General features: G+C 33.6%; 4 protein-coding genes across 6 annotated transcripts in view; 3 read left to right on the top strand and 1 right to left on the bottom strand.

Moving 5' to 3' along the window:
• Positions 1–32,286, top strand: part of LOC18589673 (callose synthase 9) — a 38,811-nt gene extending 6,525 nt beyond the window's left edge. Inside the window, exons 8-52 of the mRNA XM_007014743.2 lie at positions 1–31; positions 1,278–1,375; positions 1,484–1,601; positions 1,735–1,860; positions 3,168–3,244; positions 3,323–3,401; positions 4,375–4,497; positions 5,347–5,449; positions 5,604–5,727; positions 5,855–6,044; positions 6,151–6,203; positions 6,333–6,393; positions 6,480–6,561; positions 7,064–7,113; positions 7,436–7,522; positions 7,656–7,732; positions 7,852–7,876; positions 9,672–9,766; positions 9,924–10,005; positions 10,145–10,308; positions 10,393–10,513; positions 11,048–11,145; positions 11,231–11,321; positions 11,414–11,574; positions 11,679–11,788; positions 15,010–15,144; positions 16,195–16,263; positions 16,338–16,515; positions 16,670–16,784; positions 18,985–19,104; positions 19,987–20,102; positions 20,196–20,279; positions 20,372–20,484; positions 21,176–21,228; positions 21,310–21,486; positions 21,941–21,988; positions 26,729–26,887; positions 28,001–28,114; positions 28,226–28,314; positions 28,400–28,558; positions 28,640–28,742; positions 29,404–29,523; positions 30,825–30,875; positions 31,466–31,648; positions 31,827–32,286. The exon at positions 1–31 is cut by the window's left edge and continues 59 nt beyond it. Coding sequence (XP_007014805.2) covers positions 1–31; positions 1,278–1,375; positions 1,484–1,601; positions 1,735–1,860; positions 3,168–3,244; positions 3,323–3,401; positions 4,375–4,497; positions 5,347–5,449; positions 5,604–5,727; positions 5,855–6,044; positions 6,151–6,203; positions 6,333–6,393; positions 6,480–6,561; positions 7,064–7,113; positions 7,436–7,522; positions 7,656–7,732; positions 7,852–7,876; positions 9,672–9,766; positions 9,924–10,005; positions 10,145–10,308; positions 10,393–10,513; positions 11,048–11,145; positions 11,231–11,321; positions 11,414–11,574; positions 11,679–11,788; positions 15,010–15,144; positions 16,195–16,263; positions 16,338–16,515; positions 16,670–16,784; positions 18,985–19,104; positions 19,987–20,102; positions 20,196–20,279; positions 20,372–20,484; positions 21,176–21,228; positions 21,310–21,486; positions 21,941–21,988; positions 26,729–26,887; positions 28,001–28,114; positions 28,226–28,314; positions 28,400–28,558; positions 28,640–28,742; positions 29,404–29,523; positions 30,825–30,875; positions 31,466–31,648; positions 31,827–32,063 — 4,849 coding nt within the window. The 3' untranslated portion in view covers positions 32,064–32,286. The remainder of the gene's footprint in view (positions 32–1,277; positions 1,376–1,483; positions 1,602–1,734; positions 1,861–3,167; positions 3,245–3,322; positions 3,402–4,374; positions 4,498–5,346; positions 5,450–5,603; positions 5,728–5,854; positions 6,045–6,150; positions 6,204–6,332; positions 6,394–6,479; positions 6,562–7,063; positions 7,114–7,435; positions 7,523–7,655; positions 7,733–7,851; positions 7,877–9,671; positions 9,767–9,923; positions 10,006–10,144; positions 10,309–10,392; positions 10,514–11,047; positions 11,146–11,230; positions 11,322–11,413; positions 11,575–11,678; positions 11,789–15,009; positions 15,145–16,194; positions 16,264–16,337; positions 16,516–16,669; positions 16,785–18,984; positions 19,105–19,986; positions 20,103–20,195; positions 20,280–20,371; positions 20,485–21,175; positions 21,229–21,309; positions 21,487–21,940; positions 21,989–26,728; positions 26,888–28,000; positions 28,115–28,225; positions 28,315–28,399; positions 28,559–28,639; positions 28,743–29,403; positions 29,524–30,824; positions 30,876–31,465; positions 31,649–31,826) is intronic.
• Positions 46,396–48,702, top strand: LOC18589671. The gene has a single exon (XM_018128249.1). The coding sequence runs from the start codon at positions 46,652–46,654 to the stop codon at positions 48,197–48,199; it is 1,548 nt and encodes a 515-aa protein (XP_017983738.1). The 5' UTR covers positions 46,396–46,651; the 3' UTR covers positions 48,200–48,702.
• Positions 51,701–56,381, bottom strand: LOC18589669 (probable plastid-lipid-associated protein 12, chloroplastic). Of its 3 annotated transcripts, XM_007014735.2 has the most exons (11): positions 56,081–56,379; positions 55,928–55,981; positions 55,591–55,665; positions 54,983–55,102; positions 53,973–54,164; positions 53,793–53,876; positions 53,591–53,683; positions 53,200–53,253; positions 52,991–53,067; positions 52,109–52,216; positions 51,701–52,009 (listed from the first exon to the last, which is right to left on the bottom strand). In XM_007014735.2, exons 1-11 carry the CDS (start codon positions 56,327–56,329, stop codon positions 51,928–51,930), a joined length of 1,188 nt encoding a protein of 395 aa, XP_007014797.2. In that variant the 5' UTR covers positions 56,330–56,379; the 3' UTR covers positions 51,701–51,927. The 3 variants fall into 3 exon arrangements, 2 of the variants coding, with proteins under 2 accessions (XP_007014797.2, XP_017983555.1); XR_001929569.1 differs by lacking the exon at positions 52,991–53,067 and having other exon boundaries at positions 56,081–56,380; XM_018128066.1 differs by lacking the exons at positions 51,701–52,009; positions 52,109–52,216 and adding an exon at positions 52,396–52,662 and having other exon boundaries at positions 56,081–56,381.
• LOC18589668 (peroxidase N) lies at positions 64,328–66,136 on the top strand. Its single transcript, XM_007014734.2, has 4 exons — positions 64,328–64,621; positions 64,892–65,077; positions 65,231–65,396; positions 65,562–66,136. Exons 1-4 carry the CDS (start codon positions 64,406–64,408, stop codon positions 65,981–65,983), a joined length of 990 nt encoding a protein of 329 aa, XP_007014796.2. The 5' UTR covers positions 64,328–64,405; the 3' UTR covers positions 65,984–66,136.

Raw genomic sequence — 70,726 nt, 5'->3', positions numbered from 1 at the left:
TCGACTTGGTATACCTGAAGAAACTGAAGCAGTAAGTTGTGTTATTCTTTGCTATTTTGCTGAACTTTCCAATGTTTATTGAATGCCCCATGATTGGCTTTTGAGAGGTCCCTGGTTTTGGAAACGTTTGGAGAGGTGACAGCGCTCACTTTCCATTTTTCTCAATAATGATCTTCTACTAAGAATCTTTTGGTTATATTTGCTTGATGCGTGTATGCAGTGAGGGAGGACTGTGCTCCTAAATTTTGTCTCTGGGTTGGTCTTTTTTCCCTTTCATGCAAATATTTTACAGTTCACAGTTCAGAAGTAGTGGGTTTTTGGTGGTTACATGTCTTCTCCTTGTTGGCTTACCCTGTCTGACAGTAGCTTTAACTAGCACTTTGAACTACTTGAATTAAACTTTGCTATTGTTTGACCAGAAGAAAAGAAGGAAGAGCAATCTAAGCTTCGATTTTGCTCGTTACTTTTAGTTAGAACTTAAGGTGGAGACAAAATGTTGATTTTATGACTGCTCAAAAAATGGAAAAAGAGGAAAAAAGACAGCTTAAATGCTCAAATTAGGATCTAACCATTACAAAATTTGTCAATCAAGAAGATAATAATAACAATGGAGGATTTCAGATTGTCAAATTTGATCATTAACGAAAATTAGAATGTAATGCTCGCACTGTTGATCTCTCTAATAGCTATCATGTTGAAAACCAGAAATGTGTCTTTGTTCATGTAGCCAAACTTGACGCATGGCAGTTGAATTTAACTTCTATTTAAAGTTTCCCCCTCTCTATCTCTTTCTGTTTCATTTTTCGTGCTTCATCCTTTTCTGTTTCGCTTCCATCAACAGATGTTTTCATGGTAAATGTAAAGCTAATTCTTGTTTTGATTACTTAATCTTGGTGGTTCCTTAGTAGAATTTGAAATCTCTATTAAAGGTATGGTGCATGCAGCTGTAAAATGATTGTCGTTTTGTTTATGAGTTGAATATTTTGAACTTATTTGAAGAGTTTAGAATTTCACATTTTCCCATTAGCCTATATACCTAACCTTGATTTTGTTTAAGGCTGGTGTATTTGGCTGTTAATTCAATTGGGTCTTTTATCTTATTTTAGTAGTTTAGATTTTTTTTTTTCACACTCTAATTATTACTTCTGTAACTCCTGATATTTAACATTTTGTTTGAGGGCTGGTTTATGTGACATTTTTTTACAATTGGGTACAATTAATTTGCATTCAGCATTCTCATCATTTGATCCAGATCTTTTACCTTGATTTTTCTTCAGAAATTGGATGAGGCTGCAGTGCAGAAGGTGTTTCTTAAGTCTCTTAAGAACTACATCGAATGGTGCAACTACTTGTGTATTCAACCTGTTTGGAGCAAGTGAGGATTTCCATCTCCTTGTAGTTTACTTTGTGACTATTCTGTGAGTGCCCTTTGTTTATGACCCGCGACAATTAAGAGTTATGGACTACTAATTGTCCTGTGCAGTCTGGATGCTGTTAGCAGGGAGAAGAAATTACTCTTTGTTTCTTTGTACTTCTTAATTTGGGGTGAAGCTGCCAACATCAGATTTCTTCCAGAATGCTTGTGCTACATATTTCATCATGTAAGTGAACCTAGAGTTATTCTGTTGATGTCAAACTTATTCCTATATTGTAAAATGCTTGTTTGCAATTTGTTATTGTGAAGGGCTGTTTTTAAGCTTGTACTCACATTTGAACTGTAACTTTGGTGTGCAGATGGTGAGGGAAATGGATGAAATTCTAAGGCAGCAGATGGCACAACCAGCCAATAGTTGCTGTTCTGAAAGTGGTGTATCATTCCTTGATCAAGTTATCACTCCGCTGTTTGAGGTGGTTGCTGCGGTATGTCTCAATTTCTCAGCAGCAAGTTGTTAACAATATTTTTATATTGCCACTTCAGTTACTGGTTTGCCTAAGTTTTTTAGTTTTAAATGTGGTTAAGTGGTTTTAGATGAGCTGGTTGTGGATAGTGGCTTTTACCCATGAATAATTTTGACTTTTGATTATGGTTAAGTTAATGGGTCTTTATGTTTGTTGTCAACTTTTTTCCTGATTAACTCTGTTCTTCATTTTAGTTCCTTGTTCCCAAATGAATAAGCCTTTTAACTTTTGCACAATTTGAGAAGAGAGGTGCCAGCAGCCCATATACACTTATTTGCAGTGTTTTCTCGAGGGCATTTTACCTCCATTAGGTTTAGGTGAATCTCTATAGGCCCATGTACAATCCTCTGGTTTGGACTGTTAGTTTGAGGGACTTATTTGTATATATTTAACCGGTGGAATTCTTTTGTATATTTACATGTAATTTGAAGTCTTAATTTAGTAGAATAAGGGTAATAATAAGTTATTATGAAAGTTTTCATCTTATTAAAAACTGTCAGTGTAACCTCCTATTAGTAATGAAGTAATTTACAGGGTTATGTGTCTTTCAAAACCACACAGGTCATGGGCAAACTGTGCTTTGAGCAAACCCCCATGGTGAAGTTAATTTATGCTTTTTCTATTATTTCCCATGGGTGAAGGGAAATTGATTCTGATATTTTACAGAAGTTTTAAGCTATAATGGAGGTTGTGGTGTGGCTACTTATGAACTCTTTCTGTCATTGCTGAAGTCTCATATAGGTCTGATTGGTTGCTAAAGTTGCATTAAATGTTATTGTAGGTCCTTTTTACTGCGATTTAACTGCCCGTAAGCTGATTAGGAATGTAAACACTAATTTTGTCTTCTTTTTTTTAACCCATATCCCAGAATTTTGCATTTGCTTATAGTGCTGCATGCTTAAGGACCCTGTGTTACTTTAATATTGGAGCCTAGTCAGCTCTGTTTCAGGTCAGAAGAAGTTTAGAGCATATAGTGAAACTGAAGTACTTGTCGTGGATGGCTCTTGATGTATGATAATTGTAGAAATGAAGAGAAACTGGTGGTGGAAGTAGCTGCAAAGCTCTATTTACATTTAAAAATAGAACAAGAGCTGCATAATCCAAGGGAGGGATTCAAGAAATTACAAATATTCTGTTACTAATAAAGCTAGATCTTATCTTGGGGTCTTTTTGCTATATAGGTGGCAGCTGCTTGATACTCACACTGACACTTGTTTCCTCATGAAAGTCTTCATGTTTCTAACTATGCATTGAAATTTGGAATACAGGAGGCTGCAAACAATGACAATGGCCGAGCACCACATTCCGCTTGGAGAAATTATGATGATTTTAATGAATATTTTTGGTAATGTTTTGGCAAGATTGATACTCTTTTAAGGTTTTTTTACATGTTTTGATGGCTGACCATCTGTTGCTTTTTCAGGTCACTTCATTGTTTTGAGCTTAGCTGGCCTTGGCGCAAAAGTTCATCTTTTTTCCAGGAGCCAAAACCAAGGTCAAAGGTTTGCATCTAACCGCTGTTCAACTTTGCATCATGGTTGGAATTAGGTTAAGGATTTTGTTTCCTGTTAGATGTGTTCTCTTCCTTCAGATATTTGAATGCAGGTTGCAAGTTTTCTGTTTTTTTTTTTTTACAATATTTTGCTCATAATTAAGTTTGATGAATAATTTCTCTAAACCTAACATGTTCAACAAATAATGTAAGTGAACCATCTTTAAATGACCTATATTTAAAATACATGTTTTTCGAGAGACTGTTTGTTGTTCTTGAATAATGATAGAAATTTCAAAAATTGAAATTTACAAGTTTCTTTGAAGAATTGTCTGCTTTACATTTGTACTTGAAGTCAAAGAGGCTTCAAGCTAATGGGTTTGTGAGAATGTTGAAGGGATAATCAGTTTGATTTTTTAGCCTACATTTTGTTTTAGCAGGGATTGTTTTTGCTGCGAAATAGTTAGAATGATTACCTGTTAGATTGAGCTCTCTATCACTATGCCCAATATTTAATTTTTTCAAATATTTGGAAATTGGAAATCATTTCTATTCTTTTTCCTTGTTACCTTAATTTTTTTTTTTAATTGATTTAACCAATGGACCCTGTCCTAGACCACCTTGTTTTCCATCTCCATTATGCTTCTTTTACTTAAGAATCTTTGTTTCAAAAGGAAGATATGAGCTTCAAAGTGCACTGTGATTTTTTCAAGATAAAGTTGAACTGTTCATCTGGTAATTGAAGGAACTTTAAATGGAAACTTGATTATTGCAGTAAGTATTTTGGTGTTTGTTATCTTTATTGCTATGTTTCTTTAATTTGCTCTCTTGCACCAACAACCCTCTATTGCTAGGGAATCTGTTTGACGGGCCTATGTTTTAATTAATACCCTGTTTTCTTTGGTTTTTGTGGGTCTTGACTGTTTATTTGCACTGTAAACTGCTACAATTTAGTGTTTCTTTCTATTCTTTTTATTTTGCAGAATCCACTTAAATCTGGAGGAGGTCAACATCGAGGGAAAACTTCATTTGTTGAGCACCGGACATTTTTCCATCTTTACCATAGTTTTCATCGATTGTGGATATTTCTTGCTATGATGTTTCAGGTTTGCAACTCTAAATGATGGCTTGTTTCTATGTACTTTTGTAGTTCTTTCTTCTTCTTCTTCTTCTTTTCTGGTTTGGTGTGTGTAAAACTTCTGAAGGCACATGCCAATAACGTGCACCTTCTTCTCTTTTCGATTTCCTGTCCCACATCATTAATATTTTTTTCTTTGTGTAATGGCTAGTCTAGTCTGATTGTAATTCTTTTCTTTTATAAAATTTAAGAACATGAAAACTGCCACTTTCCCTCTCCATCTGTCTCTCCCTGCCCCCTCTCCTTTTTGCAGTCTCCTTTATTGAAGGCTGAAATTTGGATCCCTAAGTATTGGCCATCACTGATAGGTGCAAGACTAAAGTTTTTGTTTTTCCCCAATTGATCTAGTCCAGAGTTTTCATCCCTCAAAAACGTATTTGAGAAATGGCTAGGTACTAAATATATTTTGAAAGCAAAGAGATATTAACTGTATTGCTCTGTGTAATTTTCTCCACTCACCTAGTTTATTCTAATATGTGCTGGTGTGGGTTCCATCTGTTAGCCAATTTCGTTTATTCAATGTCCAACAGTTCATGTTCCATTTAATTCCATGTTTCTGTTAAACTACTCCTTTCATCTGCTTATAAAAAATGGAAACTGCCTGATCCTTAATTGCATTCTTTTATTATGATTGCATTGTTCTTTGAGCCTTCTATGGATACTCCAATTTTGTGCTAGAATAGAGTTGTATTTTTCTTTCACCTTACTTAGAACAGAGTTCTTTTCTCTTTTTAAATGGAAGCTATTCATTATCCATAACTATCATTATTATATCTTAACCATTCTTATGAATTGCTAGCTTATTTCTCTCTATTAGGGACTCACGATCATTGCATTCAATGATGGACATCTGAACTCGAAGACTCTACGGGAAGTTCTCAGTCTTGGTCCAACTTTTGTAGTGATGAAGTTTATTGAAAGTAGGTTTCTTTTTGCATCTGCTTATGTTTCATGTTTCTTGGTTTTTCTAAATAGATAATTAACTACTGTGATAATTGACTGATGAGAATTTTGTTTCTTCTTGCTGCTAAAATGTTTCACTTAAATTGCTGAAGTTCTTGCCTCATAATGTAGGTGTTTTGGATGTTTTCATGATGTATGGCGCATATTCGACCACACGACGCCTAGCTGTTTCCAGAATTTTGCTTCGATTTGTTTGGTTCAGTGTTGCATCAGTTGTTATATCTTTCCTTTATGTGTATGTTCTCAGTCAATTTGCTGAAACTTTATTTTTTTTGACTTAATTTCATTGGTTTAACTTGCACATATATATGTTTTATATATAAGATTTAACTTCTTTTAATGTTCAACCATCACTAATGCAGGAAAGCTTTACAGGAAGAGATTAAACCAAATTCAGATTCAGTTGTTTTCAGATTGTATTTGATTGTTATAGGCATCTATGCTGGTATCCAATTTTTCATAAGTTTTCTCATGCGAATACCAGCATGCCATCGTTTGACCAATCAGTGTGATCGCTGGTCTTTGATTCGCTTTATCAAATGGATGCGCCAGGTTTTCATTTTCTATTTTTGTACTTTGTGTTCTGTTTACTGTTTTATATTTCTTTGCTAATTCTTCTCTCTGTTATTAATATTCTTTGTTGTGTTCATTCTCAAAGGAACGGTACTATGTTGGACTTGGCATGTATGAGAGGACTACTGACTTTATCAAGTAATCTGTAATCTCTGTCCTTGAGGTTCCTTGATTATGTACCCTAGGCACATTGGGAATGAAATTTTTCTTTTCATTGAATGCTTGATGTATAGCTTTTAAATGTTTTATTATGTACTTGTGATACAGATATATGGTTTTCTGGCTCATCATCTTGAGCGGGAAATTTTCATTTGCCTATTTTTTCCAGGTATGAGGCATTTGTTACACAGTATGTAATGTGGATGTTGATCTTTTGTTTGGTTATCTTTATAATGCTCTATCTGAATTTTGCAGATTAAGCCCTTGGTGAAGCCGACAAGGACTATAGTGACTATGGATGCTATACAATATTCTTGGCATGATTTTGTATCTAAAAGTATGCCTTTTGCATGTTCATGTCATAAAATTTTATGATGCATTAACTTTTTTTGTTATGTAGTCAAACGACTGAAGGAATTGCCTTCCTTTTTTTTTTTTTAAATTGTAAAATATGTATGTTGAATGTACTGACTGATATCTTTTAGCTACTTGAAATTGATTTCTTATTTGGGAAGAAAATAGGTATAGTTGTAGAATCTAAAACTTGAAATTCTGTTTGTTTAGTGTAGTGGCTTCTCTATAAATATATAAAGCCAACCTATCACGAGTTGCTTAATTGTTTAGCATGTCTGTGCTTTTCTGCCGGAGTATAAATAAAGGAATCAAAACTATATTTGATGCATAAATATTATGTTGACTTTCTGCCTGGAGTTTTCTCTTGTTCCATGTCCTCACTTTCCTCCCATTCTATGTTTGTTGTTGGAAGTTTTGACGCTGTTATGTTTGTTATAATTAGATACACATTTGGACTTTCTTTGAGAATATCTCTTTGCATGCAGATAACCATAATGCTCTGACAGTGGCTACTTTATGGGCTCCAGTGATAGCTGTAAGTTGGAATCCCTGATATGTTTCTAAAGATATGAAATACCAAGTCCTTTGAATTCCTGATACATGTGGATAAACGGGTCATGATGTCATTTTGAGCAATAGCTTACCTTAAAGGGATTCTCTTAATTTAAAGTGATTCGATGGCAGGGAATTAGATATACATGCAAGTTAAATAATTTTTATTTTCTGTTTTATATTTGGTTGTGTTTGTGGTGGATGTCTTGCTAAGATATAGTGGAGAGATTCAGTTTTTTTCAGTGAATAGTTCCCTTTTCTATATTAGTTATATATGTATTTTTGTTTCCCTTCTTTTGCCACAGATGTATCTTTTAGACATCTACCTTTTTTACACCGTCTTATCTGCTGTGTGGGGATTCTTGCTTGGGGCAAGAGATCGTCTTGGGGAGGTATGTAGTTTTCGTCTGACCTATGTCTATTTTATGCACACTTACTATGTTTTCTTGCTTGTCAGTCTTCTTTCCCCAATATACTTTCTTCTTGCACTTGAGTTGTGCTTTGAACCTTTTCTTGAAATCTCAGATTAGATCTTTGGGTGCTGTCCAAAAACTTTTTGAGGAGTTTCCAGCAGCTTTTATGAAGACGCTTCATCCTGTTAGGTCAGACACTTAAACATAGTACAACAATTGTGGTTCATTTTGAATGGTTAATATGCTTGCTCCTTTTTTCTGTTGGTATTTGTTTTTTTTAATTATGTGAGAAACTTTTTGTTTTGCAGGACTTCTACATCGTCCGCTAACCAGGTGAGGGATTATGCATATTATAATTGGTTATAACTGAGAAACAGTAGAATAACTACTTTTTGAAGGTGGGTATGTATTACATAGTCACTGTTTGACTTGAAGTTGTGCTTTAACCATAGTAACATTGCTTCTTTATGCTACGGTTTCCATTATACTACTATATAGCCAAAGTAAGGTACATAGGTGCACCGCTGTGGTAAAATTGTCACCCTTTCACCCTTTCACATGACACTGCCAGCAGAACAGTACACCCTCTCACATGACACTGCCAGCAGAACAGTACACCCTCTCACCAGAACAGTAAACTGAGTCCCTTACTTTTCTTGCTCAATCTACTGGTTTTGTTTGGCCATTACGTTTGCTGTTAACACTCTTTACTTTGTATTTATTCCTCCATCTCGAACAAATCATTGGCACGTGTCTTTTGTAATATGTATTTTTTTTTCATTTTTCTATTGTCAAATTCTGTAGTTTTTGCCCTTTTGTTTTTCTGTTCTTTTTGTTATTCTAACTCACTGGATTGCTTTTTTGATGCAGGCGCATATGAAAATTTATTTAGTATTTTAGTTAGTTTAGGATTTTATTTTATTTATTTAGTTTGAAATTCTTTTTCCTATCTTTATTAGAATTTTAGTACTTTAAGTCTTTATTTAGGATTAGAATTACTATTTGATTAGGATTTATCTTAACTATTATAAATAAATATCTTAGGTAGAAGATTATCATTATCATCTTTTGTTATTTTGAATATTTATTCAAGAGGTTTCTTTGAAAACCCAATTATCTTTTTATTGTTCCAACACAATCAACCCCATTCTAGCCCTAATTGTTGAGTTCTAATTGCCTAAACCTTTCGGCTACATCATTTTTGCTTTGTTATCCCATGACATTTAAGAACTAACCCCTAATGCCAAAATTTTAATTGATCAATAAGTAATATTTCTTGTCTCAGGTGTTATTTCATATTTTTGGTTATCTGATTTTATTAATATTATCAACCATTACTTTTCAAAAATAGTATGGTAGTTGAAGTGTAGAACGTTCTCAATTACTTGATATAGTTTTGTATTAGAATTCAGTTATTATTTGATTAAGTTTATCAATAAACTATTAACAGATTTTAATAAAGTTCTAATAACATGATGTAGAATAGAAGTAAAAAATATACTAAGTTGTGAATTTAGTTATGCTTGTTGCTTTGTGAATATAATGGTCACTGGATAATATACAGGTCTAAACTCTAAATTCAAAAGGTAAAATATTTTATTTTTTATTTGAGATGACATTAAAATAATGGTATTTTGGTAGTTAACTTTTAAATTTCATTATTATCAAGTGTGTAGATTGTAAATAGTGTTTGTTAATTTGTGAATTTGACTCAACTATATCCAATACTTAGTAGATAATTCATAGGGAGTTTTCCATTTGGCATGGCTCAAATGGAAAGGATAGAGTCGATTTGGGCATTGGTTCTAATTTAGAGCCGTTCATATTTTTTTTATACAAAGAAAAAAGAGTAGTTCAAAACTGTTAATTAAAATTTGTGACCATCATTTTGTTTTTATTGTATGCTCCATTTAATGACAAAGTCATTGCTATATGTATTAGTAGCTTCAAAATTTTATCTGAAAAAAAAAGAAAGAACATTTTCGTCATTGCATTACCATGGTAATGTGTGACTCAGCTTGTTTAATCTATAGGACTGAGGGTTTCTTCTTTCATCTTTGTTTATTGTTTCTTTACATTATAAGTCAGCAACTAATTCTTTGGGAACGTACTGCTCTGTGTTTGTAAGGTTGTGGAGAAGAACAAGTTTGATGCTGCTCGTTTCTCTCCCGTTTGGAATGAAATTATCAAAAATTTGAGGGAAGAAGATTATTTAACTAACTTGTGAGTGTTCTTGATTCTGTTCTTGTTGATTTAATAGATTCCTTTGTATTGGCTCTTGGGTGGATTGTGTATTTGTGGGTTCCATAATGTTGATATGTAGGTGCTATTCTTTGATGAGATGTATTTCCCCTTATTCACTTCTTGTCCTTTACTGCAGGGAAATGGAGTTACTTTTAATGCCTAAAAATACGGGGAGTCTCCCCTTGGTTCAGTGGCCCCTTTTTCTTCTTGCTAGCAAGGTCTTTGATTTCTCTAATAATAGTTATATTTTTCTTTTATATTATATATTTACTTCTTTAATTTTGTTTAAACGATTTCTTTTTTCAACAGTTATTGATTAAACCTGTGTTTAATTTCATCTTCAATGTACTATTGCAGATATTTTTGGCTAATAATTGTGCCTCTGAGAGAATAATAGATTCACAAGATGAGCTCTGGGAAAGGATTTCAAGGGATGACCATATGAAGTATGCAGTTCAGGAATGCTACCATGCCCTCCGGTTTATACTGACAGAGATATTGGAAGCTGAAGGAAGGATGTGGTAAATTCTTATTAAATTGTTGGAGTTCAGTAAAGAATTAATGTTGCTCTTATGATATTCTTATGTTGTATCTATTTTCCTTAGGGTTGAGAGGATATATGAGGGCATTGAAGCCAGTATAGAGAAGAAGAGTATCCATGTTGATTTTCAGCTAAACAAGCTGCAACTGGTTATTTCGCGGGTTACTGCTCTCTTAGGAATTCTGGTTGGTTTTATTGCTTTTATTCTTGATTCACTTGTGGTATAAAAGCAAAATTCCTGCTGTATATTTGTTGTCTTCTTTTTCCTTTTATTTGTATTTTGTACTTTTTCGGATAGTTCTTATTTCTGCATGCTTTTCTGCCCTCTACTAGGATGCAAAAGTGTTATTTAGTCATTCATCTCTAACGTTTGAAAAGCCTCTTCTATGATTCAATCTCGATTTACTAATTTCCAAGGAAAAGAGTGAAATAGAAATTTAAATTTGTTGTGCTACAGTTTATGTTGTGACTGTGGGAAGGAGTATAATTGAAATTTGAATAGTTAGGACTTCAGGTTTATGTCATAGCTTCCATGTTTTCTCATAAAAATCTGAATCCATAAATAGGAACGAGTGATGCAAAAATGAAGAATTATCTATATATTGTAGCTTTTTACCTTTAAATATATATATATATATATATTGTATCTTTTCTGCTTCACAGTTGTTGGAGTTTTTAGTACTTATTTATGTCCTTTGTTTCGAATGTGGCTTGTACAGAATCAGGCTGAAAAGCCGGAGCATGAAAAAGGTGCTGTTAAGGCTGTTCAAGATCTATATGATGTTGTGCGGCATGATGTGCTTGCCATCAATATGAGGTCTGTCAAATATTCTAGTCTTTGCTTATATGTGGGACATATGAAATGTGCTCTCCATCAATATGTAACTTTTGTTGTATTCTAGGGAACACTATGAACAATGGAATAACATTTTAAAAGCTAGGACTGAAGGTCGGCTATTTGCAAACTTGAAATGGCCAAGAGATCCTGAGTTGGTATGTTAAGGATTATATAACTCTACTAGTATTTTCTAGCTATAGTTTTTTTCCTTGCTTCTAATGGCATTATGCTACTTTTTAATATTCAGAAAGCACAAGTCAAAAGATTATATTCTCTATTAACGATTAAAGATTCAGCCTCAAATGTTCCCAAAAATCTTGAGGCAAGACGTAGGCTGGAGTTCTTCACAAATTCACTTTTCATGGATATGCCCCCACCGAGACCTGTCCATGAGATGCTGTCCTTCAGGTTTTACCTTTTTCCTTGTGAATCTCTTTTGTCTTTTTAGGTATTAGTGTATCTTCCTGATCAGTTTTCATGTTCTCATGCTTGTTTTAAATAAATTAATGCAGTGTGTTTACTCCATATTATTCCGAGATTGTGCTTTATAGTATGAATGAATTGTTGAAGAAGAACGAGGATGGAATATCTATTTTGTTTTACCTCCAGAAGATATATCCAGGTATTTTCCACCTCACTTTGCTATGTCTCAAGCTGAAGATAACTGTATTTTATGTTTCACGTTGTCTAGATATTTCCTTGATTGATTAGTGCAAAATTGGAAATGTACCTGCTTATTGTTATAGGAAGGTGTTGAATTGTGAAAATATTAGATTGGTTTAATTGAGTTAAACTTGAAGGTTCCTAGCTGGCTTTCTCTCTCTGTATTCTGTCTCCTCCCCCCCCCCCCCCCCCCCTGGCCGGAAAAAAAGAAATGAAAATGGATAATTATTTTCTTTCTTATATTATTTGCTGGATTAATTGACTTGGGTTCCTTCAATGCTCCTATTTTTTTGGTAAGGGAAAAAGAAGATAATTCTTTTCTTTTTATATATGTTATCCGTGGATACATGGATTAAGTGTTTTTTTTTCTTTTTTGAATAATGTCACTTGTTTACATTTTTGGAGTCTGACAGACCTGTCAAGTGTGACCAGCTCACTAATCATGTGTTTGATCTTAGGTGTACTCATTCTGTGGATTGGAGTAACTTTTATAATTTATTAATAATGTTCTTAAGGAATACAAAATTTAGTTATTTGAGAATGATTTCTTTCAAGCAGCAATATGCTTGGTAGGTGAGAAGTGGTAGGAGAAAAAAAGGTTGGGGGGAACATGAACATTTTTTTCTCTTTTTTGGTTAGAAAGAAATTTTATAATTTGGTACCTATAGTTTAAAAATTTGCATACTCGAACTTTGCTTCTATCTATCAATTGGCACGAGACTAACATGGTTAGTCAAATGGATGGCGTGTTCAAAAGCAACCAATAAAAACATGCCACGTGTTACCATTTTATTGGATATCTTGGACACATCATTCATTTAACTAACAATGTTAGTCTTGTGTGTAAACTAATGGACAAAAGCAAAGTTCGAGTACCTAATTGCAAAATTTTAAACTTAAGGTATCAAATTGAGACTTTGAATATAGTTTGGGTACCAAATGTGTCAGTAACCCTTTTAATATCTACATCATTTCATTGAAAAAATCTCTTAATAATTGGGTATGTTTGACTTTCTACTAAAATTTTTATACTTGCTAACACTAATTGAACATATTAAGGTATTTTTGTGTCAAAAGAAATATGAAAGTATGATTTTCGTGAAAAACAAGGGAAAATGTGTAGTTTACTCAATTATTTTTTTCTTCTATTGTACTTGGATATTATCCTTCCTACCGTGATCCTAAAACTTAACTAAGATTTTGTTGCATTTTTTTACTTATTCTCTGCTATTTGCTTTTTGTTTCTGTCAAAGTTGCTGTAAAGTAAAAGCAAATAATAAAAGACCTATGAAGCACAGATATGGGTGTAACACCCATGTATTTGTGTCGAATACACATTGGGCATGAACACACGTTTGGCATGGCTGGATATGTGTCTATCCCTGGATATAGTAGAAGTTATAAAAGATGTTATTTTGGATACGACATGAACAAGCGAATGATATGGTATGGACATGGTAGTGAAGCGGCAAAAAGTTATTGCCGTTGGTAAGGGGACAGAATGTTCTTGCCTCAGTTTAGTGAGTTGAGAAACAGAAGAGAAGAGAGAGAAGCAATGAACACAACACAATGTTCCCTTGTTTTTAGCCTCAAATGGAGTCGATTCATGTGCGTGAGACTCCATTTAGCAGTGAAAAGTTTGAAAGAAGATGATCCATGAAGGAGATGACCTGTTGTTTTGTTCAACCAGGCGAACTGTTATTGCGCCATTTGAGAAAGAGAAATTGAGATTAAATTGGATGGCACTTGGGTATAAGATTTTGCTAGATCAAATGGGCTTTTGGTTGGATGGTTATAGCTTTATTCAGTTATAACTTTTGAGCCTATAAATCTATTTGGGTAGATTTATTTACAATAATCCAACACAATTATAAAATCTATACATCTGAACAAAATTACAAAAAAAATTTGTAATAACTAAATCTTTTTTAAATAAGTTCTATATATTTTGAAAGAATTTCAATGCATGTTGGTTATATTTTCATTCACAATATATGTTAATTTTGATAATTGCCGTATTGTCATGTCTATGAACTTGTGTCTTGTGTCTTGTTTTTATGTCCGTGCTTCCTAATAAAAGATTAATGGCATAATATCCAAAAAAAGCCCTTAAACTATTCAAGAAAATTCAAATAAGCCTTTGTATTTTTATTGCTTTCAATCAAGCGCTTGTAGTTTTATTTTGAGTCAAATAAGCCTTTATACTTTTATTTTGGGTTAAATAAATTCTTATGACTAATGATTGACTTAGTCAAAATATCATTTATTATTCTATGCCATGTGATATTGACGTGACATGCTAACATATCATAATTGATAATATGGCATGTTGACACATAATTGATGATGACGTGACATGCTAATTTGGCATGATAACATAATCATGTGGCATTTTTCACCTTGCACATCAAAGTCATGTTAGTGCCAAGTGTATATAACATGACAAGTGGCATTTTAATTAATGCCAATTAGTTAATCATTAGTCATAAGGTCTTATTTGATCCGAAATAAAAATATAGGGGTTTGATTGAATGCAATAAAAAAACAAGTGTTCATTGAAATTTTTTAATAGTTTAGGAGCTTATTTGAGCATCATGCCAAGATTAATAATGCTTGATTAAAAATGGATAAATGGCTGAAATGTGATATTAAGCCAGATAATTGTTCACTATAGTTGTCAGATCATGTAAAACTGTTTAACTCTTAAGATTTAAAAAGTAATATTTGTGTTCGTATCGAAACACAGTTTTTTCCCTTTTGCTTTTGAAAGCAAAAGATGACAATTAATCCAAGCCTTTGTTGAATTTAGCCATGCATTTGATCTCCAAGGTTTTTTGTCATATGTCCCACCCATTTCTTTTGCTTCATGCTTGATGCTTGCATTCAGTTGGACTTGGACTGTAGTTTTTTCATTCATTGTTATTTGTTAGGTGTTTTGCAAATTGATTGTGCTGTCTGATTGATGCTCTATCTAGTTGAAATGACTGTTTTTGAAGCTTTTTCTGTTTTTGTTTGTTTCCTTCCTTCTTGACATACTTGGTCATGCAAAGTGTTGATTATCAGATCATTCTTATAATCATTTGTCTCAATCTGTAACTTGAAGTGATGGACTTTTAATGGAACTGAAATTTATTCTAGATCATTATGCTGGTTTTATGAACTCTCACTTATTTTCTGCAGATGAGTGGAAGAACTTTCTAGCTAGGATCGGCCGTGATGAAAATTCAGCAGAAACAGAACTTTTTGATAGTCCTAGTGATATCCTTGAACTTCGTTTTTGGGCCTCTTACCGAGGACAGACATTGGCAAGAACTGGTAAAAGTTTCCTCTTCTCCCTTGTGTTTAATCTATTGTCTGGTGCTGTTTCCTGGTGACTTAATATGGGTTTTCATATATATAAATATATATATATTTATTTGTATATATGTATGTATATATGTATAATTTGTTGGTCTTTTTGGAAAACCTTCTTTTATAGGGTGGAGTGTGAATGATGATGTTTGACCTTATTACCAGTTTTGAAGTTCTGAATTGCTCTAGCTGATGTTTCCTACCGTAGCTGACAGTCAAATTTTTGGACTTTTTTGTTACAATAGTAGTTTAAAGCATCAGATATTATAAATTTTAAAGTTTTGGATTGCTCTAGCAGATTTCCTGGTGCAGTTTGATGGGCCTGGAGTTCAAATTTTTTGGGCTTCTGATATCTCATAACCATATCATTGAGTTTAAGCCTCAGATTTTCAGTTTCTTTCTATATCACTAGAAGTATTAGTTTATGTTCATTACCATCTGCAAACAATCTGCCTAAGGAGTTTTTTTTTTCGCTAATGATTGTGCCAAATAACTAGCTTTCTTAATCCTCTTTTCAGCATTCTGCTGCTCTGGTTGAGGCATCATTATCTTGGTTCTTAGTCTGCAAGCATGCTGTATTTTTTTATAGCACACACATGTTTGCCATAAAGTTCTACCTTGGTCATTTTTCTACGTTCATGAACTCATGTGTGAACATATTCCTTTGAATATTGTAAGAACCACATTTTTAGTTCTGTCTGTTATGATGGCATGCATATCAAGTGTTGTTAGTAGCTTTTCATGACATCTTTTACTCATATTGTGGTATAGGCTTTAGTGAAAATGGCCTTCATTGGGCTGTAATGCATGTTTGTGTTGAAAATTCTGATTTTATTATGGTTTAAAGTGCAAATGGGTGATTGGGGAAGATCTTTTTGGATTTTTCTGTATCGTGATATCTGTTCATGGTTTACGTGAAAAGCTTGATAACCTTTATTCTCTTTTTGAATGAAAATAAGTTCCTATTAATCATTTTTTTTTTACACTGACTTTATACTTGTTTGGGATCTGCAGTCCGTGGAATGATGTATTATAGGAAAGCTATTATGCTTCAAACCTATTTGGAGAGAGATAATTCCGGAGGTTGGTCCCTTCAACAATAATATGATGCTTTTTTATCTTGTACTTCAGTTATATAATTATCATTGAAATATTAGATACAGAGGCTGCACTATCTAGATTGGACACAACTGATACTCAAGGTTTTGAGTTATCTCCTGAGGCTCGTGCACGGGCAGATCTTAAGTTTACATATGTTGTCACATGCCAAATATATGGAAAACAAAAGGAGGAGCAGAAGCCTGAAGCTGCTGATATTGCATTGCTAATGCAAAGGTGGGTTGTAGGGTTTTTTATTTATCTTTTGTTCTCATTGCATGCTTGGGTTGCATTTAGTACTCTTGCTTTTTTAGTTTTTATTGTTCTTCTGCTGTTACTCATGTTTAGTTATTTTGGCTCCTTGTATCTAACGATTCAACTTTGATGTTAGAAATGAAGCCCTTCGTGTTGCTTTCATTGATGTTGTTGAGATACTAAAGGATGGTGAAGTACACACTGAGTACTTTTCAAAGCTTGTGAAAGCTGATATCAATGGGAAAGATAAGGTTTGGTTGTTTATCTTTTTTAGTAGTTATGCTAGCTAGGTTTCTTCTTTTTTTGTTGTGTACTTGACTCCAAGTTTAGAACTTCAGTTTAACAATTAATTATTTGACTTCTGGAAATAAATTTTTTTATTTGTTTATCCATTTACCTGTTCTCTTGTTGGGCTTTTCTTCTTCTATTTCTTGTTTGTTTCCTCCTTTACAAGGTTTAATGAAGGAGACCTATTTCCGATATTCTTACAATAGAAAAAGAACTAGATGGTTTTATTTATTGTTGTTGAGTTACTTGAGTATGAATGGTGAACAACTAAATTCTGTGCAAAGACAGAATGCACTTTGTGCATTCCTTCCTATTTAATTTTCATGTGTTAATGAGAAAAAAAGCTATGACATGAAACTATCAGCATATTTCTATTCCTTCAATGCATCATTGGTTAAAAATGGTCTGCTGGTGCTAAGGTTTTGATGTTCAGGATAATGTTTTGAATTAAATGTATGGAACGTTCTTATGTGCTGTCCACTACTTATATATAGAAGTTCTAAGCATAAAACTTTTTCTACAGTATTTTGTTCTGTTATGTGGTACTGACACATATCGTATCATTGTTTGAACACTTTTCTGAAGTTTAAAATTTAAGTTCCACTTTTTAGAAAATGTTTTTTTTTTTGTTTAAGTAAGTAATTTTAGATGGTCAAATATTGGATAGTCCTTATAGAAATTCCCCTGTGACCCTTTTCTGAAAAGACAATATAGAAAGTATCCCATGCCTTAGGGGCATGGAATCTGAGTCTGTTTTCCCTTTCCAGTTATTTTGGTCTCTTAGGGACGTCTGATTTTATTCATTTTAGGCTTTGGTAATGTTCCTAGTGTTTTTAAAAAAGTGGTCTGATGCATGACAGGATTGACAGTTTAAGATTGAAAACCAAACTATGAACGGCTAGGATTTCTACATTTCTGGAGATGTAGTATAATTGATAGTAGGTATTAAGAGTTCTTATAGGAAATTTTAATTAGTTCTTGACGAAAATTGTTTTTCTTGGTCTAAACCTGAAAGCACATTCGAGTTGAAACTCCAATTTTCTTGATAATCTTCATTGCTTTTTTATTATTTCTTGCCACTTTATTCTGATGTGCTACACTGACTAAAAGTCAGGTGATTTTGTGCTTTGTTTTGTTACTTGCAGTTAGCTGGGTCTTTTGGTAGATTACAAGGTTCTGTAGGAGAGATTTAATACTAATACTGAAACAGTTGAATGATTTATTAAAGAGGTTTTCAAATCTGAGATATCAAATTTGCATGCTTCCTCTGGATTAGGGTTTCTGTATTAAGTCTTTTTGAGTGCTGCTCTGTATGGAGCAATATCTTGATTGTGTCTTAAATGCTTTTGTATTTTACATTTTCCATCCTTGTCTTTTCAGCTTTTTCTGTTCTTTTGGTACGTTAAATGTCATATATGACTCTTTGTTCTAGTGCATTGCAAGTTAATACACCTCGTGTCCAGGTTATCTAAGACAACTTTTTCTTCGTAAAATAATATGCTCACCTGTATATTGATTTTCTATTTCCATATTTTCTTCTTTTATAGCACATCAATCAGCACATTGTTTTTAGTTTTTACGCTTGCTGTTTCTTTACAACCCAATGCTTAATTCCATAGACCAGAACTAGCCTTGAAGAAGCCTTAGAAAATATATTCCTTAATACTTTTGAAGGTATTCTGTAGTCACAGAATAGTTGAAGGAGATTAATCTGCTTAACACATCTTGCTCTAGTTTATGTTTCTTCTCTTCATTCTTATTCTTTTTATGACTAGTTAAGTTTCCTAATTGATCATTTCCAATCCTACTTCTCTATCTTGAAACCTGGAAGGGTATGGTTATAGCTTTTTGTTTTTTCCCATGAGCAGAAAAAAATGTATCAACCACTTAATGATGTATGTACTCTCTGTTAAAATCATTCTTCTCCAATCTTCTGTCTCATTCACTCACTCTTTTGAGTGCTGATGTATTTTTATCCCGTTTAATGATGCTTTATTTTGGTAAAGATAATTAAGCTCAACTAATATGTGCTGTTCTTGGTTAATGCAGTCAATATGCTTTGCTAACATGGAAGTTTTACTTGAAATAATTTTTTTCTGAACTTTAAATGAATTAACTGACTGTAATCAATAATTTTGCAAATGGCCCTTTTCTGGTTTGCAGGAAATCTATGCCATAAAATTGCCTGGAAATCCAAAACTCGGTGAAGGCAAACCTGAGAATCAAAACCATGCAATTGTATTTACTCGGGGAAATGCAATTCAAACGATTGACATGAATCAGGTGACGGATTGTGGTCGATTCATTTACTTAATTCTCTTGGATCTAATAACTAAATGCAAAAGCTCCTGGATGTGTGTCGTAGTAACCAAGTTTACACATTTTAATTTGTCATGCATCACTTACATATTCAGTGATACTTGTCATTTCTTTTTATGCTTTTTAAAGCCACGATGTCAATTATATTAATGAATTTATGTTGAATACCATAACAAATACTATGATTTTTATCTCCATAGGTGAATCATATTCAAGTAGGTTAATATTGATATTGTGACATACTGTTATTTTGGTTCATATTAGTCTTGTTTGTTTCAGCTTCAACTGGCCTAAGCAATTTGCTGCATTTGGCACTGAAATACACCCCATTTACACTGCCCACTATTACACTTTTTCTCTTTTAACAAGTGAATTACCCTTCCATCGAAACAGGAAATTATAATAACATTTAATCAACGTGGTGTAGTTCTTGTCAACCTTTTAAATTTATTGTCTTTATTCTTTTTGGAATTTTTTTTAACTCTTCTAATGCCATAAGTCCTCTGTCACTTGCTTGGTACTTCACAATCTTAGCCTGATTGGTGTTGCTGGTACTCAGTGTAACACATTTCCATATGTGTTTTCTTGCAGTAGCATTCACATTTGCTTTGTTATACCTTGATGACTCCAATTCTTTTGGTGATTTTTGTGCTATAAAGACATGGGAAAACAAAATTGTTTATGATGATGATAAACATTTCTTCCAGATGTTATTTTTGCTATAATTTTTGTATAAATTTTAAGTGATTTGGTGGCCTGATATAGTTCTAATGATTTGTTCTCTTTAGTTTTATCTTTGCAATTCTTGGATGTGTTTTGATTAAGTTTCTCATTCTTTTGATACAGGACAACTATTTTGAGGAAGCTTTGAAGATGAGAAACCTTTTGGAAGAATTTCATCGTGATCATGGGATACGTCCTCCTACTATTCTTGGTGTCAGGGAACATGTATTTACTGGAAGGTAAACTTGTTCAAATCTTTTCTATTTGTTTGATATTTCTGATTTTGATTGTCTTGACATCTTTACATTATGGGTTATAAAATTTATGTGCAGTGTCTCTTCTTTAGCTTCTTTTATGTCCAACCAAGAGAGCAGCTTTGTAACCCTAGGTCAGCGTGTTTTGGCCAATCCTCTGAAGTAAGTGAATATTGGTAATACAAGCGAGTTGCATATCTTTTTAGACTCCTAATTTCATACTGATTGATTTTGATATGCAATTTGGTATTCAGGGTCCGAATGCATTATGGCCATCCAGATGTTTTTGATAGGGTTTTCCATATAACAAGGGGTGGTATCAGCAAGGCCTCACGTATTATAAACATAAGCGAAGATATTTATGCTGGTATTCATGTTTTACCTGATAAGAGACAATTATAATAGACTAGTTTGATATATCTGTCGATTTTAAGTGTCAGTGCTGATGAAAGATATTTGACCCTATTGTTGAAGATCACCTTATTATGAAGGGAATTGCCAAATGCTGTGTGGTATTTCTTTTCTTTGCTTGTCGTTTTTCTAGGGGAGAAGGCGAGGAGTGGGTTGGTACGGGTGTTGGCTGAATCTTAATCAATCCCTCTTCTCTCCATTTCTACTTCTTGTCTTTGATTGAGGTCCGAGATAATAGTCCATTTTTAACTTTTTCAGGTCTAGCTTTTTATCTTTGACCGTTTTATGTCAAATTTGTTATTACCTTCAATTTTATAAAAAAAAAAAAAATTAAAAACTTTATTAAAAATGTCAATGAAGCATCTAAAATAGAAAGGATCAGAAATGAAAAAGTTTTGACTTCAAGAAGTCAGATAGGTCAGCCAGAAAAAAAGGGTCAAAGTAAGACTGTCATTTTAGTACTGAGGGAGTATGTGCTTGGTTGTTTCCTTATTAGTATTTTTATATTTCGAAGTTAATGATCTTATGGAGTGGAAAGGTGTTGTTGCTTTAGTGTCTTGTAATACCATGTATCACTTGCGTTGAAGTTAGTTTGAATTGCTTCTGGTCATTTTTTAATCAATAAACTTTGGGTGTTTATTTTGTAGGGTTCAATTCAACTTTACGCCAAGGAAATATCACTCATCATGAGTATATTCAAGTATGATTCCTTCACCCTTCCCCTGGTCTTCTTTTCAATTTACACACCATTGAGGTTTGAGTTTTCAACTTGAATTTATAGGTTGGCAAAGGAAGAGACGTTGGGCTCAATCAGATTGCTTTATTTGAAGGGAAGGTTGCTGGTGGTAATGGTGAACAGGTTCTTAGTCGAGATGTATACAGGCTTGGGCAGCTTTTTGACTTCTTTAGAATGATGTCATTCTACTTTACCACTGTGGGATACTATTTTTGTACCATGGTACGTGACTGTTACATAACTGCTTTCACTTGTTAGCTGATGCTAAGGTAGAATGAAATTGAATTGAGCTATGTAGATTGTTTACTTTGGTAAATCTATATGTTGATTCAATGTTTCTATTGTAGTTTTAATGCTTGCCCTTATCATCTGGTTAGCGTCATATATGGATCCTATGCATGTGTGCGGTGTACAAATTAGTTATATAATAAAAAATTTGACATCATCAATTATCAGAAATTCCTGTATGTTATAGTCTAGAAGTTTTTTGCGGCTTTGGTGCCTATGGATTTATGCTCCACTCGTTCTGATAAATATTCTTCAATTTGTTCAAAATGTCTGCTATCCTTCAAGCAAGGGAACCCTATGCAGTTAATATTTTGATGGCATGATGCAGTTATAGCATTAAAAATTTGTATTTTCATTGCTGACCAAATTTATTTTTCTAATTTTGCAGTTAACTGTGCTGACTGTATATTTTTTCCTTTATGGGAAGGCTTATCTGGTAAGTTAATTTGTATATACATTGTCTGCTCGATTTCATATGCTTCTATGATTGGGTAATTTTAGCATGTTTGTGCTCTATAGAATGTATGACCTTTTGAGTGCATATTGCATCTCACCGTTGAAGGATTCTGTCTCATATTATATGCTTTATTTGTTTTCTAGTAAGGATATCGAACATGTTTAGTCAACGTGAAAATTGCCCATGATAGATAAACTTAAATATGTTTTTAATGTCGGCAATAGGAGAAGGCTGAAAGTAAATGACAATTTGCGTAAGGTGGTCCAAAATTACCAGCTTATTACTCCATTCTACCAATAAACACTTGATGAGTCTCGTATACGTGAACAAAGATGTATTGGAAGATAATAAATCGAAATTGTAAACTTCTACTTTCATTTTTTGTAAGTCTATTTCCACAATGTGGCTATTCTATTTATAATAGAATAGAGAATATGAAAAAGACTAATACAGCCCTAAACCTACATAAGCCATAAGACATAACAATATATATGTCTTTAGCACTCCCCCTCAAGCTGGAGCATAGATATTGATCATGCCCAGCTTGTTACAACTAACCTGAGAAGGATTCTTAGTAAACAAATCTGCTAACTGCTCTCCTGTGCTCACATAGGAAGTAGAAATCAGTTTTTGTTGAATCTTCTTCCGTACAAAATGACAATCAACCTCAATATGTTTTGTCCTTTCATGAAACATTGATTAGAAGAAATATGCATAGCTACTTGATTATCACACCACAATCTCATAGGAGATGAATCTGCAAAACCAATTTCCTCCAATAAATGATGAGTTCACATAAGCTCATAAGTAGTTTATGCCATAGCGTGGTTCTTGGACTCTACACTAGACCTTGCTGCCACTTTCTACTGCTTTCTCTTCCATGATACCAAATTTCCTGCCACAAACACACAATATCCTGTAGTAGATTTCCTATTATCTGGTAACCCAACCCAATCGGCATCAGTAAAGTTGTCAACTCGAGTATGTCCATGATCTTAATATACAATCCCTTTGCCAGGTGTCCCTTTTAAATACTCAAGAATACAGACCAAAGCATCTCAATGAATGGTAGTAGGCGCTGGCATGAATTGACTTACTGCACACTGGAAAAGAAATATCAGGACGGGTCACTGTTAAATAATTCAATTTACCAACTAACCATCTATATTTCTCAAGATCTGCAAATGCCTTCCCTTCTCTTGCTATAAGCTTCACACTTGGGTCCATAGGAGTCTCACAAGGCTTTGCTTTAAGCAAGCCAACATTCTTGAGCAAATCTAGGACATACTTCCTTTGGGAAAGAGATATACCCTTTTTGGAGCAAGTTACTTCAATCCTTAGAAAGTTTTTCAAGGAACCCAAGTCTTTCATATGAAATTTTGCTTGAAGAAAAACTTTAAGATCATGAATACCTTGTTGATCACTACCTGTAATTACGTTATCATCAACATAAACACCCAACAAAATACAACCACTGTCAATATGTCAAAAAACCACAATATGATCACACGAACTCTGCAACAGTCCAAACTCTAACACCACATCACAAAACCTCCCAAACCAAGTTCTAGGAGATTGTTTCAACCCATACAATGATTTTCTCAACCTGCATACTTTACCAAACTCCCCCTGAGCAACAAACACAGGTGGTTGCACCATATACACCTTTTCTTGTACGTCACCATGAAGAAATGCGTTCTTCACATCTAATTGGTGCAAAGGGCAATAATGAGTAGCAGCTAAAGAAAGAAATATGCGAACAGAGCTTAATTTAGCTACAGGAGAAATGTGTCTATATAATCTACATTATAGGTTTGAGCACAGCCCTTAGCTACCAATTGAGCTTTCAATCTAGCAATAGTAACATCAAGATTCATCTTTATTGCATACATCCACTTGCACCCAATGGCTTGTTTACCTGATGGAAGAGAAACTATATCCCAAGCATCTTTAGTCGCAAGAGCCAACATTTCCTCTTCCATAGCAGTTCGCCTGCCATTGTGAGATAATGCCTCCATAAGAGTCTTTGGAAGTGAGACAGAATCAAGAGAAGCAACAAAGGAATGAGAAGAATGAGAAAGATGGCCATATGACACAAAGGAAGAGATGGAATGGGTGCAATGACATTTACCCTTTGAAAGAGCAATAGGGAGATAAATCAGAATCTAATGACGTAGAAGCCAGTATGGGAAGTTAATCTGACTGATGAAACAGATGGAGTATCAAGACCAGGAGTACTCACTGTATAAATCAAGAAATCATGTGCTGACTTAGTCTCAGAAACAAAGGGAGTAGGACCAGCAAAGAAGGGACTGTGCTCAAAGAATGTGACATCGCGAGAAACGAGATTCTTGCCCAACTCTAGTGAGTAACAATGATAACCTTTCTGTGTGTGTGACATACGAAGATACACTTTAGTGAACAAGGATCTAACTTACGAACGTGGGGTCACATATCCTGAACAAAACAAGTACAAACCAAATACCTTGGGAGGTATAGGAAATAAGGACTGGTCTGAAGACAAGATATAATATGGTGTTTGGCCTTGAAGAATAGAGAAAGGCATGTGGTTGATAAGAAAAACAGCTGTATGAACAGCATCAGTCCAAAAGCATTAGGAACCCTCATTTGAAACATCAAGACTCTAGCAACTTCCATAAGATGACAATTTTTTTTTTCTACTATTCCATTCTGCTGAGGTGTAACAATAGAAGAAGAGTGATTAATAATACCATTTTGTATGATGTAAGAACTAAAACAATAAGAGAAATACTCTTTAGCTTATCATTATAGAGGATATGAATATTAGAGTGAAATTGAGTATGAATTTCTGCACAAAATGGAACAAAGATGGAAAACTACTCAGATCTAGATATCATTAAATATAGCCAAGTACTTCTGAAAAAATCATCAACAAATGTAACTAAATACTTAAAACCGGTTTTTGAAGTTACCAGACATGGACCCCAAACATCAGAATGAACTAACTGATAAGGATAATTTGTTGTCCCTGTAGGTTTTTAGAGCAGGTGACCTTGTTCTCCACAGTTATAACACTCTTGGACCTCCACGACCACCTGTTCCTTTTCCATCACGATTTCCTCGAAGTTTGCGTCTTCCCCCACCTGATCCTCCTCTATATCCACTGCCAAACTCACTAGTAGCCTGTGAGACTAAAACAAATCGATCACACATTACTAGTAGTAAAAACAGTTTCCTTGGTAGCACTCAGTGCAATGGTAACGACATCAAACAATGAAGAAACATCCTTGTTAGCCAAGAGTTGAGAACGAATCATGTCATACTCTGAATCCAAACCAAATAGCCAACTGAAGACAAACAATCTCTCATGTTGTTTTTTCATCCTGGCCACATCAGTAGAAAGTGGCATGGCAGTGTAGAAATCTTCAGTAGCACGCTTATAATCATAGTAATAATCCATAATTGTCCATCCATTTTGACTTGGATGACTAACCTCCTATGATAAATCGTACAATCTCTTCCCATTCTCTATACTTGAACAACACCTATGCAATAACAACCATTACTCAATTTTCAAAAAAAAAATTCCCATAACTCTTTAACTGTCGTCGTATGTTGCATTGAAAAAATCATCTTTCTATCAATACAATTAACAATCTGAGAAAACAATCTTCCATCATTTGTCATCCATGCCTTTGTAGCATCATTATCTAGAAAGGGTTCAGTAAGATGTGCTTCCTTCCCATGTCCTATTACATTGACCTCAACTAAAAACTACCATTCTAGAAAATTAGAAACATCTCCAGCTAGCATAACGTCAACTATTTTGTGATGTGAGGACTCAACCTCCACGCTATTACTACCTTTTGATGCCAACTCACTGACCCTCAAACACCACTATTGAAAAAAATCAGCTAACACATCAAAAACTAAGCAACCTCATAGTCAATTAACAAGGTCTACCAATCTTAGTGGAACTCAATGTATGTAGTTACAACGATTCGACAAGTACCTTCTTCTCGTTTTTTTTTTTTTTTTTTTTTGGGGGGGGGGGGGGGGGGTTTTTTTTTAGGGTTTTGGTAGGTAGATACCATGTAAACTTCTACTTTCAATATTTTATAAAAGTCTATTTCCATAATGTGGCTATTCTATTTATAATAGAATAGAGAATATAAAAAAGACTAAAACAGCCCTAAACCTACATAAGCCATAGCACATACCAATATATATCAGTCTTTAACAAAAGCGTTATGGTGAGTAGCCAAACCTATTAGTTGAATTAGAATATATATAAACAGAGTACTATGTAAAAAAGGAATTTTGTGATATCAAACTTTCCATGAAAACCCAAAATCATCACCAGACCCATGGCCATTGCCATACAACTAAATCTCTACAAATTTTAACAACAATTACACAACTAGATAATTTCTTTGATATTGAAATATTACATTATGTTTTTCTGTTTTTCAGTCTCAAATATTTTGCTTTTTTATTTAAATGCATTGTAGCATTATGTTTTACAGGTTTTTAGTTTTCTGGTTAAATTGTCCTTGAATATTATGTGTGGGTGTTCACATGCACATGAGTATGTGCATATGTGCATGTGCCCATATATGATTGCTTTCCCAGGGATTGATCCAAAATTTTTTTTGCATATACATGAGTATGTGCATATGTGCATGTGGAAATGTATCAATTTCTTTCCCAGAGATTAATTTTAAATTTTTTTTTTAGGCACTTTCTGGAGTTGGTGAAACCATGCAAGATAGAGCTCAGATAACTGATAACACTGCTCTTGAAACTGCTCTAAATACTCAGTTTCTTTTTCAAATTGGTATCTTTTCAGCTGTACCAATGATTTTGGGCTTCATCCTGGAGCAAGGTTTCCTACAGGTAATTGGTTATCCTGCATGCATCTCAATTTCTTTCCTTCTTAGTAATTAATTCCCATGAGATGAATTACTAGGCTAAGCTGCATGTTTTGGAAAGTTTTCCTCTTGTTTTTATTTGTTGGATTAGTCTTTTCTCACTTAATCTTGCCTTTATATGAACCATTTATGTTTTGACCTATATTCATAGATGTCTGCTGTATCTGATAACGGGGAACTGAATTTGTTAGTTATATTCTAAATTTCTAATAATGAATTAATTTTTGTCAGTTGTTAATTTTTCCCCTAATGTTTTCCCATATTATTGATAGATCTGGGATTGTAATATCATGTTGCATTTTAGTATGTTGGTTTCATGTGATTTCGTGGTCAAGAACACAGTGACGGGCTGGCATGTCATTCTGTTGTTGCATCAGCTCTTTTGTGGTGTTTTTATGAATTTTAAGTTTGTGGTGTTTAATTCAGGTGAATAATAAATCTGGGAAAATTGTGCGACAGTTTATTGCTGTGCTGGATTTAATATCTGTATTGGCTAAGACCTGAGATATTATATTGAAAGCTGTGATCCATGTTGTTTGTTTCAAAGTTTTAAACATTGTGCTAAAAGGCTAATGTGAGCAATTCTATTTTCTTTCCTTTTGGTTAGAAACTATCTTACTTTTCTTATTCTTAAACAAATTAAGACCAGACCTCAAGAAATTATTTGGAATTCATGTTATTTCCATCTAAGCTACTCCTTTAAGAAAAATTATCTTTTTAGTTTAGTATTATGAGTGCCATTTATTGGAAGATTAAATGCTTTATATCACAGTCAGTATTTAAAAGCCTGACAAAAATGGTGTGTAGGGCGAAATATCTTCTAGCATCGTAGTCGCAATTTGATTCAATCTCTATTGATGCTTCCTTATTGTTTAATATTTATATTATCTGGTTAGTTTGTACTACAATTCTCTGTATTGAATCTTTTGAAGTACTTGTGATGAGATGGTTGTTTTCATAAGCAGTTAGACTTTCTGTCTGCATATCATGCTTATGAAATTTTCTATATGTGTTTTATGGTGAAAGTGGAGCAAATTTGAGCTTTATCTCTCGTTGGACTTTGTGATTGAATCTGCAGGCTGTTGTCAGTTTTGTCACAATGCAGATAGAGCTTTGTACTGTTTTCTTCACATTCTCTCTGGGTACAAGAACTCATTATTTTGGTCGGACAATCCTGCATGGTGGTGCAAGGGTATGTTGTCTCCTTATACCCGCCATACCCCCTCCCTGGCATTTTTTTTAATAAAAATTTTGGGATCTAGGGGTGGGATATAGACAGATTTTAATCCTTGTTTCTTAACAGTATCAAGCTACGGGTAGGGGTTTTGTGGTGCGCCATATTAAATTCTCTGAGAACTACAGACTATATTCTCGCAGTCATTTTGTTAAAGGGTAACTTTCTCTCTCTCTCTCTCTCTCTGTGCATGTTTATTTACTGGACCAACCATAGTAAGTTAACCTCCTCTGTTGCATTCAGGCTAGAAGTTGTGCTTTTGTTGGTGGTGTACCTTGCATATGGGAATAATGAGGGTGGTGCATTGTCGTACATTCTTCTTACAGTTAGCAGTTGGTTTATGGCTCTCTCCTGGCTTTTTGCCCCCTATTTGTTCAACCCCTCTGGATTTGAGTGGCAAAAGTAAGCAATCTTCTTTTGTTTTTGTTCTCAGAGGTGGATTTTTATGTAATTAGCTTAGTATCTCTTTTATCATTTTTTCAGGATTGTAGAGGACTTTAGAGATTGGACGAATTGGCTACTTTACAGAGGTGGAATTGGAGTTAAGGGAGAAGAAAGCTGGGAAGCTTGGTGGGATGAAGAAATGGTATTCCTTTGGTTCTTAAATATACCTATTGCTAATATAACTCTTTATTGATTTCTTTGTTCAATGATTTAATGGAGTTATATCTGTTGCATAGCTCATAGCTTTATGTATCAGTAATTCATAAAAGTGAAGCTATAGAAGTTTCACTAAACAATGATTGAAGATTCAATCGATTTGTAACAAATGTATTATACTCATTAGAATGTGTGCATCGAATTTTCACTTTGTTATTTTGATCTAATAGTCTAGTTCTCATATTTGTAGTTCACTATTGTGCGATTCATTCAAAGTCAATACCAGATACAAAGAGCTTAAGTATCCGTTCTGTCCAATCTCATTTTCTTTCATATAAGTTTGATAGTATGTTGTTATGTACACCACTTAATAGAAGCATATAGGTGTTCTTTTCACTGAAAATCTGTTTCACAATTACATTTATTATGCAAGCAAATCTATCACATGTTATGAATTTCTTGTTCCTTGTTGAAGCTTGTTATACCGTCATTGCATTTCAGTTATTCAAAATTTTCTAGCATCATCACTTATTTCTCATGGTCATTTTTCTGTTTCAACTCGGCTGCTTTTAATTGATTGTCCATTAATATGTTTCATGTAAATTTCTTGTTTTTCACTCTGGTGACCTTAAATATTGCATTTACAGGCACACATTCGCACCATGAGAGGAAGAATATTGGAGACTATTTTAAGTCTGAGATTTTTCATCTTCCAGTATGGCATTGTCTACAAGCTACATTTACAGAAATCAAATACATCATTGACGGTAACAGCTTTACTCATTAGTTGATACTGTGCTTTGCTGCATCTTTAGCCAAAATTTGTTCTGGTTGTTAAAGTGCTTATACCCATCCCCTCCATTGCCTTTTCGCAGAAATTTGTCTCTAAAAGTTATATGCTTTTTGTATCTTCTAAATTGGAAGGAACAAGATGTGCCCTTAAAATGGGTATATTGAGGGGTTGGGGTTGATAAGTTCTAATTTAAAATAGTTGGGAGGAAAAAGGACCTTTCCTTTTTGGCAACAGAAGACATGATTAATGTATTTTATGCATGTGAATATTTGTTAACTTATTTGGAGTGGTAACAAATTTGGAAGGGACATATCATGAATTTGTCACCTTGCATTGTTTGTGTTAAACGTGAAAGTTAATTATCATGTTATAAGTACCTGCTACGTCTCTGTACTAGGACCACAAGTGTACTTTAGACCCTCTACACAACAGATCACTATTGCAATTAGATTTACAATCATTTTTTTTTTCTTTCTTTTTTTGTTAAAAAGACCATAATATCATAAAAATGTGTTTCCACATTTATGAGTGTATGTGCGGACATGCAACACAAGAATCGGACATATGCAAGAAACAAGTATTACTTCCAATATAAATTTCTCTATGCAAAGTATGCAAATACATGACTCGTTAAATATGACATCGATGTGTAGGTTTGCTGGTATTTATATGTTGTATTCAAGGCAAATTACATTGTTGGCTACTTAATAAATTGAGGCTTAGTGAGCAGTGTCCTTCCTTCACCATTCTTCACTGATATGAATTAACTGAATGATGAATTCTTTGGAGAGCTGGATTCTTTATGCCTTCATTCTATTTAGTTTTTGTTCTGGAGCTATCAATAAATTCATTAAATAAGTGACTGAAGGAAGGTAATATGATAATACTTTTATGATTCTGATCTTATGGGGCCTTATTCTTTCTTGATTTTCTACTAAGCTCATTTCATTTTTAAGTTGTAACAATTGTCTAGTATTGAAGTGATTCCCAAGTGTCTGTAAGGAATAGTTTTTTTCTCTTATTTTGTTCTTGATCAGTGGAAGCTTCTGGACAAAGTGGCACTTGTAATTGCTTTGCTTTTGTGTGTTCCAAGAAAATACCCAAACATAAACATAAAGCTAATAGAAAAAGGAGAGGGGGGGCCAATATGTCTAATGCCTTGTTTACGGAGTTCTTATTTGCTCTGTCATTGGTTTGATTGTGCATAAAATTGAACATTAAAGAGTATAGTGAGGATGAATTTCTGTAACTTGAATTGCCTGTGTATCTCTGTAGGTTTATGGCCTGTCCTGGATTGTGCTTGCCGTGCTTATACTCCTTTTCAAGGTTCGTAACATAGAGGGTTGGTTTTTTCTGAGTTAATTGCACGTGGTAGCGGAACTATTGTGAAATGTACAAAATGGTACCTAAATAAAAAAAAGTGTGAAATTTGCATCTTGACCTTTCAACTAGTGTACCATGTTAACCCAGACTCTTAACACAATTAACTTACACTGCCTATATGACATCTGAGCAGTATAATTACACCATGTGTACATCACGTGTTAAACAGAAATGTTAAATATTTTGTGAAAATTTCATGTGGATGCCATGTTTCATTGAAGAATTGACTAATCATATATGGGATTTTTACCATATAAGTGGAAAAAAATATTTTAACTAGCATTGAAAAAGATGTTAATGGTTCCATTTGGTGTAGGCGTGGTAATATTGGTCAAATGCAATATATATAGGCAGGTTACATTTGTGGTGTTATAGTTTGGGTTAAAATGATAAATGATTTGAAAGTTCAGGGTGCAAATTGTACATTTTTATTCTTTCAGGTATCAATTTGCACATTTTACCACAGCATAGATATTGAATGCTTAATTAAGATATTTGGTTTGTAAATGTATTTTACCTCTGTGAGTAAACAGGTATTCACCTTCAGCCAGAAGATATCAGTTAATTTCCAGCTTCTGCTGCGCTTCATCCAAGGGCTCTCCTTCTTGGTTGCAATAGCTGGTTTAGCTGCTGCAGTTGTGTTCACAGACTTGACTATTCCAGACATATTTGCTAGCATCTTAGCATTTGTTCCCACTGGATGGGGAATCCTTTGCGTAAGTTTATCTTCACATTTAATAATGATTCGCTGGCTGCAGTTTTTGGTTACAAATCCCCCTTTTGAACATATGTATTGTTGGTTTTTCTCTTCAACAATAAGAGGAGTTAGGTGTGCCCATTTGTTTTAGATGTTTCCATTTTCATGAACACTCCAATATGATCAATTATATGCAGATTGCTGCAGCTTGGAAGCCTTTGGTGAAAAAGCTAGGGTTGTGGAAGTCAATCCGGTCAATTGCACTTTTATATGATGCTGGAATGGGAATGCTTATCTTTGTTCCTATTGCATTTTTCTCATGGTTCCCATTTGTATCAACATTCCAGACCCGGCTCATGTTCAACCAAGCTTTCAGCCGAGGCTTGGAAATCTCTCTTATCCTTGCTGGAAACAATCCCAACACTGGCCTCTGATGACTACTGTATGTGATCCCTGTAAATGAACTTGTTTTAGAGATATACAAGGCCAGCATGAAACTTGTTTGATAACCCTCTCTATTCAGATATTTTTGTTGCCATATTTGAGTGGAAGCCTGTTTTCGATTGTTATGTATATAAGATCTGTGTCCACTTTACTTGCTTAATGTAATTCCATTTCTGGCTTAAAGGAACACTGCCCTGTGCATGATTAATGTTTTTCTTGTTCAGTACTAGATACATACATAATACATTGTTCATTACAAAGTCAAGATCGAAATTCCAAAAAAAAAAACAAACTTTTATAAATATATATATATATATTGTATTGACTTTGTTCGACATCAAAAACATTGATAAATGTTACGATACATATTGGCTAACGTGTAATTCCATGCTGCTATTATAAAATACATTTTGCTTCTTACTTTCGTAAACCCTAACCTCACAAGCAATATTAATTGCTTAGGTAAGGATTTGAAATTTATTTATTTTTTCTGTTGAAGTTTTAGAAATTCAAGCTCACTAAGTATTAAAACCCAGAGAACCAGATAACTAAAACAGCAAAGATCAGAGGAAGCTCTATAGAGGAATAATTGACACTCACTCAACATCATCTCTATTTCATATCTATAACTATATATTTTCAAGAATAACGGTTCCATAGATCTAGCCTTGGGAGGCTAAATCGGAATGATTCAGCTAAAGCGCCAAAAGCAATGAATTGTTTTTTGTGCAAACTCAATGGTAAAGTCGGACACATAGGTTGATAAGTCAATAGCTACAAACATAAAAAACGGCACACTAACAATGCGTTTAATACAAAATATTCACTCATACGATACAGGTAGTTGCTATTTCAACTAATTGAAACATAAAGCTATAAACGACATGAAAAAGAACTGCTTTAGAAAAAAACCAAATAAAAACTCAAATTAAAACAACACTAATGGCCAACCAACAACCATATTCATTATTTGAACAAACTGTTGATTCTTGCCTCCTGATAATCACCAGATTCAAGATCAACTCCCTGAAAGAGCCCCTTGATCCTTGATCTGAAGGACTCCTAAGCATGTTCTCAGATACTCAAACCTCTCTTTTCCCAAGCTTTTGGTGAAAATATCAACAACCTGATCTTCAGTAGGACAATGCTGTAGAGTGATAAGGTTATCTTTGACAGATTCCCTGAAGGCATGGTACTTATCTCTTATGTGCTTTGTGCGACCATGTTGAATAGGATTTCGAGCTCTGGCTATAGCAGAAGAGTTTTCCACATATATGAGAGTTCCCTTGTCAAAATTAAAGCCCAATTCAACTAGTATCTTCCTTGAGCATAAGGCATGATTAGTAGTAGCTGCACAAGCTATATACTTTGCTTCAACTGTTGACTATACTACTATTTGTTGCTTCTTCGAATTCCAAGCAAATGCAGCACTGCTAAACAAGAAACATCCAATGATCCAACCCAATCACTGTCTGACTAGCCAATCAGTTCACTACTTTCTTGCTTCAGATACATTAATCCAAAATTAAAGGTGCCCTTCACATACCTCAAATTTCTCTTTGTAGTTGTAAAGTGAAACTCAAAAAGGCTCTTGCATGAATTCGGAGAGTAAACATGTAGCAAAAATTATATCTGGCCTTGTAGCAGACAAGTATAATAGGGATCCAATAATACTTCTATAACTTTGCCCATCAGCTTTTGCATAACCATCTTCTTTATTGAATTTAGCACAAGTGCATAGTGAGAAACTAACAGCCTTACAGTTTTTCATATTGAATCTTTTTATTAGATCCTTTGCATATTTTGTTTGATGCAAAGTTACTTGGTTTTCAACCTTCTCAACCTCCATGCCCAAAAAATAAGTCATTGTTCCCAAATCAGTTATCTCAAAGACTTTTTTCATATGTTGCTTAAATTCAGTCAACTACTCATCTTCAGGTCCAGTTATCAAGAGATCATCCACATATAGGGCAACTACCGGCAACAAGGATCCATTCAAATTTTTCACACAAGGTTGATTCATTGATGCTTCTTTGAAACCCCTGGCTCTTGAAATAATCATCTATTTTTGTGTACCAAGCCCTAAGAGCCTGTTTTAGGCCATACAAAGCTTTGATTAGTTTACGTGCCTTAATTTCATCTCTTGCTTGTATGTACCCTTCAAGTTGTTCAATATATATGTCCTCTAAAAGAATACCATTAAGGAATGCTGATTTAACATCAAGATAAATATTTTCCACTTCTCCCTTGTAGCCAAAGTAGTAAGTAGCTATATAGTATCATGTCTTGTTACTAGAGCAAAAGTCTCCATGTAATCAACCCCATAAACTTGAGCATAGCCTTTCATAACTAGTTGAGCCTTGTACTTGTTTATAGAACCATCAGGATTCAACTTGGTTCTATAAATCCACTTGACCTTAATAACATTCTTGTCAACAGGTCTGTCAACCCGTTTCCAAGTTCCATTTTTGATCATTTGCATTTCAACATCCATGGCTGATTTCCAATGCTTCTTAAAGTATGCATCTTTAAAATTGGAAGACTCCGCTATTGCAACATTGCATCTATTGTAAATATATGATAAACCCCAGGTTCCTCTTATTGCTTTGCTTTCATCTTCCAAGTCAGACTCATCATCATCAGCCTCATTTTGGATAAGATTTTCATTAGCAAGAGGTACAACCTCAACCTTTCCACTACATGGATTTTTCCAATTCTAACTCTACCCATTGTTAAACATCATATCTCTGCTAACAAATATTTTCTTCAACTTCACATCATACAGTTTGTAACCCTTGGAGACCTCACTATACCCCACCAATACTATAGCAACTGATTTAGGATCTAGCTTAGTCCTTTTACTGTTTGGGACCATTGCATAGCAGACACATTTAAATGTTCTCAAATGAGAGACAGTTGGTTTATGGCCAAACCACATTTCATAAGGTGTTTTCATATCTAGAGCTCACATATATACTCTGTTAAGTATGTAGTTAGCAGTGTTTACTACTTTTGCCTAAAATGCCCTCGATACATTCATTTGAAGTAACAAGCACCTACCCATTTCTGCCAAGGTTTTATTCTTTCTTTCTGCTTTTCCATTCTGTTGGGGGTTGTATGAGATGGTAAGCTGGTGATGAACTCCAAAAACTTCTAGATATTTTTCAAACTCAATTACAACGTATTCTCTCCCATTATCACTTCTCAAGGTTTTGATGCTCATACCTGAGAAGTTTTTAACCGATGCCTTAAATTTTCTGAAGATGTTCAGTGCATCTGACTTGTGTTTTATAAAGAAGATCCATCAATACTTGGTGAAGTCATTGATGAAGATTATATAATACTTGCTACCATTGAGTGAAGAAGTTTTCATTGGTCCACTTATTACAGTGTGAACCAACTCAAGTGTGTTGGTGACCTTCCATCTGTTCTCTTTGGGAAAAAGGTTCCTTGTTTGCTTACCAAATTGACAAGCTTGGCAAAGTTTATTTGGTTTTGTGATTCTAGGTAGGTCTTTAACAAATTCTAAGATGCCATCAAAGACAAAGCAGTGTAGTTTACATGACCAAGCCTTTTGTGCCAAGTTTCAAACAAGTCATGTTCACTGCAAAAAGCTAAATGAGTTGTATCAGCAAAGTTCAGTGGGTAGCGATAGTTTTTTATCTCAACTGTGAACAGTTTATCTCCATAAGGATCAAACACAGTATTCGATCTTTAAATAGTAAAGCATAACGTTTATCAACTCACTGACCAACATTTAACAGATTATGATTAGCGTCAAGAACATAATGCACACTATTCATACATTTTATGCCTAAATCAGTCTCAACATTCACAGTGCCTACACCAAGGATTTCCATAAAAGTTCCTTTTCTAATTTTGACTTTGGATTGGAAACTTGTGCCAAGAGTAGAAAATAAATATTTGTTACTTGTGAGATAATGTGAACAAGCACTATCCAGCAGCCAAATGCTCTTTTACCTCAGACTCCCCAATTGTAGCCATAAATAGAACCTTTTCATCATTGTCAACTTGTTCTACTACAGCAGCCTAAGTTGCAAACTTAATCTTCTTAGTTTTGCACACCTTCTCTACATGCCCCATTCATTGGTAGGCCCTACACTTCACGTTAGGCCTATGCCAATAGTACTTCTCAGTATCATATTTCTTTTTACATATAGAGCAAGGTGGATATTTATCAACTGCACTACCTTGTTTCACTTCACCACTTTTTTTGCCACTTTTGTTCCCTTTTGATTCGCCATTCTTAAAACCACTACCATTAAGCTTTAGTCCCTTAGTCTTAGCTACTAGGGCATTCTCTACATAATCAGTCTTCATAGCTCTTCACTACTCAAGAGTCAACAGATTATTAATGAGCTCATTCACTATCAAGTTCTTAAAATTTTCTAAGGAAGTGATCTTTCCTTTAAACCTTTCAAGTAAGCTAATGAGAAATTTAGCCACTATTCTCTTTTCTATAACTACTTCTCCTAGCAGCTTTAGCTCATTAACAATCTTTAAAAACCCTATCAGAGTAGGCTTGGATTCTTTTATCATTCCTTATTCTCAGTGTTTCAAACTCTCTGGTTAAGTTCATAATCTGATGCATTTTAGTAGTTTCATTCCCTTGAAATTCCTCTTTTAAAGTTTCCCAAACAAGCTTAATATCTGCTACATTAATAATCCTAGAAAATGTACTTTCAAAAATAACTGATTGAAGGCAAATCAAAACTTTGCACCTTTTGGTGAGCTCCTTGCTACGCTGCTTTATTTGGGCAATGGTTGGATTGGCATGTCGCTGCACAGGTAGCTCTCCATTCTCCACAATATCCCAAAAGTCAAAAGCCTTAAGGTAAGATCTCATTTTCACAGCCCAAACTTTGTAATTTGAGCCTATAAACGTAGGAGGAGCTGAAGTAGAAAAATTATGATTAGCCATTGATTCTTTCTTCAAAACACCAATCAGTAATAAGGCCGGAAAATGATCCCTTAAGACGAGGGCTCAAATACCATGTTGAAGTTTTAGAAATTCAAGCTCACTAAGTATAAAACCCCAAAAAACCAGATAACCAAAAATACAAAAAACGGAGGAAGCTTTTTAGAGGAATAATTGCCACCCACTCAACTTCATTTCTATTTCATTTTTGTAACTATATAATTTCAAGAATAACGATTCCATAGATCCAACCTTGGGAGGCTAAACTAGAATGATTCAGTTGAAGTACAGAAAACAATGTTTGTTTTCTGCGCAAACTCAACAGTAAAGTCGGACACACAAGCTGTTAAGCCAACATCTACAAACATAAAAAACAACACACTAATAATGCATTCAATACAAAATACTCACTCATACGGCACAGGTAGTTGCCGTTTCAACTAACTGAAACATAAAGCTATAAGTGACATAAAAAAGAACCGTTTTAGAAAAATCAAATAAAAACTCAAACTAAAACGACATTGTGGCCATCATTTAGTCAACCAACCATCTTCATTATTTGAACAAACTGTTGATTCTCGACTCCTAATAATCACCAGATTCAAGATCAACTCTCCAACATTTTCCATATTCTTGCAAATATATATATAGGTGCATAAAATTTTAATTAATTTTTATGCAATGTTTGCATTCAATTCTTATAATAATTGTACCAAACTAAATCCCATTGATGATGTTAACGTAATTGGAAAGGGAGGGAGGTTTTTAACTTAGGAAGTCGAGGCATCATTCATGACATTTAGATATAGCAACTTAGGCATCAACTTCATAATTAATTTAGTTTTTTATTTTTTATGCTTTTTTTAGCTGTTTTTTGTTATTTACTTTTTACTTTTTGAAGAATTGCTATAAAATAAAGTTATAATTGATTTCAAATATAATAACTATTACAAATATAACATCGATTATAAGATACATTTATGTAGAAAGAGAATCATACATTTTGCCATCTAAAATAATTTAATATTAGATGTTTTGTGTATAATTCTTTAAAGTTTTATTTGCTTTTATGTCCAATGTACTTTTTTCTTTTTTTTGAAAAAAAGGTAAAAGGTAGTAAAAATACCAATTAAATGAAATTTAATTAATGAGATTAACAAGTAAAAATAGTTTAACTTAGTTGCATTTTTTTCCTCTAAAACAACAAAAACTTTCTTTATGATATTGTTAAAAAAAGAAGAAAGAAAAAGAAATATCTTAGAATGTAAAGATGGTATGGTGATAAGTTTGATAAATGGTTTTGTTTACGCAAAGTTGGAAATGGAGTAAAGTAGGAATCCAAAGTGTATTATTTATGGTAGATGTTGTCAAGTTTTAAGTGGGAATAGTTTGTGATTCCAATACCAAACTGAGTGAATGGGATTCCTTCCTACATGTTTTTATTTGGGGCTTTCTCATAGAAAAAGGAGATGAGTTGAAAAGCTTTTTGCTTTTTTTTTTTGGTTAAAAGTTTAGAAGCAAATGTACCTTAGCCGTGTTTACTTTAGCCTTTTCTTTTTAACTCAATGCTTCACACAATGTCACGTGATGGTTCCGTAAATCGTCGACCTGGAGCTTTAAACCTTTTTGCAAACTGAACTTGAGCTTAAGTCAACCTAAAATATCAAAACTATATAAAAGTGGTAACCTTTACAAGCAATACAATGTGCAATATGAAATGTAAGCATACATGTAAGCAATGTATGCAAAGTAAAAGTGTGTAAGAAGAGATATTGAGAGTAATTGTATAATGAATTAAGATGGAGTATTTATATACAAAGCCTCTTCAAATAGCTACTCCTACTTTTACAATCTATTTTGGAGCTTAAGGGAGGCTCGCTCTCTCTAACAAGTGAAGTTGTGTCAAACAACTATAATGATTCAAAATGCAATAGGAGGCTCTCGCACAATAATTTGATAATTTGCCTTTCTAACGGATTGTTCACTGTAATCTTATCCAATTTACATATTGATGTTGCGTGTAAGATACGAGCAAGCTTGATAGTGTGCATAAGCTATCTCGCTGCATGTGATTTAGCTTGTATGCAAGTCATGTGTTGGTGTACACCTCGGGTGATCTATCTATGTGTTTCTATACTAAAAAGGTTATTCTCCCATCTCATGGGCTCAATGGAAATGGGTTACCTAAGGTCCTGCCACTTCACTTGCAAACTTGATGGCCATGTTTATCCCCTTTTGGCTTTTTGAATCACGAGTCATGACACCCTCCCCTATTTAACCTAGTAACATCCTCGCTGTCCCATGGAATGCCTCCATCTTATCTTAGGACTACCATAAGTCCTCCACTAACTCCCAATGTGACGCCCTATTCATAAAAAAAAAAAAGATGAAGAAGAAGAAGAAGTAAGTGGGGGCCGGCAAGAGAAGAGAAAAGAAAAGAAGAAAAAAAAGGGGCCGACCAAAAAGAGAAGGAAGAAAGGAGAGAGAAGAAGAAAAGTCAAGCTGCCAAAAAAGGAGAAAAGACAAGAAAGAAAGAGAAGAAGAAAAAGAGGAGGAAAGAGAAGAAAGAGAGTTGGAGGCCCGAGAGAGAGAAAGGAAAGAGGAAAAATAAGAAGAGAGGGGGAACAACATCTCGAGGAGAAGAAAAAAAAAAGAGAAAGAGAAGAAGAAAGAGAGAAGGAGTACGGTGACGAGAAGAAGAAAGAGAGGGAAGAAAGAAGAGAAAGAAATAGAAGAAGAAAGAGAGAAGAAGCACGATGACGAGGAGAAGAAAGAGAGGGAAAAAAGAAGAGAAATATAACGAAGAAGAAGGAGAAATGGAGCAGCGACAAAGGAGAAAAATGAGAGAAGGAGCAGCGACAAAAGAGAAAAAAGAGAGAAAAAGCAGCGACGATGCTAGAGGAGAAAGAGGAAGAAGAGAAAGGAAGAAGGAAGAAGAGAAAGAGAAGCACCGGCTGTAAGGAAGATCGGTAACAAGGGGAGAACAAAAAACGAGAAGGAAGAGAAAATAGCTAACTACACGTATGAAACAATAGCGAAATAACGTCCCGCTATTATGGGGTGAATGGGTGCTAAATTTCAAAACTATGTCCCTATAATATAATATATATATATATATATATGTCATATTTGATAGTTGACAAAATTGTGGACAGTATGAGTTGGTAGAAAGCTTTAAGTTGTTTGTGTTTGTGACAAGGATTTTAAATATGTTTTTCTTTAATAGATATATATATATATATATATATATATATATATATATATATATATATATATATCTACATGTTTTTAAATATGGGAAAACAAACTTTTGACTGGCTTTTACTTCAAAATCATACCTTGCAAGTATGTCTGATGTTTAAGTCAATGGCCTTTGTTTTGATTCATAAAAGTTGATGATAAATTATTTATTTCATTTAGCATTCCGATTTAGTAAATATGCCATGCTTTGAAATAAATTATGCACAACATTCATTTTATGATTATATAGCTTTTAATCTGTCATGTTATGCAAATGTATTAAATTGCAATGATTTTATTTTAACGTGATTGAGATACTTTGAGTAGGACTTGTTGCCACACCAAGTCAAGTGTGGTCTTTGTGCACAAAGTAAGAATTGTTGATTATCGATATTTGATTGTAAAAAGGGAGACCTGAAGCCCCGATTTATATTTAGTGACGTGGGTAGTTCCCACGAGTAGGCAAAGGGGGACCTGAAGCCCCGATTTATATTTGGTGACGTGGGTTACCTGAAGCCCCGATTTATATTTTGTGAAGTGGGTAATTCCCACGAGTAGGTAAAGAGGGACCTGAAGCCCCGATTCACATAATGGCGTGGGCAGTTCCCACGAGTAGGTGATGATGTCTGAGATAGTAAGCCTAAGGGCTATACTAAACCTACCCGAGGACGATGCTTACTTGTAGATTTTTACTTCACTATGCATGGCATTAATACTTGAAAATTTTTATTTAATGGCAAGTGAAATTTACCTATTTATTGGTGATCAATTAATTCGCCTTTTTATATTTGAGAATTTTCATTTTTCACTTGTCATTGAATTTAATGATGACTGGATGTCGGGGTTGAAAGATTTTCTAATACCCTAAATACAACTATTTTCACATATGTTTATTTGTGAATTATTATTCTTAAGAACTGCAAGGTATAAAAAACAAAATCTCAGTTTTATGAAATATGTTTTCTATGCTTACTCCTGAGTTTATAAACATTCCACCTTTATGTTTGTTTTCCCTCTTCGCCTGCTCACGGGGTCGATGATGATCACTGAGTTTATAAGACTCACACCCCTTTTATTTTCCTTTTTTATAGATAGAGATCAGTCTAACGTGTAACCATCAGTGCATACGGACCACGACAAAGTAGGTAAAGGCATCTCCTAACCCCGCTCCGAGTCACTCCTCTATTTAGGGTTGTGTCAGAATGAAATTTGTGAGATGTTGAAAAATGTTGTTAACTTATAAATGTGAATTGTTATTATTTTGAATGAAGTAGATAGTAATTTAATTATTAATATTTGCGTACACAAGTGATTTGATTATATGTATTTAATGAATCTAGCGAAAGTCTTAAATGAGGCTTGTTCGAAACTTAACAAAAATTCTTTAGAAGTCTCAGACGCCGGTAGCGACCAAGGAGGGGTCGTTACACCCAACTAGCTTCATTCTTGGGTTATCTTTTCCACTTCACAAGATACTAGTGTTGTGGCATGTAATTATTCCATTTGAGCACCTTGACGACTAACACTTCCTTTAGCTCCTTCTCGTATGTAGCCTTGACCCTCATTGGTGCCTTATGGCTCACTCCTCCGTTAAGGTCCACCTCATCCTCATGGTAGGAGCATGCTCACATTAAAGATTAAGTGAACCTTGAGTTCGAGTAGCATATCAAGCTTGTAGGCCACATTTTTTATTCTTTTCACCATCTTGTAAGGTCCTTCATACCTTCGAACTAGGCTCTTATGTTGCCTTTTATGCCTTAACACAAGTGGAGTTTCACCATTACCATGTCCCCTATATCGATATGAGCCTCTCTCTTTAAAATCTGCCAGCCCATTTCTTGGCTTTCTTAATGGCTTGGTGGAGGCAAGCTTGAGCTATGTCTTACTACTCATTCCATGCTAGAGCATACTTATACGCAACATGTATTGGTTTAGTGTATCTTGCAACTACTACATTAGGTGTCAAGGGCTAGTTCCCATTCATTATCTACAAGGGGCTTTGTCTTGTAAACTCACAATGCTAAAGGTTTGTGAGAAAACTGTGCCACATTGAGCCATCGAAGTTGGTTTATTTTAGTGTTAAGCACAAAGTGGCATAAATAAAGCTCAAACATCAAGTTCAGCCTCTTGGTCTGTCCATCGATTTGTGGGTGAAAACTAATGGAAAAACACGACTTATACCCCAACAACTTGAACAACTCAATCTAGAATTTATCGATGAACCAATCGTCTTATCATTAATAATGGTCCTCAAGACCCCCCAGTACTTCACATACTTCATGAATAGCTTGATTGCTTCCACAAGTGGTAGCTATAAAGATGGCATACTTAAAGAATTTGTCCACTACCACCATAATACTTCCTAAACCATCAACCCGAGGCAATCCCATGATGATATCCATGTTGACATTGTCTCATGGCCTGTCGAGTAATAATAACAGGTCAAGCAATCCTCTTGGCCTTTTCTACTCAACCTTGTCTTGTTAGGACACCAAACAGATCCTCACATATCTCTTTATATCTTTCTTAGAGTAGGGTTAGCAAAATTCTACGTCGATCAACGTCAAAGTTCTATTTAAGCTAGAGTGCCCTGCCCAATAATTGTTATGGCACTCTTTCAGAATATGCTCGAGCAGGCTTTCATATTGCGACACATGTATTCTTTTGCCCTTGGCATACAATAGACCTTTATGCTCCTAAAACCTTCTAGTCTTGCCTTGTTTGGCAAGCTCCAATATAGATTAAGCTGTGGGATCATGAGCTAGACCCTTTCAGATGCATGGCAATAACTCCTCACGTTGCTCGCTAACCCTCGCTAGTGTGACCTTGTGGCTTAACGCATCTACCACCAAGTTAACCTTACCCAACTTGTATTCTTAGTTATAATCAAACTCTGCAAAGAAATCATACCATCTAGTTTGTTTGGGAATGAGTTTTTTCTCACTTTAAAAGTAAAAAGCGACCACATTGTCGATCTTGACCACAAGTAGAGAGTCTAGCAAGTAATGTCTCCATGTACATAAGTAGTTCACCATTATCCACATATTCTTCTCCTACACATTGTTTTTTCCTTCAATATTATTGAGCTTCTTACTATCATACGTAATGGCGTGTCCCTTTTACATCAGTATCCGTCTATGGTAAAGTTACTTGCATCTGTGTTCACCTCGTATGGTTGCATATGGCTAAGCAACCTTAGCATTGGCTGCTCGCATATTGGCTTCTTTAGCTAATTAGAGGCATGTTGGCACACTGAGTCCTATGCCTATGTTTTGCCCTTCTTCAACATGTCCGTGAGAAGGGAAGTAATGATTAAATACCCCTGAATGAACCATTTGTAACAGTTGGCTAACTTCAAGAAAGACCACAGCTCCTTGACCTTAATAGGGCGCTCCCACTCAAGAATGACACTCACCTTGCTTGGGTCCATCCTTATCTTCCCATCATCAATAATGTGTCTAAGGAGTGAGACCTCATGCAACCCAAATGAATAGTTTTCTTTCTTAACATAGGTGGTAAAAGGAGATGCCATTGTTGGCAATAGTGATGGCAGTAGCGTAGGACAAAGACGAGAGGAAGAAAAGGAATGGGAAGGAAGGACGTAAACGAAATGAAAAAAAGAATAGAGTGAGGGGAAGAAGAAAAAGGGGATTCAATAATTAATTTAGAATGAAATCATCTCAAAGTCTCACTTTTAATTTTTTCTATTTTAATAGAAACTACATTGTTTAGTTATTGGGTCATTTATACAGTTTTTTTTTTAGAATATGGGATAACAATAGTGTGCAAAAAGAATTAAAAAAAATTCCTAATTCATTGAAAAATTATGAAAGCGCCATTAATTTGTACGTTGTTAAGTTTATTGATTTGTTTTATATTTTTTCAATCTTTGAATATAGTATGGTAGTAATATTTTAATTTTATAATCTATAAGTTTTATTGTTACATAATTTGAATATATGTCATGTGTATTTTTCATTTATCTTCCTTAGTTGTTTTAAACTTAAAATGTTGTGAGTTTGACAATCATTTTTAGTATTTTGTTTACATTTATAATTCTATTTTGTTTGGATTAACAAATATAAGATTACTTTGCTTTTCGGAGACTCAATGTCTAAATCCGTGATTCTGTGTATGTATGTGTATTTAATGTCATGGAAGAATTCTTTATAATGAACTGAAATAAACATATAATAGAAATATAAAATTTTCCTGGGTTATTTTGTACGTGTGGACGTGATGTATTTTCTTTTAATCTTTTTATATTATCATTAAAATTTTCTCAAGGTTGTGTTTTGGGTTACAATTTTTTTATATTTAAAGATATAATAGAAATATAAAAATTTTATATATAATTCATACATTTAAAAATTTAATTATTTAAAATTAATATAGTTTTAAAAAGACATAATACTAAAACAAGTCACTGAACTATTTGACAAAATTTAAAGAAGCTCTTATTTATCTATTGCGTTCAATTAAGGCATTGTATTTTTATTTTACGTCAAATAAACCCTCTATAACTAATGGTTGTTTAATTGCGATTAGTCAAAATACTACTTGTCATTTTGTGGATGGTGAAAAATTGTCACATGGCCATGTCAAAATGCCAGGTCATGATCCATTATTACATGTCAGCATCATGTGACATAGAATGATAAGTAATATTCTGATTAAATTAACCACTAGTTATAAAGATTTATTTGACTTAAAATAAAAATAAAAAAAAAACTTATTCGGCTTAAAATAAAAGTATAAGGGTTTAATTAAACGTAATATAAAAATAAAAATTTATTTGAATAGTTTAGAGACTTTTTAAATATTATGCCTTTTAAAAATTTTCTAAATATAAAAACTTTTACAATGAATAGAAAATAAAAACTTCAAACATCAAACTCTCTAAATTTTTTTAATATTATTTTCTTTTTTTTCAGTATTTTTTTATGTTCCTTTTTTATTTGCACTTGGCCAGTTGTCATTGGAATGAAAAAGAAAAAAATTAAATAAAAACAATCTTGCTGAAAATTGAAAGAAAAAGAAAAATATAAAAATAAAAACAAATATAACAATCAAAATTGCGATTGATAAAGAAAGTTCCATGAAGTTGTGATGCGGCACTCTCACGAAGCTTCCCAAATCCCAACTCATCGTTTTATATATTGTTACAGATTTTATTTTTATTTTTTATTTATAGGATAGTTCTCTGGCCTGCCTAACATTACTCATAACACATGATGGCATTATTCATGGCTGCTGTATTTTGGAAAGATTGTGCATCATTATCTTTTATTATCAATAAATATAAGTGAATCCTGAGAATGCTTATTTAATTTTGCCGCAGGTGACAAATCTAGGGTATCTGCTGGAATTATATATGAAAAGCATAATACCTAAAAAAATTATTAAATTATTTTAAAAAATTTAAATAAATTTTTTTATTATATTTAATTAAATTTTTATATTTTTATTTTGGATCAAATTAGTCTTTATGATTAATAGTTAACGTAGTAAAAAATGTCACGTGTCATTTTATGTCACGTATTGCGATATGATATGTTGAAATGTTTTAATTGATAATGACATAATATGTTAACATATCATAATTGATAATTAATATTGTGACTAATAAAAATTAATTCATCATTAGTTCTAAGAAAACAACCACCACCTTGCTCCTCTCTCTTGTACCAAAACTCACTAATATCATATTCATAACCGTTCTTGATAACATTCTTTTCTTTTGCTTCATCTGCAAGCAATTCCTTTCTCTCTCTGCATTTCATTTGAGTATTTGGTCCATAATCCTTTATTTAAAAAATAAAATTAAAATCCCTTTCCCTCAATTTAAAAAAAAGAAAAAAAAAAAACAACCCCTTTCTCTTACTTGTCCATCCCCAAGCAAACATGAATTGACATGACAGCTACGCAATCCGATCAGAGGGGTACGATTATAATTATCACAATCTAAGGGCCACATCTCCAAACTTTCAGAAAATCCAATCCCGTGAAACAAACCTACTCCATCTATATCTCGTCATGGACACGTGCATCCCATCTTGGCCGTCAATATTTAATCCGTAATATCTAACTCTCCAGACACCCTGCTTCTCGCCATATAAAAGCAACCCTTGCCCTCCCTGTTGGGTCAGAAAATCTCCAGATCTTGGAAATACGAAGCGAAAAATAGGAAGAAGAATTGATTTCGAAGCAAATTTAATCTAATTTTTCGGTTTTAGATTGAGAACAAAAGGAAGCAAAAGAAATTAACGGATCAATAATTCTTTTGAATCTGGCGACAAATTTCCAATTCTAAAACTGAAAAATTAGGGTTTGTTTTTTCTTTTTAGAGTTCCTTGATTATTTTCTTGGGTGAAAGAAAAGAACAAAAAAAAAAAAACGATGAATGATCAGTCTCAGATGATGAATCAGCCACCTCAAATGATGATGAATTCCGTTCAGGTACAAGTTCCGGTTCAGCCGCAGATGATGAACCAGTCTCATCAGTTGATGGCGGCAGCGGCGGCGGCTCATTCTCAGGCGATGAACCAGTTGGCTGCGGCTCAGGCTCAGTCGCAGCCGATGAGCTCCGGTCCGCAGATGATGAATCAGCCACCTCCTCCGATGATGTTGAATCGAAGCTACAAGCCTTGGCAATCTCAGGACCCAAACCCTAACCCTAACCTTAGCAAGAAATTCCCTTCTTTCAATCGTAATAACAATTGGAAGGGCAAGAAAGTCACCGCCGGTAAAGATTCTAGAAAGTTCGATAATAAGCCTTTGCCCATGGCCTCTCTTTCTGCAATTTCCTCTGTTTCCGCTGCTTCCGGTAGTAATACTCAAGGGTACAAACCTCCAACTCTTAATGAGCTCCAATCACAGAATCGGTTAAAAGCCAGGAAATTTTACGGCAACAAGAAGAAATTCAATAACAACAACAATCGGTTTGCCCCCTACGCGCCGAGGAACACGACCTCGTTTATAATCCGAGCGAAAAAATCAGGTGGGATAGCGTCCTTGGTGTCTCCGTGTCCGGTGACGCCTGCGGTGCTTCCAACGCCGATATTTTCACCGTCGCGGGAGGTTTTGGGTGATATGGCCAAGGAAGAATGGGGTGTGGATGGTTATGGGTCGATGAAAGGGTTGATTCGGCTTCGATCACCGGAAGTTGGTCATGATGATGAGGAAGATGAGGATGGGGGAAATGGTGGGGGATCGAGTGAGAGCGATGTGGAAGAGCACGTGGAGGTGGAGAGGAGATTGGACCATGATTTGAGTAGGTTTGAGATGATATATCCAAGTTACGGAGGTGATTATAACAATGTTTTGGAGAATAGAGTTGATGATCAAGATACCCATATAGCTCAACTGGAAGAAGAGAATTTGACATTGAAGGAAAGGTTGTTTTTGATGGAGAGGGAATTGGGAGATTTGAGGAGGAGGTTACAGTTTTTGGAAAGGCAGAGTCAGGTAGTGGAAGATGTTAATGAGGAGGTTGTGGAGAATGGGTCTGATAATGAGAGTGAGGGCGGTGGTTCTGATGTTAGGGTGGTTACTAGTGCTGCTGATCATAATAATGCGCACATGGTTGAGTTTACCGCTGGAAAAAGTAGAAATGTTGATGTTATGGAGGAGGATAATAGTAGTGAAATGCCTCAGAATGAAGGTCTAAGGGATGCTAGTACGGATGAGATTGGAGCGGAAGATGATGTTGCAAGAGAAGGTGAGCTGAAAAATGAAGGAAGAAGGGATGATGAATTGAAGGGTCAAGCTCTGAGGGAGGAAATATTTCGAGACAAGGAAAACGAGGTCAAAGGTGATGAATCAGGAGGCAGTGAGTTTGTAGGGGAGAAGATTGTTGAAGAAGAGAAAAATGAGTCCAGGTGTGAAGAAGCAAGGAATGAGTCTGCTGACAACAATGAAACAAGGAACGAGGAAGTGCACTCATGAAGAGCATTGGCGACGGTGACTGGTTAGACTGTCCCTCGTTAATGTAAGTCTTTTCTCTAAACGTTGGTGCTTGGGACTGTTTTGATTATGGTTATTGAAACATGCAACTTCTGGATATATGCGGTCTAAGTAGATTTGTAGTTTAGTTCTTAATGTTCTTTTGCATTTTGTTAGTTTGGCAGGGAAAAGAGAGGATGAATTGGTTCTGTTCTCCTTTCCTTTCTCTGCCCTAAATATGATTTAGAAAGTAGGCATCCTTTCCAGCCTTCTTTTTCTTTTTGTCCTTTCTTTTTTGTTCGGAAAGGGGGTAGTGGGTGTATTTTGTTTAGCTGGGAGAGGTTTATCCATGAAGGTTCTTTCCATTACAGGCATATATCTGTATCAATTTCACCTTCCTTAAGTTTGAAAAAGAACCTTCTAGTATGTAAGGTAAATTTGTGACTGATGTACTTGCATTTCTTTTGCTTAATGTCATAAAGCCTCTTTAACTTATTTATCTATCATTCTACTCATTTTAATTTTAATTTGAGGGATTTCTTTTACACTGTGTATAAGCCTATTTAGTAACACAAGTAGTTTCTTTTCCTATGTCTAAAGTACAAACTTATTTTTAAATTAATTTGCCTTCTTATGGGATTCATATGTGGTATTCTGGTTATGCTTTTGAATTAACAAAGTTGACATCTGATTAACTTGTCTTCTGTTATCTATTATGAGAATGTCTTTTTTTTTTTTTACTATATTATAATGATCTTTCCCCTTGTTAGCATGCAGAACTTCTCTCTTCACCATATGGGTAAGAACATTTAAACTTGTTATTTCTGCTTGATTCTGAATTGTTACTGCAGAAATTAGGTAATCAGATTTATGATTGTGAGTCTGTCCACTACTCTGTTAATTGATTAATTTGTTTTACCGTAGAGATAACTATCGTACAACTCTTTTTTTGATTTTCTTTGCACACATCATCTCATAGATAGTTGATAGTGTAGCAGTGAAATTGTTGTAATCCAGTCTGCCAGCCAAGAATTGCTCAATGGAAGACAGTCTTTTCTGTCTAATTTTCCATCTAAAGTTAGTACTAAGTGTTAGAGACTTGAAAGGATGCTTTGTATTATTGGTGCCTTTAATTGGGTTTTGGGAATGGATGAAGAAGCTGTGCAGATTGCGGGTGTAAGTATTCAAATGGTAAGACCTGAATCTTGGTGTTTGTAGTGGCTTCATCTATTTCATCAGCCACAAATCCTCTTACTGTTCAGTTGCAGACTTTGGAGGTTTAGTAGTTTCTTTTGTTATTACATATTATTGAAGTTGTACCCAGTTATAAAACCGACAGAGCCTCCTCGTAATAGTATTCTTGTTTGGACATGGAGAATTCTTTTATTTTTTTTTGGTAAAAAAATAATGAATTTCTAGGAGACCCTGAGGTAAAATCCCAGCATTGTGGATGGGGGTGTCAATGTTTTGAGGAAGGAGAGTGTTTACGTCGTCGTATAGAGGTATATCTTTGTGCAAAAGAGTAAAGGGATTGTCAGTATGTATTCATAGGTTTGAGCATGGGAGAAATGTATATCAAGTAAGGGTTAGGGTTAAATGAAAGTGATTAAGTTGAAGACACATTGTGGAAGAATACATACTCCTTTGTGTTTTACATCTGAAGGGTAAATTACAAAAGTTCACCCTGAGCTTTAAAGAGTGGCAGTTAGCTGGCTCTCTTGATAAGTTTCTCCATTAAATTGGAAGCCAACACAGTTCATCTTCTTCCTCGAGTTTTTTCGCGTTATTTTGTGCAAAAATGAAGAAAGGGACGTGCAAATGTTATTTTCAGTGTCAAGATTAAAGAAAATTTGCCTGACATGTAATCAACAAGAGTGAGTGTTGTAAATTTTACTTGTGTTCTTTTTGAAAGGGAACAGGGATGTCATGATTAAAGAAAATGTAAGATGTTCAATTAGCTGTTGAGCTGGTTTAGGCAAGCAGTTTAATTCGACTTCACAAGCTTACACACTTGTGTTCAGCTTCGGTTTATTGACCTTTTAATTGATTGAAGAGCCAATTTGATTGAAAAACGATCCGTACAACATGTCATATATTTAATAAATCATAATAATATAATGTTCTCAAGTTGAATCAGGTTGGGCTGGTGCTTAAAATATGTGCCTAAGCTCCCATCTAGGTCCCCATGCACCATGGTCAACATCCTTTGGCCGAGGCTCCAACTCGCACTTCATTTTATTAATTTTTTTTTTATTTTTCATAATAAATTCCCCATACAATGCTGTTCTTCTAATATAAATTTTCCAATATATTCCATTTATCGGTAAATTAATGCTTTCATTTTTCACGAGAAATTTGGATACACTGTTATTCTTCTAATAGATAATGCCTAATACCAAGTCATCAAGCTTAAGAGAAACTTGCAATCCGCTTTGAAAGGAAGAATCTTGGAGAGCTCAAGCACTTCCTTGGACTTGAGGTTTCCGAAATCAAGGAAGGCTTATTTCTTTCTCAAAGTTACATCAAGAAACTTTGTTGAGAAGTTCGATATGGCAGATTGCAAAGCAATGGAGCAAAATCTCAACTTGAGATCAAATGAAGGATGCTTCTTTTGTTATATTTGACCATTTCTAGGCCTGACATTTCTTTCTCAGTTGGGAGTGGTTAGTCAATTTATGGAAACGCCTAGAAAACCTCATCCTGATTCAGGGAGATCCTTCTTCTAGGCGATTCACTTCTGGGTTGGCGGCTATATCATGGTGCAGCACAGTTGCACCATCAAGCAAGCAAAGAAGCTGAATATAATGCTGACTCCCTAGCAGCATACGACTGCACTTGGCTTAAGAGGTTGGTTGCAGAGATTTTTCACTCATATTCCACAAATCCGTCCAGATTTGTTGTGACAATTTAAGCACTTTTAAGTTTGGCCTCTAATCCTGTGTTTCATGCTGGAACAAAGCATGTAGAGGTCCATGATCACTTAATCAGGGAAAAAAAAAAGGTGCTGATGTTGATTAAGTGCATACCCTGCACTTTTGGCGGTCTGCCTAAGATCATGAGTGATTCTACTGAATTCAAATTGCATCTCCCCTGTATCCAACCAACTAGGACAAAAGTCTGCTAACACATTCCCAGGGATTAGGTGGTTTTAATGATGTTAATGGATTCTGGAAATATGGCCAATGTGATCAGCTCTCCTACTCACTAGCATTGACATTTTAAGCCCAGTGATGGATCGGGAGGGAGCCTTCCACCATACAGTTTCAATCAGATACTGCCGTTGTTGCTGCTGTGGTGCAATTCTGCACTTACGGTGCTGGAGAAGAAGTAAACTGCTTTCTTATCCTCGTTCAGTCTTGACTCTTGAATATCTTACTAATTTTACAGGGTTGCTTCTAATTTTTTTTAATAAAAGGCAAGTTACAGCTAATTTTCAATCGTATAATCCTAGGATTAATTTCAAAGCTATATATCATGTCTATGATCACCACGTCCAAAGAATGGTAAAACAGAATTACTAGCCGATTTTCAGATATATAAATTGCTCCTTCAGATTTTCTCAAATAATATGCTTATGTGGCCTACATATTTCCCTGAAATAGGGTGTGGTCACCTTAACATTATATGCTCAATAACTTTAAAAAGAAAAACAAAATTGAAATGAAACACTCCATTATATACATTGTTGTATAAAGTATTCAAGTTAAATCTCCTGATCCTGTGGTTTTCATCTATTTTGACCCATCTTTTCGTAGGTGAACAAATAAAATATTATTGTAGCCCCTGGAAATCCTGATCTTGTCATCACTGTATCTGCAAATGCATATTTAGTAAATGTAAGCTCGAAACTAGACTTTGAACCAATCAGCATCCTATAAATTATAGTAGTAGATGTTCATTGACACATCTTACAGGAGCTCCAGATTGATCTTGGTTTCCATTTCTAAAGGGTATCCAAATGGACCACCAATAAGGGCTGCGTCATCCATGGTAACATTGTAAGTCTTTGTGCCAGATTTGCTGCACAAGCAATGTGAGATCAAGTTTCAGGCTAATTAATGAAAAAATAGTTCATCCAATGAAGGGGGAAAATTGTAAACTAAAAACTTCCCCCTGCAGAAACAAAACACTGATAACACATTTTGCATCTTTCTGAATCTGCAGAAGCTTTGCATTGTTGTTATCTTTTGTTTCTTTGGTTTTTTTTTTTTTTTTTTTTTTGAGTGAGATAGGGTTGAATAAGTACCGTTTTGGCATGTGTGGATGCTAAAGTATGGTTAACATTGATAACGCTTACCATCCTCTTCAAACAGACCTGATGTCTGTATATGTATGGATTCCCAAACTCTTTTGTAAAATTTTGGAAATGTTGCTCCAGAGTCCAGACAGGTTACAGTCACAAGCTCATGGCTGCACTTTTTCTTAACTTAATTATTTCTGCATTTGGGTTTACAGAGCTTCTGAAGCTGGTTCTTGTATTAAATTAATAGGCTTAATAAGCTAAAATGACTTTTGCGTGTAGCATAACAAGTTGTAAGCATTGTCAAGAACAACATTGAGATCCATATCATATCAGAAGTTCATATTCATGAACTTTACCAGGCAGCTTTCACTAGTATCATGCTATAAAGTTTTAATTAGACCCTATGAACATTGCTATTTCAACACCAAAGCATTTTTTATTGTTTATAACTGGCTAATCTAGTGATGTTGAATAAACTAAAACTAACATGAAATTTTGCATTGAAGTTTAGCTTGTAGCCATTCAACATCAACGCAAAGTGATAGACTTACACAAACTTGCCAATCATGGAGAACCTGACCCCAGGTAAGATGTTCACTGAAAACTTCATCTGTCCATTCTTGACAATCTAAAGCAGTTGCAATAAAAGAATGAGGAACTGAATTAGACTAATGAGATAATTCTAAGGACAAGAGAACTACCTGCAATCAAGGCATTATTGCAAAGCCAAAGTTATTGACAACATTTAGCTGTCACTTACCTGACTGCCCATAAGACCATTGCCAGCATTTTCTATCCAACTGTCTGTCTCCAACTGCAACAAGATAGTAGGGAATGAAGTGACCTAAGTAAGAACTGAGAAGCAATGATCTAAAGAAAGAACATGACTATTTAGTTCAAGTTTAGATGAAGCAGGTGTGCTATGCTAGGAGTGAACATATGGAGGCAAGGCTCCATGATGTCTAGCTGGTCATCCTCGGTTTATCCTTAACTGGTGCCACCTCTATTTTTCCTTTTCAAGAAGGATATTGTATTCTAGCTTTGATTCAGTTAATGCTCCAAAAGGAAAAGAAAGAAAAAGAAAAGGACTATTTAGTTTAGTCTCTTCTAAGAATATATGAACTTAGATGCCACTAGCATTTTAAATGCACCTGTGAGCTCCATATCATCTGCCATTCTCCTTCTAAGAGTACTGGTTCATCTTTAGATACACTCTTGCTTAAGGAGATAAACTCATCAATTGCCTGCAAAGGTTTGGAATGCAACAATTAGTGGAGGGAGGCTACACCAGCTACGCAATAACACATGCTCTGTCCAACATAATGTGCAAATTTTTAAGTTTGTTAATTTTACCTCTCTAACTTCCGTTCCTGTGGAAATGGCTGCTAGCAACTTTTGCCTAGGATCAGTCTTCTTTTGAAGCACAAATGTAGTGCCCTGTACTACAGAGACATTGCTGGACTTCCTTAGCAAGAAATTTATTTATAACATACTCACTTAAATAGAATAAATGAAGGCAATAAATGTCTTCACCTTATTTCCTCTTGAGATGCGTAGATTTCCAGAACGAGACAGATATGTAGTGTCTAACCAGCCCTTTGCTTCATCTCCAAGAAGTCTAAATGGGACTGGATATGGTACCTTAAATGGTAAAAATTTAAATGAAAAGGCTGCTCTGTCAAACTGGAAGATGATTCGTGTTCCATCTTTGATTGATGCTGCTGCCTGTGAAAGGAACAAAAAAAAAAAAGAAGGAAAGATAGATATCTATGGAGAAACTGACTTACACAGAATGAACTAACTTAACATCTGCAATATGGCAGACAAGAACACAAGAAATATAGATGGTAAGTTATGGCCTCTTTCAATTAGAAATTACCCTCAAAAAGTTTAAAAGGAAAAGTAATTAAAATTGTTTTTCTTTTGACAAATAATGATTCAGAATCCATAATCTCCTTGAAGAGGCATGTAGTTACCATTGGATGATTCCTGTATATGTTATATTATACATTTTTTGAACCAGTTTGATTTATTTCATTATCATTTTACCTGTTTTGAAGTGTGCAGGATTTCTTTAGAAGAGTCACGGAAACAAAAAAGGAGTCTCATTCACATTACAGTATAACAAATTTGACTTAGAGTAGCTCATGGCTGTAGTTATAAGCATTTAAGTTTGTATGCACTGAGCCCTATTTAATTGTCCGCATTACACACCTAATCTAAGCATGACAATTCTAATAGCATATTCCCGGTTGTTTAAGGATGCTATCCCAGAAGGAATACGCGAATTACTAGTATTCAACTGATAACTCAAAAACTACATCTAAATTATCTGCCCTTTGTCAGGCCAAAAGTTGGTTTCATGAGAAAAATCTCACTCAGCAGGAAATAAATAAACACAAACAGATAGCAATATGTGCAATATCACAACTTGAACAAGCCAGGGTACTAACAGCTACGTTCACTCATGGGAACATGTTTCCGACACATAAATAATTCATCAAAAAGAGTTATTGTGATCATTAGAGATAATGAAGTCATACCTCTACTTTTAGCTCACCTATTGAGTCAGAAAATTTTACGATATTGGAAACACGTGGATCATTTGTCCGAAGATAGACCTCTTGAAATACGCTAAAAAATTCGACCCCGACAAATGTTCTCTACAACCATATTAAAAGCACAAAGCAAAATGTCATTGTAAAGCAAAGATGAAAAATTAATGGAAGACAGACTCACCTAAATTTCCTTATATCATCCTCACTTACAGAATATCGATTACCTTGCAGTCATTGTTCAAAAATTCTTCATTCTTCAAATTGTCATCGCATTTCAGATCAATACTGATTTCAAGACAATGTGTTCTTATGTGATTACCTTCTTCAAATTAAGGACAAAGTAACATGGCCATGTCTACAATTCTGGCCAGCATAACGAGATTAATGTTTAATGGCCATTTGTCACATTTGGAAGAAGAAAAGAATGCTATTTAAAGAGGGTAAAAATGCTCTATTCAAGCATTTTCCCACTAAAGATGCTGTAATTTCATAAGAATCTATGGTTACAGTAATCTCACACAGAAGCAATTTATTCCATATGCAGAAGGGCAGACAAGACTAGTAAAAGCCAAAACAGAGAGGTGAATCGTAACCTGAATTGGAGATGCTGTGCCAGGTCTAGTCGTAAACATCAATTGCCACCGACCTTCAATTAGATCAGAGCTTGTCTACAGGTATATTCACAAGATAATGTTACCATTTTTGAGTAATAACCTATGATATGGGAGAAGTGCAAAAATAGAAAGAATTCCCACTTTTCTTTATTTCTTTTGACCCTGCACAAATGAGTAACAAAGCCAAATCTAAAACATTGTGTCAGCAAATCCTACATTGACAGGCGTCCATTTCAATTCCCACTTAAAACCCAGAAACCTAAATCCTAAGGGGGTTTGATGAATATTCAGAAGAAGAAGTTAGAGAAAAACTAACGGGGTCTGGCATGCCTTCTTGGCCTTCTAGAACTTGAACTGCACGCTCCGCATCCTTTGAAGAATCAAAACCAAAGTCAAATATTGCTACTCTTGAAATTCAAACTAACACAGAAACGAGCTCAAAAGTGTTGGATATAGTTTGTCGTCGTACATTGAGCTGGTTAGAAGAAGCCGATCGTCCTCGGCCTTGGATTCCAATGAGGGCGTCGATGAGCCGCTTTTCTTGCTCTGTGAAGGAAGCTTGCTGCTCATTCACCAGAGAACACCGACAAATGTGGAGGGTTAAGCGGTTGGGATTGGGATTTGCGGAGGGTTTGAAAAGGCTCGGAGGAGGGTTCAAAGCCAGGTTTCGCCATACGTTCAGATATGTTGCCGCTCCCACTTGCGCAGCCACAGCCATAACAAATGTTTCAAGTGACTGAGTGAGAGCAGTGAGTTCGTCTCCCTAGAGGTTGAGGTTTACTTGTGTAGACCGGCTTGGAAGATGCTGTTGACACGTGGCTTGCCATGTGTCTGCCACGTGGAAGTAAGCTATCTGTTACCGTTGCTTTTATTGGCGCCAGCTTCTTTCTGAGGTCGGAATTGGGTAACCGAATCCCGAGTACTCAAAGAATCTCCAAAATGAATATATAATCATTTGCATGAAAAATAAAAAATTAAATATTTAATATTTTAATGAAAATTTTCCTCTATATTTTATTTGATTTTCACTTGAATTGTCGAATAATGTTTAAGACCCTGTTTTATTGATTATTTAATTTTTACTCTTTGTTTATTCCTTTTTTCTCTTACAAAAAGTTAATAAAAAATAAAAAGTGAAGAATTAAAAAGAAATAAATAATTTAAAATAAAAGTATTGACAAAGAAAAACCTAAGTTATTAATCTATTAGGCCTAAAATAAATATTAAATAGGCCTTAAAGACTCAACCGCTAATATGTTATTTACTGATGATCTTTTCTTTTTGGTTTTCATTCAATTAATTCCATGCGCATACCATGTTGTTTACTGTTGGTCAAACCAACTTAATCTTTGGTACTATAAGAAAATGTTGAATTTAATCCTTATACTATTATTTATACAAATAGAGATTTTGTATTTTTAAAAATTATTAAAATTATTAGTCGTTAAATATATTGATGCGGTATTAATCATGTCGACTAATGCTCATATGGTGTTGATCTTGTTGATGAGTGCTAATATTGCATTGACTAGAAAATTTTTAAATTAAGAAATTGAAAAATTATAAAAAAAGTTAAAAAAAATATTTTTTAATTTTTATAATTTCTAAAAAGTTAAAAAAATATTTTTTAATTTTTAAAATTTCTAAAAATTTTTAAAAAAAAAAACCAAAAGGTTTTTATTTTTTTAAAAATTCTATAAAATAAAAAGAATATAGAAAATCTTAAAATCTAAAACACCAAAAAAAATATATTTTTTAAAATCTGAAAGTTTAGAAATAGAAATAATTTTTATTTTATATAAAATTCTAAGAAATAAAAAACATAAAAATAATATTTTATTTCATTAAAAACTTCAAACAATTAGAAATAATTTCTAGATTTTAAAAAATTCAAAAATTATTAATAGAATTAGAAATAATTTTTATTTTTTAAAGAAATTCTATAAAATTTTAAAAAACTAAAAATGCTTTTTTTATAATTAATTACATTAAACGGTTCATATATATATTTGATGAAAATTTTACTTAATTGTGGATATATAAACAAGAGTAATAGTGAGGGCAACAAAATATATAACAAGAGAATAGCCACTACAACAAAATTGAATTTTAATTACATTTCTTTAAATGACATATTTTTTTGTGCAGTAAAATCTTAAAAAGTGCAGCTATTTTAGTTTCACTTTTTTCGCATTTAGTAGCAATGTAAAAAAGTACAATTTTTACTAGTGTATATAATTTATATGGTTACATTTTATTTATAATCCATTTAAAAAATTATGTAGTGAAGTCAGATTTATAAAAATGTTCTAAAAAGCATAAAAAAGTGTTATTAAAAGTATTTTTAGTAGCACATTTAAAAATGTGCCGTCTTCAGTCACATTTTTTGTAGTGAGTGATGTTAATGGTTAAGGTATCTTTTATTTTTTATTTACCTTATCATGAACCTTATTATTTAATAGGGCATTCAAATCTTATAAGTACCCCATTAAATTTTGAAATTTTTATCCGTATTCAAATATTCTAGATACTACTTTAAATATCTAATTAAAGTAAATTTAAAATAAATTTTTATGTATTTTATTAATGAAAATTAAATTAAAAAAATTAAAGTCAGTTCATAACAAATAAATGAAAGTTTAAAATTATATTTAAAATAATTAATGAATTTTGATAAGTACGAACATTAGTTATAAATGTTAGTGTACAAGTCTCAATAAGTAATATACCAAGAGCGGATGAATTGGTATTTTAAAATTCTTTTAAAAGCTAAGTATAAAAATCAAGACTTTTCGTAACTAAAAACTTCTACTTGTGTCAAAAATAAAATATGTGATTTTGCTAAGCAGTTTTTAATAAAGAATAAATCAAGGCAAAATATTTTCTTAAGTCAAATGCAAGCAAAGCATAAATAATAAATCAAGGTAAAATATTTTTCTAAACTAAATGCAAGCAAAGCATAAACAACAAATTAAAGTAAAATATTTTGAAAGTCAAAGGCAGGTAATAAAACACAATGCAAAAAAATTAGAAGTAAGACATAAGATTTTTATAGTGGTTCAGCTTTTTCTAATGCCTATATCTATTCTCTTGGAATACTAATGAATTTCAAATCCACTAATAGCAAGTTTAATTGGCGGAATAGATAAGAATGTAATAAAATAGCTATGTTGTGAAAATATAATACAGTAATAATAAAATATAATAGTTATTATGTAGTTTTGTACAACGAATGAAATAAGACAGAAATAATTATGATGACTTATTGCTGTATTTCGTTGGTAAAAATAATTTTAGAATAAGAAAGAAATAGAGGATAAAAAGACAAAAAATATCCTTTAATACAGTATATGATTATTTATTTTTATTTTATTCTTTACATATTAATAATTAATAATTTATTTAAAATATTAATAATTGATAATTTAAATATTAATATTTTATGTATAATTTAATCATTAATATTTTACAATATTAATATTTTATTTAATTTAAATATTATTATAATTAATTATTTTATTTTATTTTTTAAAAATTAATAATTGATACTTTATTTAAAATATTAATAATCTATAATTTAATTATTTTTTAAAAAAGTACGTAATTTCATTGCAATGCGCTAAAGTTAAAATAAACTCTGGACTTAAAGATACAAGGAAGTGAAAAAAATATAATTAACCCTATAAAGATAGGCCTAAAATTGGGGATTTCCAAGCCTAAAATAAGGCCTTTAAATGAAATAGACTTCATTAAAATCCCTTATCTTTTATCAAAGTCTCAAAACCACCCACCACAAAATATTTTATTTATAATTTAAATATTATTATAATTATTTATTTTTAATTTAATTTAATTTATATTTTAAATATGAATAATTTACAATTTTTTTAGAAATATTACTAATTGATAATTTAATTATTAATATTTTATTTATAATTTAAATATTATTATGATTATATATGTTTAATTTATTTTTTAAATATTAATAATTGATAATTTAAATATTAACATTTTATTTATATTTTTTTTCTTTTCAAATAGGGGCCGAGCGAACGTAGGCCCCCACTGCCACAAATAATGATGTAGGCTCTCCCACTTAGGGAGACCTTAGAGTAGCACCCCTCCCATGTGCGATGGAGGTCACTACCCTCGGTCATGGCTTTTCTTGGTCGCCCATCGACCTTGTCTAGGTAAGTATAACATTTTATTTATAAGTTTTTTCTTTTTTTTAATTATTAATATTTTAAAAATATTAATATTTTATTTATAATTTAATATTAATATTTTATTAGAAGTTGGAATCAAGGGAGAGAAAGAGGAGAGAGAAAAAAATAATATTTTTATACAAATAAGGTTGTAATTGTTCAAACTTATAAGAGGTATTTTGGTCTTTATTATTTTTTAAGTTTATTCTTTAACCATGGAATAGTTAATACCATGGGAAAGAGTGGTAGTAGTTATTCCTTAGTTTTAGAGGATTTTGTAGAATAGCTATTCTAGAGGAATGGCTATTTCTTGAGCTATTTCACAACCAAATAAATGAACAAAAGTTCTTTCGGAATAAAAAGGGAATGGCTAAGCCATTCCCTCAACCAAACATGTAAAAAGGGAAATAAACTTTTTATGAGATCACGCGAAACCCTCACAATAGCTTTTTACGGCATCAAACGAAACCCTTACAATGCTTTTTCACATGATCAAGTGAAACCCTTTAGCAATGCTTTTTCTTGGGCTCAATCACAAACAAATAGCTTTTCAAGGTTAAGCTAGAATATTTACACTGAAGTACAAAGTTTAGCAAGAAAATGTCTTTAAAAAGACTAGGTGCTAGCAATTTAAGCTTGAGTGTAGTGTGAGAAGAAATTTAAGCTTGAATGAAGCAAGTATAGCACTTTTCAAAGCTTGGTGGAAGACTAAAATGAAGCTAGAAAGTGAGGATAAGCTTTTGGAGGTCTCTTTAGGATTTGAAACTTTATCTCAGGTATTCTTGCTTCTAAACGACTCAAAGATGTCTGTTTATAGCTAGTGTGAAGTTTGGAGTCGTTAGATACAAGTTTGAATCAAATTTGACGATTGCTTAAGCTTAAGGGTCGACTACAACGCTCATAAGGTCAACTATGTTATTCAAATTTCTTAAATTAGTGTTTCATAGTTGAATATAACTTTCCTCTACTCGATCCAATTCTCGAAAGCGTGATTTGTGCAAATCTAGGCTGATATAGTTGACTATGCCTTTGCTAGGGTTGATTATGTCTCTTGATTTCTTCCTTTTTCATGCATCAGAGTAGCCAAGGTCAACTACTACTATTTTAGGGTCGACTATGACTGTGTTGTTCTCCAAATTATCTAGCTTTCTAATTTAGGGTCGACTATAGCCACTTTAGGGTCAACTATGGTTTTGTATACTTCATGTATTTCACTCTTCTTGCCTTTGAATCGACTTGAGCTTTTGTAGAGTCGACTCTTGACTTATGTCTTAAGGTTTCCTTAGCTTTTTGGAGCTTCTCTTCAACTATTCCCTTCTTATCTTGTTACTATAATTAAATAATAATTCAAGGCATATTTGCTTTTTATTTTCATAGCTGAATATGGTTTTTATAATATTTTCTAATGATGCATGGTTTTTCAAACAATTATATGACCTTAGGGGATTAAAATATATTTGAGACAATTTCAAATGCTTAACATTAAATTCAAGATAACATATAATTTTTATCAAATCAAAACATGATGTAACTTAAGACTCATAATAAAAAATTTATACAAAAAATATATTTATAAAACTAATATTTAAAATAAAAATTTATTATTTATAATTGAGTTCAGATAATAGATATCGTAAGATTTTTACCTTAACTATACTTGAATTCATGACGGGTAATAGTTTTACTATCCAAACTTAAATATAAGATATCATAATCTTATTTAATAGGATAAGTAAGGTAAAGATTTCGATCGTAAGGTATCTATTGTCATCCATAGAAGAGAAGTTGTTTGAGTGAGAATAAATTGAGTCATTGTAAACTTCGGCCCTGTTTAGCATTACCAATTAACGAAAGGCATGTGCCATATGACATGGACTCCTAGTTGCATTCACCAAATTATAAGCTTGTCTAGGGCCGTAATCGTTTTTATCACGTTTCGAAGTCCAGCATGCCTTTTCTTTGAATAGTTTACTACTCCATCATGGATAAATAATTAGCCACAAGGATGAAGGTGGAAGCCAAACCAATATCAGGATTTCAAAGACAAAATAGACAAAGCTGAGTTTCTATTATAACCCATGATTTACTACCAGTTGGGCTTCTTGTCCCAGTCCTGGCTAGCTCGCTCATCACCCTTGGCAGCTTAAGGATTTCTTCTTAATTCAAACTTCAATATTACCAAGCCCAAAAAGAGCTGTAAATTTTTATGTAAGAAAGAGAAACTAGGTGTTTTGTGGTTCAAGTTAATTATGTACCAAAAGAATTAAATGCTTCAAGATGCTGCTTCTTGTAGAATTGGTCCCTTGAGTTTCAAAGAATTTAACAAGATTGCATAATGCCTTACACATCATTCAGAAAGTCAACCACTGTCAGCGTCAAGGTACAACTCTAATTGGATGCTCAAGAATATGCTAAGCAAACTCACTTACTGCTCCATTAAACAACTAAGAATATAATATATATATATGTTGAGTCGAAGCATCAATATCAACGGGCAGAAATGAATCCGCGGCCAATTGTCTAAACTTATCTGACTGCTAATGCCTGTGAAAGATAAAGTTTGAAGCTATTTAATGCATGCATGATTTAATCATGCGCCCAAGTGGTGGCAAAAAGGCTTTAGCTTTCCTCTCAGCACTATGCTGCTTTTCATTAATGCATGAACTTGTTGCATGCAAATAACTTATAATAATACATGCAATCCGATAACTATTAACGCACCATTCTTGTTTGCTATATTAAATCTGGTAAGCTGTAAGTTTATGCAAATATCTAACTCAGTACAGTTTTGTGAACACTAGCTGTACTGTAGACAGAGACAACTCAATAATATCAAAAACATCAAATTAATTATTTAAATGCTACTTCTTTATTGAAATTGAGAAAATGAGGTCTTTTTTTTATTGAAGCTAAGGAAGAAAGAATCAATGAGGAAGAAAATTCATGAGTGGATATTATAAATTAAAAAAAATTATTAGTTTTATAAATAGAAAAACAATAGCGATTGGAGATCATTAAATATATATTATTCTTAGTTGATTGGGAATAGGAGAAATAGTTGAGAATAAATAACAGTGGGAATTGGAAGGTGGTAAAAAATTGAGATTTATTAGACACATAATTAGGAAAGTGAAAGAATATGTTATTTTATTAATTATTTTGACTTTTATGTATTTTTAATAGGAAATGAGATAAATAGTTGAGAATTATACTAAAGCCTCTATAAATTAATACTTGATAAATTAATAACCTTGATTAAATAATATTTTTATAATTCGTTCAATTTAGCAAATAATACATTTAAAAAAAACACATATGTCCCACTTGATATATAAATAAATAATCTCCTTATACATCAAAATTATATATATATATATATATACACACACACCTCAATTACGAGATTTTTGTAAAATATTAACTCCAATGTTACTTATTTTTCTTGAAATTGATGTTTCTTTAGATCTCATCTATAACTTTCTTGGTATTGAACAAACCACTCATAGAGAACCTTCTCTAGCTTCAGGAATTTCGTAGTTTTCTAATTTGGCATCACCTTTTTCAATATTGGTTGATAAATACTTTGATGACCTCTTAATTGTATTTGATATTGTTGCTTGACTCATTGGCAAGTTAAACTTTTCTGACGCCCACTATTGTAAGATGCAATTTGGATTTTTATGTTGAACTAACATAATGCTTTACGCATTTCATTCATCATTGTTCAATTCTTTACACTTTTGAAGTGAGAAGTCATTATGTTTAGTTTTACTGTTTGTGATATTATATGTTTTTTATATAGATATTTTTGCTCGACTTAATGTTCATCAAGTGTATTAATTAAGTATACATCAAATGTAATTTTAGGTCGTTGTAAAAAATGGATAGATTTATGACTTCTATCTAATAAGACTAATTACATCAATTAGACTTGTTTTGGTTAAATAAATATATAAAATAATGATATATTGTAATTCGGTAATAAAGTAATATTTGTATAATCACAATACACAATACATATATAAAGTTCAATGTTTTGAAAAAAAATTCCTTGATAAATTAATTTTTTATTAATTAATATATGAATTAATAAATTATTAATTTATTGATTAAAAAATATCTTGATAATTAATAAATTTTCATGATCGTAAGGGTATTAATTTATAGAAATTTTATATGTAAGTGAGAGAAAATAAATATTTATTAGAAATGAGAGAATATATAAATATTTTATTAATTATCTTAATTTTTGTATACTTTTAATATAATTAATTATATTATTATTATTATAAAATTATAAAATGAATGAAAATTTGAACCTAAATCCTTACTTAGGTGGCCTTACCTAAAGCCGACCCAGACTGCAGAAACCGTCATACGTCACCACCACTTTGCTATAAAGTTGATCATTTATTACTTAATAATGGCATTTAAAATTGCAAATTCATTCATGATACCGATTATAAATAGAGCTTGAAAGATTTCTCATGCACATCAGCCTTGGCCCTTAAGCTTGTTAATTACTAGCTAGCATTACGATTTCCCCAACTGTCACACACTTTTGTTGTACGGAAATTGATATAGCAGGCATGAAGAGGTCAAACAGCTTTAAGGGTTATTCTCTGCTTATAATTTGCTTTATGCATTGTGTAGCTGTGAGGTCCCAACTTACCACTGATTTCTATTCTAAAACATGTCCAAGTCTTCTTTCAATAGTCCGGAGGCAAGTTCAGAGTGCTGTCAAGACTGAAATGCGAATGGCAGCTTCTCTCCTTCGGCTTCATTTCCATGATTGCTTTGTGAATGTGAGTTTGAAATAACAATTTTGATTACTATTTCATTATAGCTTAATGATTAATTAATCTAGTCTTAAGTACTGGGATATACCATGGGAAAGCCTTAGACGTCTTACTTAAATTTGGGTGTAATCTGTGCTTTTGATCGAAAGCGGCAGCTTTGTTATTTGGTTACTCTTTAATACTTTATTTTGCTTTAGTTATCAAATTTGAAAAGGCAACAATTAATAATCCATCATAATCATCATAGGTTTTTTCTATGTTTTCCCTCCTTCACAGGGTTGTGATGCATCAGTTTTGTTGGATGGAGACAATACTACTGAGAAGTTTGCTCTCCCTAATCTCAACTCTGCAAGAGGATTTGAAGTTGTGGATGCAATAAAAAGCGCTGTAGAGAACGCATGCAGCGGTGTTGTATCATGTGCTGATATACTAGCCATTGCTGCTCGAGATTCTGTTGTCTTAGTAAGTTATAATTTTTTTTTGGGTAATTGGAATCACTGACGACAGAGTTTTGGGTCAATTTATTTATAAAATTAACACACACACAACCACACATACCAAACCAAATTGCTTCTATTTAAGGATGCAAATTAATTAATTGGAAATCTTTGGCAGAGTGGAGGACCAACCTGGAGAGTTTTATTAGGAAGAAGAGATGGGCTGATTTCAAATGCAACACTAGCAAATGCTGCACTTCCTTCTCCATTTGAGGCACTAGATGCAATTATTCAAAAGTTCGTCAATGTTGGCCTAAACATCACTGATGTAGTGTCTTTGTCAGGTAACCTATTCTACACAGCTCCAGGCTTTGGACATGAAAATAGTTTCTCTTACCAATGTAGCATTATTAATTGTAACTATTAGTTCTTGCATGCAATAGTATACTAATCTGATGAAATGACTCACATTTGTTTGGGAGTTAATATTAACATGCATATTTCTATAGGCGGCCACACAATTGGATTAGCCAAGTGCGCTACCTTCAGCAACAGATTACTCAACTTCTCAGGAACTGGTGCTCCAGATACTACAATGGAGGCAAGCATGTTGTCTGATCTGCAAAGCTTTTGTCCAGTTAATGGTGATGGGAACAAGACCACCGTTCTTGATAGGAACTCAACTGATCTATTTGACAACCATTATTTCCAGAACTTGCTAAATGGGAAGGGTTTATTAGGTTCTGATCAAATTCTACATTCTAGTGAGTTGGCCACTTCCACAACTAAAAGCCTTGTTGAAAGCTACAGCAGCAATTCACAGCTTTTCTTCCAGGACTTTGCCAATTCCATGATCAAGATGGGGAATATAAGTCCCCTTACAGGATCTAATGGACAGATTAGGACGAATTGCAGGGCTGTAAATTCATAAGTAGCATTTAACTGAATCGGGATTTGACAAAATATAAATGCTGTTCAAGTGATGGAGATGTAGGGAAGCCAATGTGATACGTAGATTGCTGTATAATCTATATAAGCTTATTTAATGTTTTTCTAATGTGTGCTTTTCTCCCATTGGCCCAAAGTTGTATTAATTTGTTTTACGAGTTCACCTCTTTAGCAACTGTAGATATTTAGATAGAGTAAATATATAGTCAATCAGACTATTTACTTAAGAAACTTGACTCCGCATACCTAATCTCTGATTTTCAAATTAAAAAAAGAAGAAGAAAAACACTCACCCCTTGAGTGGGGGAGCCCATCGAGACGGGCCATATAAAGCCGAAGGGGGATTTAATTGCAAATCCTTAATATGATAAAAACAAAAAAACTTTACTAGTGAAGCCAGCACAGACTTCTTATGGCTCAAAATTAATGGGGTATTTAAGAATAGTTGGCGATGGCAGTCGGACCTCTGATACCTTACCTATCAAACCAATAAGCTTTCACCTTTACCCACCACTTTCTGGCAGTGCACCCCTATTGTCTTTTGAAAGTATCTACTATAAATTTAAATAAAGCAGTGAGGAATCCTCTTTCCACCAAGCACATAAAATATTTGGGAATTGTTCCTAAAATAAAAATGTTTCGTCAAGTGTTAAATTTCAAATTAAAAATATTAACAAAAAATTATGAGAAATAACTCTCTTCATAAGATAATTTTAAAAATAGTCACTCATATAAAATTATCTGTTTTTACTCAAAAATAAGCACGAGTATACCAAAATACTCTTAAAAACATCTTCACAAATTAATCTCCTGACTCCTTCCCCGTCATAAAGAAAATAGAAATAAATGCTTAGCTATTTCAGCTCGCTCCATTCTCTGAACTGTATTAGCTTTGTCAACTCTGTTGAGCACCATCGTTATCAGCTCTCTCATCATCGTGTTGTGGTTTATTTCTCAGTATCTGGCCATATCATCGTCGATAAACAGACCTTAGAGCAGAGATGATATTAAGGTATGTTATTGGGTTTATTGCCATAACACATTAATTTTTGAAACTTTTTGTGTAAATTAGAACATGTATTAGAAACATTGCCTAAAGTTGTTACACGCCATGCATCTCTAATGGACATGGCGTGTAAAAAATATATTGAAATAACATGTGCTAGCACATGGCGTGTGACATATTGTGAACATGGCGTGTGACATATTGTGAACATGACGTGTAATAATTTTTAAACTTGTGTGTAACATTTTTGAACATGACGTGTAACATTTTTTAAACATGGCGTGTAACTTTTGTTGAACATGACGTATAGCAACATGATTGACAAAATTTAGAATACGACATGTAATGTGTAATATGATTGGCAAATTTTTTGTTTTCAAAATTTCAATGGGGTTCCAATTGTATGACTTATAATAAGACACGGTGATCAGTGGGTGGATGACATTTATAAAGGTGATGAGTTACGAATGCGGGGGGTTAGGAGTGATTTGTCGTTTGTAGGCTTGATAAAGTTGGTTGAAAATGTTGTTGGGGTAAACTCAGAAATTCACGAGATTGAGTTACATGCATTGATCAATATACCTGTAGACTCGTTACATGCATCTCACTAGACTCAGATTTTGGGCAACAATAACGAATAACATTCTTTCCATAAAACTACATCGTTTTAGAACCTTTTTCTCTTTCTTATTTTTTTCTTTCTCTCCATAAAACTACGTCGTTTTGAGAAGAAGGTGTCAAAGGATTTTTATGGTTATGATTTTTAAGACTATAAGAAAGTTTCTAAACGATGTAGTTTTATGAAAAGAAAAACAAAAATAGGAAAGAAACAAAAGAAGAAAAGAAATTCAGGTAAGGTATTATTAAATGTAAAAGTTTAAATGTGATGGTAAAGACACTAGTTCATTTGACATTCACAAAATAATTGTAAGCCTGGTCCCCCAAGCCCAATTGCATTGCAGCTCATTTGTCTGACACTTGCTCCCTCCAACTGAAAAGAGGTTCTATTCAACCTAGCCTGATTCTAGCCCAACAGAAGGTAACCCTTTCATCCCAAAAAGGCTCGGCATAGTTATGCTTAAGCTTTGCCCCTAAACACGACCCATAAGAAGCCCCATAAACCACCTTTCACCTAGTTGCTCCCTTATCTTCAAATTGAGCTCAACCATTTCCAAACTCCACTCCTTTATGTTCAAACCAGTTGACCTTTGATTTGTAGCTTCTAAAAAACCAAACCATCAGCGAAATTGATGCTGAAGTTGAGTTAGTACCTGATTTGTCTCTTATTTCCAACAATGAAATAAGGCTAATTGATTTTTTAAAGAAAAGGTAAGATCTAAGGCTTTAACAGGATTTAAGAAATTAAGGAGGAAAGGAATTAAAAACTTGAGCAAGAGGGTTCTCTTTCCAAACTCTAAAAGTCCTATTGCAAATGCCTCCTTCATAAATAGTGATATTCTTCACTAGAATTAGGTAATCAATAGGGACGCTCATGACATTTGGAACATGGGTACTGAGTTAGGTTTCACCCGTAATCCCTAATTGCCCAGCGTAGCAGATTTTAAGTAGAAACACTATTAATGTAAGTGTCAAACTTACCTATAATATTAACAGAGCAGTTAAGCATCTTTGTAACTAGGAGTGGGTTTATAGTGTTGCAGAAGGTTGATTCGTAGGCCTCCTCATTGTTTAGGATAAGGGTTTTTTTCTTTTTCATAAGAATATTGTTATCATTCGTAACAGGAGATTTGAATGTTGTCAGACACCTTGAGCAAAGAATGGGTTGCACTATGCATCGATAGAGTGTGCAAGTTTTCCGCCTGCTGTTTATCGTTGCCTTTTTTTCCAAGTGTACGCTATGTATTTAGCATTATGTTTATTGTTGAACTTCTCTTGGCTCTACCTTTGTGAATGTGGGATGCATTCGTTGATGTTTCTTTTCTTGCTTATTGGCAATCAACGTCTTTGCCTTGCACTTGAACTTATATGGACAGCTTCTATGCTTTTTACGGTATCCTTTCAGTGATTTATAATATTCCCACTTTTTGGGTGAGACAAAAAAAAAAAAAAAACCAAGTTATTCTAGCTGTAGCTCAAGACTCAAAACGCCCTTTTACCATAAATATCAAGTAGGTGATTGACTTTTATGGAAAATGCATGGTCGTAAAGCATCTTTGATCATAGAAAAAAGGAAGTTAAGAAAAACACCTTGACTATAATGGATTTATGATCTATAATTAAATTTGAGTTTTCTAATGTAGAGAATTAAAAAAAGTGGCAATTATAAGTATAATGACTCATGTGATTAATTACTTTGTGAGAGTGCAAAAGCAATTGGGTTGAACTAATAAATTAAAAGAGAACAGCTAAAAAGATTTTTGAAACTCATACTAGATGCAAGATAATAATTTTTAAAAGGGTGAGATTAATTGCCCCGACTTTTTAATGAAGTAATGCTTAGACAGAGGAAAATAAGGCTTAATGTCCTATTAATAAAAGTCATGCAAATCAATGTACATGCATAACGAAAATTAAATTTTTTTTCCCTTTAGTAAGATCAATAATGGTTGATTAATATAGATAAATCCTAACTAGTTGGTAGAAGATTTAATACCTTCAAGCCTAGATGTTGAAATTAGAAGGCTTGCTCAGCAAGGATGTTAATATTTTCTGCCCATATATTGAGCTTAGATTTTGTGAACTTTAAGTAGTCTAAGTATCCAACCTCTAATGGTGATCTACACCCGAGTATTTAGTTCATTGGTTGGTGCATGATTCCCTGTTTATAGAGCAGGATTTGAATCTCCCCTCTCTTAATTATATATAAAGAAAAATCTCTAATTGTGATCCACACAAACTTCAAGTAGAAGAACACCAATGATCATTTGGGGTTTGCTTTTATTGCAAGCCTAATGCTAGCTAAGAAGAGGCACTAAATGTTTCTTACATCCTAAGGAAAACCAAAAATTAAAGAGGAGGAGGAAGAACAAAAGAAGCCGCTGATTCGCAAGGATAAGAATTCCCAAAATTGATTCCCAAGAAAAGACCTCGTCACTGACTCTTACGGTTAAGGAGGACTTGTGGCTCTCAAAAATTTTCCTCATGATTCTCAAATATTCCCTCTCAAGGTTTTTCTGCCCATTTTATAGGTCAAAATGCAACATAAGCATCTTATTTGTAGGCAAATATGCTAATGCTAATCCTAATAGGATTTGTCTTGACAAATTTGAACTTATTCTATCAAGTCCTTAAGGTCTATACTTCTTTTCACTTAGGTCATACTTAATCTCCAATTTTAGATTCTTACATTGAAATCTTTAATGTGTGTGACTTAGTAAGTTCTTAATATGTAGGCAATAAATATGAAACTATAATTCTAATCCAATAAGGATTAGATGAATCAAACAATTTATGATCATCATCAATTCTCTAATTGATTAGGTCATATTTTAAAGTTATGATTGATATCTAATAATGTGTCACGACTACCCAAACATCAAGAAAAGTCAATCAGGTTTGACTTAATCTTTTAGTGCTTAATTTATTAGGGTAATTCAATCTTTCATCATCCAATATCCTAATAAGTCATAAAGTATGGTATAATGTCTACTTTTTGTTTGTGTTTGTCATTTTAGATCTTCTAATCCTCTTAACTCATTAATGATATTTGAATTCATTCAACTTTGGTCAAAATTTTGGTTGATCTCAATCATGCCAAAA

The sequence above is a fragment of the Theobroma cacao genome, chromosome 9 (genome assembly GCF_000208745.1).
Source record: "Theobroma cacao cultivar B97-61/B2 chromosome 9, Criollo_cocoa_genome_V2, whole genome shotgun sequence".
Lineage (NCBI taxonomy): Eukaryota > Viridiplantae > Streptophyta > Magnoliopsida > Malvales > Malvaceae > Theobroma > Theobroma cacao.
This window is presented reverse-complemented; position numbering and strand designations above follow the sequence as displayed.

Coding starts and splice junctions, on each gene's coding strand:
- LOC18589671 (XM_018128249.1), top strand. CDS start 46,652: ATGAATGATCAGTCTCAGATGATGAATCAGCCACCTCAAATGATGATG.
- LOC18589669 (XM_007014735.2), bottom strand. CDS start 56,329: ATGGCTGTGGCTGCGCAAGTGGGAGCGGCAACATATCTGAACGTATGG. Junction 55,982..56,080: donor CTTCTTCTAACCAGCTCAAT/GTACGACGACAA, acceptor GATTCTTCAAAG/GATGCGGAGCGTGCAGTTCA. Junction 52,010..52,108: donor AAGATCAATCTGGAGCTCCT/GTAAGATGTGTC, acceptor ATGCATTTGCAG/ATACAGTGATGACAAGATCA.
- LOC18589668 (XM_007014734.2), top strand. CDS start 64,406: ATGAAGAGGTCAAACAGCTTTAAGGGTTATTCTCTGCTTATAATTTGC. Junction 64,622..64,891: donor TCCATGATTGCTTTGTGAAT/GTGAGTTTGAAA, acceptor CCTCCTTCACAG/GGTTGTGATGCATCAGTTTT. Junction 65,397..65,561: donor TGATGTAGTGTCTTTGTCAG/GTAACCTATTCT, acceptor ATATTTCTATAG/GCGGCCACACAATTGGATTA.